The 60,948-nt window shown below is 41.0% G+C and overlaps 1 long non-coding RNA gene across 1 annotated transcript; it reads right to left on the bottom strand.

Moving 5' to 3' along the window:
• Nucleotides 1-280: 280 nt before the first annotated feature.
• Nucleotides 281-47,387, bottom strand: LOC139532078 (uncharacterized). Its single transcript, XR_011666491.1, has 2 exons — nucleotides 47,262-47,387; nucleotides 281-2,092 (listed from the first exon to the last, which is right to left on the bottom strand). It is a non-coding gene; the product is annotated as an uncharacterized lncRNA (long non-coding RNA).
• Nucleotides 47,388-60,948: the final 13,561 nt, after the last annotated feature.

Raw genomic sequence — 60,948 nt, 5'->3', positions numbered from 1 at the left:
AACAACAGCGTAAGGGTTTACCAAGAAGGCCTTCTTTCTAGCCTGTGGCTAGATTCACACCATTATAAACAAATTGTAACCTCTGTAAGAAGCCTATTGTAACGTATACGCAGGGAGGCAGGAAGCAGGTGCAGAAGGTGAGTTTAAATAATATTAAATATGAAGATAATACAAAACAGGAGAAGCATACTGAATGAAACCAAAACCAAAACTGCCTGATGACAGAGCCCACTGAGGGCTATATGAAGGGAGAGTAATCAGGGTGGTGATGAAGTCCAAATGAAATCAAATCAAATTTTATTAGTCACATGCGCCAAATACAACAGTGAAATCCTTACTTTCAAGCCCCTAACCAACAATGTAGTTTAAAAAATATGAATACAAATAAGAAATAAAGGTAACAAGAAGTTAAAGAGCAACAGTAAAATAACAATTACGAGACTATATACAGGAAGTACCAGTACAGAGTCAATGTGCACGGATACCGGTGTCAAGGTAATTGAGGTAGTATGTACATGTATGTAGAGTTATTAAAGTGACTATGCATAGATAATAACAGAGAGTAGCAGTAGCGTAGAGGGGGAGGGGCAATGCCATTTGATTAGATGTTCAGTCTCTTATAGCTTGGATTAGAAGCTGTTTAGAAGCCTCTTGGGCCTAGACTTGGAGCTCCGAGACATGCTTGCCATGCGGTAGCAGAAAGAACAGTCTATGACTAGGGTGGCTGGAGTCTTTGACAATTTTAGGGCCTTCCTCTGACACCGCCTAGTATAGAGGTATTTGATGGCAGGAAGCTTGGCCCCAGTATTTTACTGGGCCGTACCCACTACCCTCTGTAGTGCCTTGCGGTCGGAGTCCGAGCAGTTGCAATACCAGGCAGTGATGCAACCCATCAGGATGCTCTCGGTGGTGCAGCTGTTGAACCTTTTGAGGATCTGTGGACCCATGCCAAATATTTTCAGTCTCCTGAGGAGGAATAAGTTTTGTCATGCCCTCTTCACGAATGTCTTGGTGTGCTTGGACCATGATAGTTTGTTGGTGATGTGGACACCAAGGAACTTGAAGCTCTCAACCTGCTCCACTACAGCAATGTCGATGAGAATTGCTCGGTCCTCCTTTTTCTGTTGTCCACGATCATCTCCTTTGTCTTGATCACGTTGAGGGAGAGGTTGTTATCCTGGCACCACACTGCCAGGTCTCTGATCTCTTCCCTATAGGCTGTCCCATCATTGTCGGTGATCAGGCCTACCACTGTTGTGTCGGCAAATTTAATGAGCGTGTTGGAGTCATGCTTGGCCATGCAGTCATGTGTGAACAGGGAGTACAGGAGGGGACTGAGCACACACCCCTGAGGGGCCCCCGTGTTGAGGATCAGCGTGGCAGATGTGTTGTTACCTACCCTTACCACCTGGGGGTGACCTGTCAGGAAGTCCAGGATCCAGTTGCAGAGGGAAGTTTTTAGTCCCAGGGTCCTTAGCTTAGTGATGAACTTTAACCACACTATGGTGTTGAATGCTGAGCTGTGGTCAATAAATAGCATTCTCACATAGGTGTTCCTTTTGTCCAGGTGGGAAAGGACAGTGTGGCGTGCAATAGCGAATGCTTCATCTGTGGATCTGTTTGGGCAGTATGCAAATTAGAGTGGGTCTAGGGTTTCTGGGATAATGATCTCCTATTTGAGCCATAATGTTGTTGATGTGATACATGTTCTTTTGACCATCTTAAAGTGAATGTCCGTGAGAGTAATTAACTGACTATTGGAGAATAGATAATACAGGACAATACTGAACAGAAGACTACTTCAATAATCATTCATTCTTACTGCACCACATTCTCTTTGAGGAGTGTAAACATTGTCATTTAGAATAGGCAAATGCCTGGTGAGAGACCAGGGTGCTCCTCGCCTTGCAGGCAGCTCCTCCATTGATGATGGACTTGACAAAGATACCCAGGTCAGCGCGGTTCTCCTTGGAGCGGTTGCCCTTGATGCTGATCTCCAGACCTGCCGACCCGAGTCACTCAAGGGGATGTTAAAGGTCAGGAACTCTCTGGTACTGTCTGGAGTTAGCACTAGGTCGTCTTCTTCTGTCTTCTATAAGGAGGGATAAGGGAGGGAGGGAGGGAGGGAGGGAGGGAGTTGAGAGAGAAAGAGAGAATATACAGACAACAAATTCCAATTGGCTATACTTAAACTCTTTAACATCATCCTTAGCTCTGGTATCTTCCCCGATATTTGGAACCAAGGCCTGATCACCCCAATCCACAAAGGTGGAGACAAATTTGACCCCAATAACTACCATGGGATATGCATCAACAGCAACCTTGGAAAAATCCTCTGCATTATCATTAACACAGACACATACATTTCCTCAGTGAAAACAATGTACTGAGCAATTGTCAAATTGGCTTTTAACCAAATTACTGTATGGCAGACCACGTGTTCACCCTGCACACCCTAATTGACAAACAAAACAAACTAAAGGCAAAGTCTTCTCATGCTTTGTTGAATTCAAAAAAGCCTTTGACTCAATTTGGCATGGGGGTCTGCTATACAAATTGATGGAAAGTGGCATTGGGGGAAACACATACGACATTATAAAATCCATGTACACAAACAAGTGTGCGATTAAAAATGGGTTAAAAACCCACACATTTCTTTCCACAGGGCCGTGGGGTGAGACAGGGACGCAGATTAAAACCTGATGAGGACCAGGGGGTGCTGTTTTCACTTCGGGGAAAAATCGTATGCAATTTAAATGGCCTCGTACTCAATTCTTGCTAGTACAATATGCATATTATTACTACTATTGGATAGAAAACAACCTTTAGTTTCTAAAAACGTTTGAATTTTTTCTCTGAGTGGAACAGAAGTCATTTGGCAGCACTTTCCCTGACCAGGAAGTAGAATGCAAGATGTCTATGCTCGCTTCAACGCTCTGCCTATACATGGTCATGCCACGTATGACCCGAAACACACCTCATACGCCTTCCTCTGGGTGTCAAGAGGACGTCAGAGGAGAAATGTTGTGTTTATCTTGTTCTGACGTGAAATAAGACCTATTTCTTTGACGTGACCGTCCATTTCCGGAAGTCTGAAGCGTGCGACTTGGAAGAGAGATTGTGTTTTGTTTTGCTGCCGTTTCGGACGTCAACTATCTCCGGCTCGGATTTGATTTGATAAATGAGACCATATCATCGTAATGTATGTTTTTTCAATATAGTTTAATCAGATTATTTGAATTTTTTCGGGAGTTTTGCCGTGTTCCGTTCTGTGACTTTGTTTACGTTGGAGAGATCCGTGCCACTCGACTAGTACCCATGCTAAATGAAGAGGGAAAGTTGCCATTCTGAATGGAAAGAACGACTCATCTGGACTAAGGACACCTTGATCAACATTCTGATGAAAGATCAGCAAAAGTAAGACCCAATTTATAATGTTATTTCATATATCTGTCGTGCATGTCAACTGGTCGTGCGCGCCCAAGTGTGTCTGGCTGGCGTGGCTATGCTAATATAGCGCTACATTTTGTTTTCGCTGTAAAACATTTAATAAATCGGAAATATTGTCTGGTATCACAAGAATCCTGTTTTTCAATTGCTGCACAGTATGTATTTCTCAGAAATGTTTTATGAGGAGTAATTAGGTATTTGACGTTGGTGTCTGTAAATGTTATGGCTGCTTTCGGTGCAATTTCTGATTGTAGCTGAAATGTAATTTATGATTTATACCATAAATATGCAAATTTTTCAAAAAAAACATATGCTATACAATAAATATGTTATCAGACTGTTATCTTATGAAGTTGTTTCTTGGTTAGTGGCTATATATATCTTTATTTGGTCGAATTAGTGATAGCTGGTGATGGAGTAAAAAACTGATGGTGTTAGAAAGTGGTGTCTTTTGCTAACGTGGTTAGCTAATAGATTTACATATTTTGTCTTCCCTGTAAAACATTTTAAAAATCGGACATGTTGGCTTGATTCACAAGATGTGTACCTTTCATATGCTGTATTGGACTTGTTAATGTGTGAAAGTTAAATATTTCTAAAAAACATTTTTTTGAATTTCGCGCTCTGCCTTTTCAGTGGAATGTGGGAGGAGTTCCGCTAGCGGAACGGGGGAGTGAGACAGGTTAACTTCTCTGGGATAGGTGGGACGGTAGCATCCAGTGAAAATGCAGAGCGCCAAATTCAAATAAAATGTTCATGAAATCAATGCAATACACCAAATTAAAGTTACACTTGTTGTTAATCCAGCCAACGTGTCAGATTTCAAAAAGGTTTTACGGCGAAAGTAAACGATGCTATTAGCTGAGGACAGCACCCCATCAAACAAACACAGACAATCATATTTCAACCCGCCAGGCGCGACACAAAACGCAGAAATTAAGATATAATTCATGCCTTACCTTTGACGAGCTTCTTCTGTTGGCACTCCAATATGTCCCATAAACATCACAAATGGTCCTCTTGTTCGATTAATTCCGTCGATATATACAGTATCCAAAATGTCCATTTATTTGGCGCGTTTGATCCAGAAAAACACCGGTTCCAACTCACGCAACATGACTACAAAATATCTAATAAGTTACCTGTAATCTTTGTCCAAACATTTCAAACAACTTTCCTAATACAACTTTAGGTATTTTTTTACGTAAATAATCAATAAAATTTAAGACGGGATAAACTGTGTTCAATACCGGAAGAAAACAAAGTGTAGCGAGCTTTCAGGTCATACGCCTCTAACAAAGAGTACACTTCTCTCTACCCTCGTTCTGAACAGTGCTACTTCTTCATTTCTCAAAGGAAAAACCTCCCAATTTCTAAAGACTGTTGACATCCAGTGGAAGCGATAGAAACTGCAAGCAAGTCCCTTGGGAAATTGGGAAATCTGGATTCCCAATGAAAAGCCATTGAAAAGAGAGTGACCTAAAAAGAAAAATTCTGAATGGTTTGTCCCCGGGGTTTCGTCTGCCAAATAAGTATTGTTATACTCACAGACATCATTCAAACAGTTTTAGAAACTTCAGCGTGTTTTCTATAATAATAAATGCATATCTTAGCTTCTGGGCCTGAGTAGCAGGCAGTTTACTTTGGACACGCTTTTCATCCGGACGTGAAAATAGCGCCCCCTATCCCAAATAAGTTTTAAGCTCCACCCTCTTTAACATATATATCAACAAATTGGCGACGGCACTAGAACAGTCTGCAGCACCCGGCCTCACCCTACTAGAATCTTAAGTAAAATGTCTACTGTTTGCTGATTATCTGGTGCTTCTGTCACCAACCAAGGAGGGCCTACAGCAGCACCTAGATCTTCTGCACAGATTCTGTCAGACCTGGGCCCTGACAGTAAATCTCAGTAAGACCAAAATAATGGTGTTCCAAAAAAGGTCCAGTTGCCAGGACCACAAATACAAATTCCATCTGGGCACCGTTGTCCTAGAGCACACAAAAAACTATACATACCTTGGCCTAAACATCAGCACCACAGGTAACTTCCACAAAGCTTTGAACGAGAATAAGGCAATAAGGCAATAAGGGCATTTTATGCCATCAAAATGAACATAAAATTTGACATACCAATTAGGATCTGGCTAAAAATACTTGGAATCAGTTATAGAACCCATTGCCCTTTATGGTTGTGAGGTCTGGGGTCCGCTCACCAGCCAATAATTCACAAAATGGGACAAACACCATATTGAGACTTTGCATCTGCAAAAATATCCTACAATTCTATAACCACCTAAAAGGAAGCAATTCCCAAACCTTCCATAACAAAGGCATCACCTCCAGAGAGATGAACCTGGAGAAGAGTCACCTAAGCAAGCTGGTCCTGAGAAGAAATGAGAAGGGGGAGAGATCAGATGAGTGTGTCATGTTTTACTGTGGCTGTCATTATCACTTTGGCTTACTGTCTAGTAGATCGCCGCTAATTCGCTGCCGCGGTCACAAGCTCTCTGTGTGAGAAGCAGGACGAAAGCAACTTTGAAAACACCAGGTAGCAATTTTATACTCAAACACCAGTGTTTTCCCTTTGATGTCCCCACAATGCATCTTTAGAATATTATTTCCTGTCACATGTTTGAGGGCAGACATATAATTGTTCTAGTGTTCTTTCAGATGCTTTGTTAGAGTTTATTTGTAAAGAAAGAAGGGGTTAAAATTAACATTTAGTCTCTGTGTTCACACTGCTTGGGTGTGAAACCTGTTTAAAACCACTGGTGTCAGATCCATTTATTCTCCCTTCTCTTGGAATGTTTTATGGGTGGAGAATTTCAAAAGGATGAGCGTAAAAATCACAAAGGCTTTTGCTAACCTAGGTCATAAAAAATGGTATTTTATTCTTCCTTTCTTCCAAAAAGACTAGTAAGGGGAAGGAGAGATGGGAGAGAAAACACCCGTGACATCAAAAAAGACGGTAACGATATTTCACTGTGCATGACTGAAGCTGGTTCATTGAGATGGACAAGGAGAGAGCTTGTCCTGAATATGAAAATTATTCCACAGCGTATCACGACCTCTCATGAATCCTAATCACTAGTGTGTGCAGAGGAATCTGCAGCCACTATTATTGCTTCTTATTGCTGGTTGTATTGCTCTTTAGAACCAATAAAACACAGTTTGGGGAAGGATAAAACAAATAAGAACAGACTTCCTCTTCTGCACATGTAGGTACAATATTGCCATGCCGTGTGTGGATTATGAAAAAATATATATTTGGGAGGGATATGGAACAGTGTATGTGTGTATATACAGAGTCATGGTGGATGTGTGTGTGTGTGTGACTTGCAGATATAGCCATGGCCACTGTATTAAGGGAACTAATGCAAACAGCAGGAGCAATCAACCCTGAGACCCCTGCTCCAAGACACCTATAACACTGCTGATGAAAGTAATGCTCTGCACACACATGCACGCATGTGAACGTACACACACACGCACGCACACAAGCACACACCCTTCACAGCTGCTAAGTGAGAGCAGAGCAGGTTTTCAGCGGCTAAGGAGTTATTAGGATGCAGTAGTCCGTTCAGGTGCATGTGCCTTTTTTCAACACCTACCTCGGCCTGAGGCCATATTCCCCAGCCATTCCTTGTGTGTGTGTGTGTGTGTGAGTGTGTGTCTGTGCATGTACGTGTGTGTGACCCCTATTCCCATGCCACCCCCTAGCTGTACCCCTGTCACTCACAGTACCGAACAGTCTACACCCCCTCACCCCATTTCAACACATAGCCCTCTCATTTCACACTTACAATGGCAGGAAATCACCATTCCTATCCTATAGCCAGGTGATATGGAGTGGGCACAGGTCAGGTAGAAAGAGGTATCCTTCCGCACTGTCAGCAGAAAGCAATTCTTTGTCCCTGACTAAAATGCAGGTGGTAAAATAATGGTTCATGTAGCATTTTCTCACAGTCCTTATTCAAAGTTACACTGAATGCAGACAATGCTTTGGTTTGTTTCAAACAAACAGTAAACAATTAATTAGCCTTTAGTTTGGAGTTTTATATAATTCATCATCATGGGGCCAATCTGAATCAGTTGTGCTCTGACAAGCCCGGAGTTTGACTTTAAACACAACTCTTCGTGTTATTATCGATTATGTGTCCTCAGCAAAAAAAAAGACTATGCTTTCCAAAAACACTCACAGCTACTTGGATAAATTGTCAACATGCGTCACAGAGAAATACTACGTCTTTACTATTAATGAAGAGTTTTTATAAAAAAATGCTAAATATGAGTTATGTCCCTGGAGATGCTTTTAGCTTAACTGTTGAGGGCTATACAGCATATTAGATGCCACAAATTAAATCTGTCATATTTGGCAGGAGGACAACTTTTTGTGTCTTTGGAAAAATGACAATGCAACAATCGCCCTTGCATAATAAGTGAATGTTAGAGAGGCATGGTAACATTCTCATCAGATAGGAACAAGCGTTGCCGGCCAACTCCGAGGGTGATTCTTGCAATGCATTCTACTGTGCTCCGAGCACGCAAATTGGAGGGTCAGAGTATGAGTCCAAATCCAAGTATGCAAAATGGAGCACTTCTCGAATGCATACTCTGTTTGTACATATTTTGAAGCATGCTTCGATGCAAGTTTCAACGGAAAGCATGCACAGAAATATGACACAACCACGTAAAGAATTACACAACATTTCTTGAAATCAATTACGGACATTTTTTGAGCTGAAGCGAGAGAAAATACCCTATTCACATTTCATATGTTGCCTGACTACAATATTTTATCTTTATACGTTAATAAATATATGCTGTCTCAATTTTGGCATGTTTACCTGCCACTGTAGTGTGCGTAGATTGCAAGCCCATAGTAAGTCAACAGGGCTGACTGGCTACTACTGTTAGCTAGCCAGATAGCGGCGAAGAATTCAGAAAATTCAGAAAATATTCATACCCCTTGACTTATTCCACATTGTGTTGTGTTACAGCCTGAATTCAAAATCAACCATCTACACACAATACCCAATAATGACAAAGTGAAAACATGTTTTAGAAATGTTGGCAAATTTATTTAAAAAAATGAATACAGATATCTAATTTACATAAGTATTCACACCCCTGAGTCAATACATGTTAGAGTCACCTTTGGCAACGATTAAACTTTGTGTTTCTGGAGCTTTGCACACCTGGATTAAAAAATATTTGCACATTATTATTAAAATAATGATTTTTCCCAAAAATAACACTATATTTTAGGGCCATAAAGTTAATTTATTTGCCACATTTTTAGCAGTTTTACTTTAGTGCCTTATTGCAAACAGGATGCATGTTTTGGAATATTTAAATTCTCTACAGACTTCCTTCTTTTCATATTGTCATTTAGGTTAGTATTGTGGAGTAACTACAATGTTGTTGATCCATCCTCAGTTTACTATCACAGCCATTAAACTTTGTAACTGGTGAGCGTTTTCCTTGCTTTCGTGCAACTGAGTTCGGAAGGACGTATGTATCTTTGTAGTGCCTGGGTGTACACCATCTAAAATGTAATGAATAACTTCACCATGCTCAAAGGGATATTCAATGCCTGATTTTTTATTTTTTTTTAACTCATCTACAAATTGGTGCCCTTCATTGTGAGGCATCGGAAAACCTCCCTGGCAGAGCTGCAAAGAAAAAGCCATACCTCAGACTGGCCAATAAAAATGAAAGATTTAGATGGGAAAAAGAACACAGACACTGGACAGAGGAACTCAGCATAGAAGGCCAGCATCACGGAGTCGCCTCTTCGCTGTTGACGTTGAGACTGGTGTTTTGCGGGTACTATTTAATGACGCTGCCAGTTGTGGACTTGTGAGGTGTCTGTTTCTAAAACTAGACACTCTGATGTACTTGTCCTGTTGCTCAGTTGTTGCTCCCACTCCTCTTTCTATTCTGGTTAGAGACAGTTTGCGCTGTTCTGTGAAGGGAGTAGTACACAGCATAGTACGAGATCTTCAGTTTCTTGGCAATTTCTCGCATGGAATAGCTTTCATTTCTCAGAACAAGAATAGGCCAACGAGTTTCAGAAGAAAGTACTTTGTTTCTGGCCATTTTGAGCCTCTAATCAAACCCACAAATGCTGAAGCTCCAGATACTTAACTAGTCTAAAGAAGGACAGTTGTATTGCTTCTTTAACCTCACTAGGGTATGTGGGACGGTAGCGTCCCACCTCGTCAATAGCCAGTGAAACTGCAGGGCGCCAAACTCAAAACAACAGAAATCCCATAATTTAAATTCCTCAAACATTCAAGTATTTTACACCATTTTAAAGATACACTTGTTGTAAATCCAGCCAAAGTGTCCGATTTCAAAAAAAGAAAAAAAAGAAAAGAAAAGAGAGGAGTAACAAAATGCAGAAATAGAGATAAAATGAATCACTAACCTTTGATGATCTTCATCAGACGACACTCATAGGACTTCATGGTACACAATACATGTATGTTTTGTTCGGTAAAGTTCATATTTATATCCAAAAATCTGAGTTTAGGTGGGACGCTACTGTCTCACTTGGCAAAAAGCCTGAGAAAATGCAGTGCCAAATTCAAATTAATTACTATAAAAATTACTATAAAAATCAAACTTTCATTAAATCACACATGAAAGATACCAAATTAAAGCTACACTGGTTGTGAATCCAGCCAACGTGTCAGAATTCAAATAGGCTTTTCGGCGAAAGCAAACGATGCTATTATCTGAGTATAGCACCATTGTAAACAAAGAGAGAAGCATATTTCAACCCTGCAGGCGCGACACAAAACGCAGAAATAAAATATAATTCATGCCTTACCTTTGACGAGCTTCTGTTTTTGGCACTCCAATATGTCCCATAAACATCACAAATGGTCATTTTGTTCGATTAATTCTGTCGATATATATCCAAAATGTCCATTTATTTTGCGCTTTTGATCCAGAAAAACACTGGTTCAAAATTGTGAAACGTGACTACAAAGTATCTCAAAGGTTACCTGTAAACTTTGCCAAAAAAATTCTAACTACTTTTGTAATACAACTTTATGTATTTTTTTATGTAAATAATTGATAAAATTTAAGACGGGATGATCTGTGTTCAATACAGGATTAAAACCAACTGTAGCTAGCTTTCTGGTCACGCGCTTCTATCTAACAGGACACTTCAAGTGACTCTCCTTCAAGATGGCAGTACTTCTTCATTACACAAAGGAATAACCTCAACCAATTTCTAAAGATTGTTGACACCCAGTGGAAGCGGTAGGAACTTCAAGAAAGTCCCTTAGAAATCTGGTTTCCCAATGAAATTTCTTTGAAAAGAGAGTGACCTGAAAAAATAAATCTGAATGGTTTGTCCTCGGGGTTTCACCTGCTAAATAAGTTCTGTTATACTCACAGGTATGATTCAAACAGTTTTAGAAAGTTCAGAGTGTTTTCTATCCAAATCTACTAATACTATGCATATCTTATCTTCTGGGGATGAGTAGCTGGCAGTTTAATTTGGGCATGCTTTTCATCCAAAATTCTGAATGCTTCCCCCTACCCAAAGGAAGTTAATCAGAACAACAGTTTTCAGCTGTGCTAACAAGGACATTTCTAAGTGACCCCAAACTTTTGAACGGTAGTGTGTGTGATTTATGTATATATGTATATATATATAAATACATACATACATACATTGAAATACATTGAAATACATAGACATACATACAGTGGGGAGAACAAGTATTTGATACACTGCCGATTTTGCAGGTTTTCCTACTTACAAAGCATGTAGAGGTCTGTCATTTTTATCATAGGTACACTTCAATTGTGAGAGACGGAATCTAAAACAAAAAATCCAGAAAATCACATTGTATGATTTTGAAGTAATTAATTTGCATTTTAAGTAGGAAAACCTGCAAAATCGGCAGTGTATCAAATACTTCTTCTCCCCACTGTATATATACCCATTTTTTAAATATATATATTTCCTTTATTACCCTCAAACCCTACCACCCCTCCCCCAATTAGAGCAAATTGGTGAACAACAACACTTAGGCCTTTATTTCCAGCTTATAATACTATATACATTTTATGGACAGTCTACAATAGTTTTATTTTGTTTGTTTTTAACTCTTGTCCTTCTTCTACCTTGCATAACATTAGTTTGAGGTATTTTTTGTCTGTTTAACTTCTCTGCGCTACGAATCCCGTTAGCGGGATCACTTTCCTAAACAACCGCTAGAATTGCAGTGCGCCAAATGCAAAAATATTACAAAAAATATTTATAATCATGCAATCACAAGTGAAATATACCAAAACACAGTTTAGCTTGTTGTTAATCCACCTATCCTGTCAGATTTTGAAAATATACTTTACAGCGAAAGACATCCAAGCTTTTGTGAGTGTAGCAATCAATGCTACAACAGCTATCCCCAAATTAGCATGGTCACGAAAGTCAGAAAAGCAATAAAATGAATCACTTACCTTAGATAATCTTCGGATGTTTGCACTCACGAGACTCCCAGTTACACAATAAATGTTATTTTTGTTCGATAAATATTACTTTTATAACAAAAAAATGCCATTTGGGTTGCGCATTATGTTTTAGAAAACTACAGCCTCTTTCCGGTCCTGAAAGGAAGAACGAAATTCCCCAACGTATCAGATTAAAAATTATTACAAAAAATATTTATAATCATGCAATCACAAGTGAAATATACCAAAACACAGCTTAGCTTGTTGTTAATCCACCTATCGTGTCAGATTTTGAAAATATACTTTACAGCGAAATAAATCCAAGCTTTTGTGAGTGTAGCAATCAATGCTATAACAGTTAGCCTTATATTAGCTTGGTTAGCTTGGTCACGAAAGTCAGAAAAGCAATAAAATGAATCGCTAACCTTAGATAATCTTCGGATGTTTGCACTCACGAGACTCCCAGTTACACAACAAATGTTCTTTTTGTTCGATAAAACTGCCATTTGGGTTGCGCGTTATGTTCAGAAAACCAAAGCCTTGTTCCGTTCGACAAATTCCAAAAAGTATCCGTAATGGTTGTAGAAACATGTCAAATGTTTTTTATAATCAATCCTCAGGTTGTTTTTAACAAACATAATTGATAATATTTCAACCGGACCATAACCTATTTATTAACTAGCTGGCTAGCTAGATTATTACGATTAACGTTTGCTTTGTGTATATCTTGTTTCGTCTTTACTGTTGCTATTGTCCTGGCTGGAAGAAGGTTCAGTGAATGGGAAGGTGCAGCGCGAGGTAGTTCAGTAGGGGGAGTGTGAGTGATTCTCAAATGTAATGTTGTATGCGTTCTCCACACTCTCATCCTCACATGAATATACTCAAGAGAACGTCCTCAGAGAATGCACTCTTCACATGAGAGTGTGGAGCACGGTAGTATGCATATTGAGAAACACCCTCAGTTAGAAGAGCAAGCTGACAGCAGCTCCACACTGGTGTGAGGGAAGGGAACACAGCTTAAAACCCTATTCAATCAAAAGGAATATGTTGTTACTGGAATAATTACAGGATATCTCCACTAGTATACCATAATTAGAGTAAACAAAAACAAATATTTAATATGTGTTAGGTTAGTTCAAAGATAAGCTATAGAATCATTATTGCACAATGATAAACCGATCTTCTGAAGAGTGAACAGGAACAATAGGTTGACTAACATACTGCTCAGATATTGTATGCAATATGTATTCAGTAGAGTCCTCTCCTTCTCAGCACTACTAGTCATGTAGCTACACTTCAGGTCCCTTGTGCTCCTGCCTAGTCATAGACACAGCCAATCCGTTAAACAGGAACAACCTGCCTGGCTCATTATGTGCTGTGGGTCCTTTATTATTAATGAATAGTCTGTCTGGGTGGCATGCATTCATTAAGGCCCATTGTCCTACAGGAGTGGGTGAATTACAGTGGCTTGCGAAAGTATTCACGCACTTGGCATTTATCCAATTTTGTTGCATTACAACCTGGAATTAAAATTTATATTTTGGGGGTTTGTATAATTTGATTCATACAACATGCCTACCACTTTGAAGATGCAAAATATATTTTATTGTGAAACAAACAAGAAATAAGACAAAGAAAACAGAAAACTTGAGCGTACATAGCTATTCACCCCCCCAAAGTGGACTTTGTAAAGCCACCTTTTGCAACAATAACAGCTGCAAGTCTCTTGTGGTATGTCTATAAATCTTCTTCAGACTAGGGTCTATTTTTCCCAATTTCCGCCTGACGTGCCCAAAGTAAACTGCCTGTTGCTCAGGCCCTGAAGCCAGGATATGCATATAATTGGTACCATTGGGAAGAAAACAATCTGAAGTTTGTATAAATGTAAAAATAATGTAGGAGACAATAACAATGGAACGTATAGGGAAATAATTTAATCTAGCTCCCAGTATGCAATTCCCATGGCTTCCACTGGGTGTCAGTAGTCTTTGTTCAAGGTTTCAGGCTTGTTTCATCCAAAACGAGTAAGAAATATAAGTGTCACGACTTCCGCCGAAGTCGGCTCCTCTCCTTGTTCAGGCGGCGTTCAGCGGTCAATGTCACTGGCTTTCTAGCCATCGCCGCTCCATTTTAAATTTTTCCATTTGTTTTGTCTTGTTCCCTGCACACCTGGTTTTCATTCCCCAATCACACTACATGTATTTATTCCTCTGTTCCCCTCGTGTCTTTGTGTGAGATTGTTTTGTGTTACGTGTCTTTTTTGACGCACTATACTGGTATGCGTTTATTCCGTGTTTTATTTCACGAGGTATGTTTATTTGTTTCTACATAATTATTGTGACTGTTTGCGCATCTTGCACTTTTGCAAATTAGCTGGAGGTTTCGACGCAGTGGCGTCCGTCTGTTGGTTTCTCCTGCCTAAATAAAGTGTGCGCCTGTTCACAACTCTCTGCTCTCCTGCATCTGACACCGCTCCCAGTACGCACACCATTGACAATAAGTTTTACTACAGGGACACAGACTTGGAAATGTGTGTATGCGCGCGTGATGAAGAGGACGCGCACCTGTTAATATCGCTTTCCTATTGAACATACTTCTTTCCGTATGAAAAATTATAGTTTAAAACCTCTTTTGGCTAGGGGGCAGTATTTTCACGTCCAGATGAAAAGCGTGCCCAAAGTAAACTGCCTGTTACTCAGGCCCAGAAGCTAGGATATGCATATGCATGGAGTTTCTAAAACTGTTAAAATAATGTCTGTGGGTATAACAGAACTGATTTGGCGAGCACAATTCATCGAGCACAATCCATCCAGGGAAACATTTTGGGGGGGTCATTGTGTTTTCCAATACTTTTCTATGGGAAACCTGATTTATTAGGGCCCAGATTGCAGTTATTATGGCTTCCACTAGATGTCAACAGTCTTTAGAAATTGTTTCAATGTTTTTCTTTTGAGAAATGAAGAAGTAGTCCTATCCTTTCCATGTGTCACTCAGATGGACTCAATTATTTTGGTGTGCGTGAATAGGAGCTCTCTCCTTGTCATTTTTCTCCGGTATTGGAAACAGTTTATCCCGTCTTAAATTGTATCTATTAATTACATTTTAGGGTACCTGAGGTTGGATTAGAAACGTTGTTTGAAATGTTTGGACCAAGTTTACAGGTCATTTATTAGATACTTTGTAGTCATGTAGTCAACCGGTGTAGTCAACCGGTGTATTTCTGAATCAAACGCGCCAAATAAATGGACATTTTGGGGATATATAGGAAGGAATTTATCAAACAAAAATGACCATTCATTGTGTCACTTGGGACATTTGGACATTTGGGATTGCAAAAAGATGAAGATCTTCAAAGGTAAGGCATTTATTATATCGCTATTTCTGACTTTCGTGTCGCACATGCCTGGTTGAAAATGGTTTTCATGTTTTGTACGCGGGGCGCTGTCCTCAGATAATCGCATGGTGTACTTTCGCCGTAAAGCCTTTTTGAAATATGATACAGCGGCTGGATTAACAAGAAGTTAAGCTTTATTTTGATGTATTACACTTGTATTTATATGAATGTAAAATATTTATATTTCTGTAGTTTGAATTTGGCGCTCTGCAATTTCACTTGATGTTGTCAAATCTATCCCGGTGACGGGATTCGAGCTTAACAAATTATGTGACTTCTGAAGGTAATTGGTTGCAGCAGATCTTATTTAGGGGCTTCATAGCAAAGGGGGTGAATACATATGCACACACCACTTTTCCATTTTTTATTTTGTAGAAGTTTAAAAATATATATATACAGTGGGGAGAACAAGTATTTGATACACTGCCGATTTTGCAGGTTTTCCAACTTACAAAGCATGTAGAGGTCTGTAATTTTTATCATAGGTACTCTTCAACTGTGAGAGACGGAATCTAAAACAAAAATCCAGAAAATCACATTGTATGATTTTTAAGTAATTAATTTGCATTTTATTGCATGACATAAGTATTTGATACATCAGAAAAGCAGAACTTAATATTTGGTACAGAAACCTTTGTTTGCAATTACAAAGATCATACGTTTCCTGTAGTTATTGACCTGTCGTACCCACAGCAACGATAAAAACATTCCCAAACCAGAAACCGTGGATTGACGGCAGCATTCGCGTGAAACTGAAAGCGCGAACCACTGCTTTTAACCAGGGCAAGGTGACCGGAAGCATGACCGAATACAAACAGTGTAGCTATTCTCTCCGCAAGGCAATCAAACAGGCCAAGTCTCAGTACAGAGACAAAATCGAGTCGAAATTCAACAGCTCAGACACAAGAGGTATGTGGCAGGGTCTACAGTCAATCACGGATTACAAAAAGGAAATCCGCCCCGTCGAGGACCAGGATGTCTTGCTCCCAGACAGGCTAAACAACTTTTTTGCCCGCTTTGAGGACAATACAGTGCCACTGACACGGCCCCCTACCAAAACCTGCGGGCTCTCCTTCACTGCAGCCGAGGTGAGTAAAACATTTAAACGTGTTAACCCTCGCAAGGCTGCAGGCCCAGATGGCATTCCCAGCCGCGTCCTCAGAGCATGCGCAGACCAGCTGGCTGGTGTGTTTACGGACATATTCAATCAATCCTTATCCCAGTCTGCTGTTCCCACATGCTTCAAGAGGGCCACCATTGTTCCTGTTCCCAAGAAAGCTAAGGTAACTGAGCTAAACGACTACCGCCCCGTAGCACTCACTTCCGTCATCATGAAGTGCTTTGAGAGACTAGTCAAGGACCATATCACCTCCACCCTACCGGACACCCTAGACCCACTCCAATTTGCTTACCGACCCAATAGGTCCACAGACGACGCAATCGCAACCACACTGCACACTGCCCTAACCCATCTGGACAAGAGGAATACCCATGTGAGAATGCTGTTCATCGATTACAGCTCAGCATTTAACACCATAGTACCCTCCAAACTCGTCATCAAGCTCGAGACCCTGGGTCTCGACCCCGCCCTGTGCAACTGGGTCCTGGACTTCCTGACGGGCCGCACCCAGGTGGTGAGGGTAGGTAACAACATCTCCACCCCGCTGATCCTCAACACTGGGGCCCCACAAGGGTGCGTTCTGAGCCCTCTCCTGTACTCCCTGTTCACCCACGACTGCGTGGCCATGCACGCCTCCAACTCAATCATCAAGTTTGCGGATGACACTACAGTGGTAGGCTTGATCACCAACAACGACGAGACGGCCTACAGGGAGGAGGTGAGGGCCCTCGGAGTGTGGTGTCAGGAAAATAACCTCATACTCAACGTCAACAAAACAAAGGAGATGATTGTGGACTTCAGGAAACAGCAGAGGGAGCACCCCCCTATCCACATCGACGGGTCAGTAGTGGAGAAGGTGGAAAGTTTTAAGTTCCTCGGTGTACACATCACGGACAAACTGAACTGGTCCACCCACACAGACAGCGTTGTGAAGAAGGCGCAGCAGCGCCTCTTCAACCTCAGGAGGCTGAAGAAATTCGGCTTGTCACCAAAAGCACTCACAAACTTCTACAGATGCACAATCGAGAGCATCCTGTCGGGCTGTATCACCGCCTGGTACGGCAACTGCTCCGCCCACAACCGTAAGGCTCTCCAGAGGGTAGTGAGGTCTGCAGAACGCATCACCAGGGGCAAACTACCTGCCCTCCAGGACACCTACACCACCCGATGTCACAGGAAGGCCATAAAGATCATCAAGGACAACAACCACCCAAGCCACTGCCTGTTCACCCCGCTATCATCCAGAAGGCGAGGTCAGTACAGGTGCATCAAAGCAGGGACCGAGAGACTGAAAAACAGCTTCTATCTCAAGGCCATCAGACTGTTAAACAGCCACCACTAACATTTAGCGGCCGCTGCCAACATACTGACTCAACTCCAGCCACTTTAAAAATGGGAATTGATGGAAATTATGTAAAAATGTACCACTAGCCACTTTAAGCAATGCCACTTAATACAATGTTTACATACCCTACATTACCCATCTCATATGTATATATACTGTACTCTATATCATCTACTGCATCTTGCCATCTTTATGCAATACATGTACCACTAGTCACTTTAAACTATGCCACTTTATGTTTACATACCCTACAGTACTCATCTCATATGTATATACCGTACTCTATACCATCTACTGCATCTGCCATGCCGTTCTGTACCACCACTCATCCATATATCTTTATGTACATATTCTTTATCCCTTTACACTTGTGTGTGTGTGTAAGGTAGTAGTGTGGAATTGTTAGGTTAGATTACTGTTGGTTATTACTGCATTGTCGGAACTAGAAGCACAAGCATTTCGCTACACTCGCATTAACATCTGCTAACCATGTGTATGTGACTAATAAAATTTGATTTGATTTGATTTGGGTTTGCACACACTGCAGCAGGGATTTTGGCCCACTCCTCCATACAGACCTTCTCCAGATCCTTCAGGTTTCGGGGCTGTCGCTGGGCAATACGGACTTTCAGCTCCCTCCAAAGATTTTCTATTGGGTTCAGGTCTGGAGACTGGCTAGGCCACTCCAGGACCTTGAGATGCTTCTTACGGAGCCACTCCTTAGTTGCCCTGGCTGTGTGTTTCGGGTCGTTGTCATGCTGGAAGATCCAGCCACGACCCATCTTCAATGCTCTTACTGAGGGAAGGAGGTTTTTGGCCAAGATCTCGCGATACATGGCCCCATCCATCCTCCCCTCAATATGGTGCAGTCGTCCTGTCCCCTTTGCAGAAAAGCATCCCCAAAGAATGATGTTTCCACCTCCATGCTTCACGGTTGGGAGGGTGTTCTTGGGGTTGTACTCAACCTTCTTCTTCCTCCAAACACGGCGAGTGGAGTTTAGACCAAAAAGCTCTATTTTTGTCTCATCAGACCACATGACCTTCTCCCATTCCTCCTCTGGATCATCCAGATGGTCATTGGCAAACTTCAGACGGGCCTGGAAATGCGCTGGCTTGAGCAGGGGGACCTTGCATGCGCTGCAGGATTTCAATCCATGACGGTGTAGTGTGTTACTAATGGTTTTCTTTGAGACTGTGGTCCCAGCTCTCTTCAGGTCATTGACCAGGTCCTGCCGTGTAGTTATGGGCTGATCCCTCACCTTTCTCATGATCATTGATGCCCCACGAGGTGAGATCTTGCATGGAGCCCCAGACCGAGGGTGGTTGACCGTCATCTTCAACTTCTTCCATTTTCTAATAATTGCGCCAACAGTTGTTGCCTTCTCACCAAGCTGCTTGCCTATTGTCCTGTAGCCCATCCCAGCCTTGTGCAGGTCTACAATTTTATCCCTGATGTCCTTACACAGCTCTCTGGTCTTGGCCATTGTGGAGAGATTGGAGTCTGTTTGATTGAGTGTGTGTACAGGTGTCTTTTATACAGGTAACAAGTTTAAACAGGTGCAGTTAATACAGGTAATGAGTGGAGAACAGGAGGGCTTCTTAAAGAAAAACTAACAGGTCTGTGAGAGCCGGAATTCTTACTGGTTGGTAGGTGATCAAATACTTATGTCATGCAATAAAATGCAAATTAATTACTTAAAAATCATACAATGTGATTTTTTGGATTTTTGTTTTAGATTCCGTCTCTCACAGTTGAAGTGTACCTATGATAAAAATTACAGACCTCTAGATGCTTTGTAAGTAGGAAAACCTTCAAAATCGGCAGTGTATCAAATACTTGTTCTCCCCACTGTATATTTTGTTTTTCACCAACTTCACCATTACATGAAATCCAAATAACAATAAATGTAAATTACAGGTTGTAATGCAACAAAATATGAAAAACGCCAAGGGGGATGAATACTTTTACAAGGCACTGTAGTCTAGTGGTTAGAGCGTTGGACTTGTAACCAAAAGGTTGCCAGATTGAATCCCTGAGCTGACAATGTAAAAATCTGTCGTTCTGCCCCTGAGGGAAGGCAGTTAACACACTGTTCCTAGGCCGTCATTGAAAATAGGAATTTGTTCTTTAACTGACTTGCCTAGTTAAATAAAGGTAAAAAATATAGATATTGTCTGAAGAGAAACAAAGGGAGAGACACAGGATGGAACTGAGCAGAAACACAGAGCAAAGGAGAGCAGAGCAGTCTACCATACCAGAGTCCCTTGCATAAAAACTAGGGTTTTGTCTCTCTTCTACCTCGCTGCTTGTCACCTGTTAACATGTGAGGGTTGAGAGCAGCATTTGTGTGTGGGTGGTGTGTTTGTATGTATGTTTGTGTGTGTACATGCGCATACATGTCAAATCAAATTGTATTTGTCACATGCACCGAATACAACAGGTTAGACCTTACTGTGAAATGCTTACTTAGAAGCTCTTAACCAAAAATGCAGTTCAAGAAGTAGAGTTAAGAAAATATTTTCTAGATAAACAAAAGAAAATGTAATCAAAAAGTAACAAGAAAATTACATAATAATATCGAGGCTATATACATGGGGTACCAGTACCGAGTCAATGTGCGGGGTTAAAGGTGTGTGTGGTGAAAGAGAGTAAAGAAAAGGAGAAAGAGAAAAGTGAGATAAGAAAGATAATCATCTTCCCCCTTTCACACACCTCAAACACTTTTCTGCACATCTCCACTTGAAAAAATGTGCAGCATTGGTAACTTTTCTCTACATATGCCCAAGTTCATTGGAAATTCATTGAAAATCTCCCAAAAATATCAGTAAAGGATGTAATTTTAAAGAGCGCACATACATGATAAGTAGTATTGTAACATGACAACTGACTGCTGATAATGGCTTAACGCGGATCAGGACTATTCATGTGCAATTAGACCTAATACAGAGAGAACTACAGAATGGCATCATATTCCCTCTGGTCAAAGTAGTGGACTATGTAGGGAATAGGGTTCTATTTGGGATGCACACCTAGTGTGCTGGCTAGGGTACACACCACTCCACACTGGAAGAGAGAGAGAGATATAGAGATAGGCTGGCTCCAGCACTGTGCCTGAAGAATGGAGTTAGTCACCTAGACTAATGAGTACATGGGTAGCTTGAGACCCCAGAAAGGGGTGGTGTGTGTGTGTGTGTGCGTGTGCGTGTGCGTGTGCGTGTGTGATAGACTTGGCTAGGTTTAGAGGTAAACATGCTTGACCTATAGGGTTATTATCCCACCAGGTTTTATATATGGACTGTGTTGGATGAAATAAGCCAGTGTTAATTTAAGGGGATCATGAGGGTAACGTGGTGGAAGGAAGCTTAATCAACGTGTCTGTCTGCATAGTTTTACACAACAAATGACGAAGCATAGATAGCATAATGTATTTCACACTCTAAGCCACAGATATACTGGACTTTCTGGGTTGTGCTGTAATTCACTCAATGCTGCCCTTCATTTCAATGGAGAGGGTTTGATGATGTTATTTACCTACATAGAATGGATCTGTGACAAACAATGTAAACATTAGTCTTTCAATACCATTCACTGCATCGTAACACTCCTGTGATGATCTGAAGGATCAGGTTACAGTGGGTCCGCTTTACAGCGTGCACTCTCATAGAGGGGGAGAGCGGGAAGTCAGCTGTATTGTGGTCCGTCATAAAATAAGCTGCCTCTATGCTCTGTAGTGTTTGAGCTTGGAATGTAAACTGTGGAACACTGAGAGACACTTGGACATCAAACGTTTAAATGATTAAACAATGTTAATATTTTTTTGAATGTGGGAGTGGTCCGTGGACACTTAAGGGACAGTCATGACGAGTGTGTTTCATTTGGTGATCTCATGAAGGACAGGAAACACACATAACTGTACCTCTTAAAGTGGACGTTTCCCAGCTGTCAGGATTACATCTAAGTATTGTTAAACATATGTGATTAAACATTACATTATTTGTGAAAAGATGTAATGTGATGTTAACCTTCTAAATGAGGAAAAAAATGGGGTTTCATATGAAGTTAACCAAATCAATGGCCACGCCCACGTGAGCATAGACATTACGTCGACGTCATGGGCCACACTTGTCACCCCCTGACCTGAGATATCTGTTTTCTTTATATTTTGATTAGGTCAGGGTGTGACTAGGGTGGGTACGCTAGGGTTTTTTGTATGTCTAGGGGTTTTTGTAGGTCTAGGTGATTTGTATGTCTATGGTGGCCTGATATGGTTCCCAATCAGAGGCAGCTGTTTATCGTTGTCTCTGATTGGGGATCATATTTAGGTAGCCATTTTCCCTTTGGTGTTCGTGGGTTCTTGTCTATGTGTAGTTGCCTGTCAGCACTCGTTTTGTATAGCTTCACGTTTTGTTATTTTGGTTAGTTTGTTCAGTGTTCATTCTTATTATAATTAAGAATGTACGCATACCACGCTGCGCCTTGGTACGATTCATACGACCAACGTGACAGCCCTTTTCTCAGAAGTGTATAAAACCCACTCCTGACTAAATTTACATTATGAGTAGCCATTCATTTGCAAAGGATTAGCATTTCAAATAATATCAACTGTGTGTAGTGAATCCATTTTGTCTTTCCCACTCTCTCAGTCCCCACCCCTTTCCTTTGTCTACCAAGCCGTCATATTGGACTCATCCGCTAGGGACTTTTCTTTGTTTCATGTAGTAACCCAGATATCTACTGTTTGTTTGTTATGTATTTCTGTGATTATTTAGTTAGTTAGTAAATAAATAATTAAGCCAATTTGTATATCGCTGATTCATCATTTAGGCTAGGGTTCGTGTAGATATCCAAGGGTTTGCAACGTTCAGTAATGAAAACTGATGAGGTAATAATAATTAATTAATAAGCAACTGTTTCGATAAGATTTGAAAATATCTGAAGAGTCGATTCGGGAAATAGAGACCCTATAAAAATTTTCCCGTGGTGCGCCGATTTCCTAGTTAATTCAAGTTTACATGATTAGTTTAATCACTTAATAATAATTACACATAGAGATTTGATTTGATAAAATAAGTCTTCACATTTAATGTCCAGACACGACAACTGGCTGTACTACATCTTAAATCAAGCCCTACATTAAACAGCTGTTATAGGGGTTATAAACACAAAACACACAGTGTCTAACTCTACTATACAGTGCTCTCTATCCAATGGTGAGTGAAAAAATGCTTGGTATGTCCAACTTCACACTTCAACCAGCTGGGTGAATGTTACTGTTCATTCAGGCAGGCTGGGTGGATACTGGGTTAGACCCTTCATGAGGCGGAGTGTGTCCTCAGTCCTCATAACTGGCCCTTAACTACCTTGTTTATCAGCCAGTTGTACAATGCCACCATCCCGCCGCACACCAAGCCACATCGCACAAGTATAACGGCAGGTGTAATTACAGGTAATATCTGCTGAAAAGTATTAAATGAAAACAGGTGGTGAGCTCCAAAACAGTTTGAAAGTTGTTAACGGAGTGGCATTGTCTTCTACCACACTAGGTATAATTACGTGAGTGTGTGGCACTGAACCCAAATTGGCACTGTGATTGCTTCACAAAACAACTAATCAAAAGCCCAAAAGCCCTAGTAAACAACTAGGCAGAAACACATCTGGCTGGTGAAACGAAAAAGACCATATGGATGAAGAATGAACAGGGAGAAAAAGAAATGGGACCATTTTGTACTGCTTCAAACACAATAGAAATTAAATAGCCTGTGCCATTAAAACAAATCCCATTTGTAAAAGTATTATTTCTCCTTATCATGCACTTGTGAGAGTAATGTTACAAGCAGGGGTTGGAACCAAAATTATTTTCCAATAGTTCCATTCCTGACCAGGACACCTAGTTTTTTCATTCAATTCCAGTGTTCCAATCAGGAAATAAAGTTCTGAACCAGTTCAAAGGAAAGTAACGGTTAATTCTTTGTAATTTTTTTTACCTGTGAAATCTAAATAGTTTTTGCATTTAGCTGATTAATTCACTACACTAATTAGCAGAGATAGGGCAGCTTGCTATGGAACTGGAAAGCTTTACATGTTTGATTGGTCAGATAAGTGTCGGCACGAGATGCGACTGAAATTTCAAGGGTGGGGAGAGCGATTGAAGGGTGGACATGGAGGGGGCTTGGATTGAAGCGCTGAACATCATGACATGATGTGAATTAGAATGTGTTTTGGCTAATACTAGCTTTATAACTTCACTGAATTACATAATTGTATACTAGACATTAGGAATATTTTTGGGAACTAAAAAAACATAATCAACAGGTTCTCAAGATTTTAAAATAACGGTTCTGTTCTGGAACACTGGGGATCACTTTCGTTCCCGGTTCTGTTTCCGCTCCTCAAAAATGCATGTTCTTTTTCGGCTCTTGGTTCTGTTCCCTGAACTGGATCCAACCCCTGGTTGCAAGTACCCTGGACGGAATCAACCCCTGGCCTAACTTCTGAACTTCAAGGTACAAGAAAGATTAGTATGATTGCTCACAAACACAGAAAAAGGAAAAACATTTGAAGGGGTGCAGAACAGTGTAGGGACGACAACCCTTTGATCATAAGTGCAGTCATTACTCTCTATTGTAGGTCTATCGTTGATCGGGTTGACCTTGTCAAAGAATAGTATCTCTCTCTCTCTCATCCCTGCTTTTTTCACCCCCCTAAAAATAAAAAACTCTGCCACCAAACAGCGTTAGCTCCATCGATTCATGCCAGTATTTTACTCGAGCACTAACCATCCTGTCCTGTGGATAGAAGTTGCCGTTTTCCTTTATTAACAAGGATCGGACCCTTTAAAAAAAAAAATCACCTAAAATGACATACCCAAGCTCAGGACCTGAAGCAAGGATATGCATATTCTTGTTACCATTTGGAAGGAAACAGTTTGTGGGAATGTTGGAGAATATAACACATTAGATCTGGTTAAAGAAAATACAAATAAAAAAACATGCGTTTTTTGTATTTTTTTGTACCATCATCTTTGAAATGCAAGAGAAAGGCCATAATGTATTATTCCAGCCCAGACGTAATTTAGATTTTGGCCACTAGATGGCAGCTGTGTATTTGCAAAGTTTTAGACTGACCCAATGAACCATTTGCATCTCTGTTACAGTTTTTCTCAGTCGCTTTGGTGCATTTCTTAGATCAAAAGTGCAATTCTTGATACTACTTGTACAAATTCCAAATCATCTAGTCACTTGTGCACATCATTAAAGCAATTACTTATTCCTTTGAACAAATTGCAATTGATAATGTACAAGTGTCAGCTTTTTCCACATTATCAATTGCTCATGTCATGTTGATCAAAATATAGTAGATGGTTCTCTGTTGAATAGTCTTACCCCTCAAAACATCTAGGCATTAGTTCCTTGCATAAGCCATTACATGCAAAATTGTTGAACTATTTGTCATAAACTGTCAAGTATAGTTTTACACATTTCTATTACACCTTTTGTACAAAAACGTGAATTGATGAATCGTGCAGGTGAAATTGACCCTCACTCATGAAGGAATGTAAAGTGTTAGTTCAACCAACAATCAACCAGTTGTCTAAATTGCTAAAAGGTGCATCTCATGAAGAATCAATTGGCAAGCATATATAGACAGACCACAACACAGAGTTGCAATTTTCCAATAATGGATGGACCAGGAAACGAACAGGGTCAACAGCCAAGAGGAGGAGGAAGAAGAGGAGCAAGGATGCGTGGTGGAAGGCAAAACAGAGGAAGAGGCAGAAGAGGACATAGGCGCATATCTGATGACATAAGGGCCACTATTGTAGACCATGTTGTCAATCATGGCCTTACAATGGCTGAGGCGGGTCGAAGGGTGCAGCCGAATATTGGGAGATCAACCGTGTCCTCAATAGTTCAAACGTTTCAAAGAGAGAACAGGTATGTCCACCAATGTACAGTGCACTGTTACTGTATATAAGCAGTATACTGTATACTTCCTACAATGCTTCATATTACAGTAGTCCACTTGTATTTCACAGCATACAGAAAAATACTCTATACAGATACATACTGCACCTTACATGCACCCACCTGTATGTTTTACAGTAAAATGTGTGTTCGCATAGTTTTTGTCTATGTGAAAGTGTGCGATGTATCACTGCATTTTTCCCCACATAGGACTGCAAGATTACCTCAAACCGGTGGCAGAGGACGCCTTTTCACACCTCAACAGGAGGAGGCTATTTGCACCATGGTCCGAGCAAACAATGCCATGAGACTCAGGGAAATACAAAGGACCATTATAGAAGACAACGATGTCTTTGAAAACATTCATACGGTTAGCATCTCAACCATCGACAGGGTGCTGCATAGAAACCAGATGAGTATGAAACAGCTGTACCGTGTACCATTCCAAAGGAATGAGGAGAGAGTTAAGGAGCTACGGTACCAGTATGTACAGGTAAAACATATATCTATGTAACTACTTTACAGCAACATTTTATAGTGATACATAGTACAGTAAGCATAAACTGCACACATTTCCATTGCTGTGGAAGGAACATGCAATATATGTACATTTTATGTCACTCTTCCTTACCAAAACAAATTCAACTATGTGTTCTGGGATATAGCGTATAATGGAGTCGGAATCAAGTGAACCCTCTCACAACTTTGTATACGTGGATGAGGCTGGCTTCAACCTGACCAAATGCAGAAGGCGGGGTCGGAATATCATCGGTCACAGAGCTACTGTGGATTTGCCAGGCCAACGGGGAGGAAATATCAGCATTTGTGCTGCTATTTCGGAGCATGGTGTCCTAACCCATATCCCCCTTATAGGGCCATACAACACCCAGCATCTACTCAACTTTTTAGAGACTCTCTACAGGGCTCTCATCCCTGATGATGAGAGGGGTCTGTTTAGAGAGGATTTGCCAAAGTATGTGGTCATTTGTGATAATGTGAGTTTCCATCGATCAAACATCATAAGGCAATGGTTTGTGACCCACCCGAGGATGCTCATAGAATTCCTCCCACCTTATTCACCATTCCTTAACCCAATTGAGGAGTTATTTTCAGCATGGAGGTGGAAGGTGTACGATCGTCAGCCACACACACAGATGACCCTGCTGGCTGCAATGCATGCAGCATGTGAGGACATCACAGTAGACGCCTGCAGAGGATGGATAAGGCATTCCAAAAGATTCTTTCCACGTTGCATTGGAAGGGAAAATATCCGGTGTGATGTGGATGAGAATATGTGGGCCGACAGACAGGAACGTCTGGATGTGTAGAGACAGCACAACAGTGCTGCGGGCAAAGTTGTGCCTTAGGGGTGGTTTCCTGTGTTTCTTTCTAATTTAGTTTTTTTTCCTTTGTGCCCCTTGGGTTGTCCAGTCTCTTTCAATCAATAACCCACATACAGTAATATGTAAATAGTACTGTTGAAATTGATATATGCCATAGAAGTGCAGCCTTGTGCATTTTCAATACAGTAACTGTCATCCAAACTGTAGCCTAAGTTTACATGAGGTAATACTGTCAAAGTACACAGTTACATTGACAACATGCCTAAACATTTTGACGACCTTGTTCGTGAACAATGTACTAAGAGATGTACTAAGGGTTTTTAGTGACTGACTAGCTTTAGAAACATATCTATTGTATATTGCAGTTTGTACAAATTGTTCTGAGAAATGCACTTATTATTTTGCACATGTTAGGGATGATGTGAAAAATGCACCAAAGCGACTGAGAAAAACTGTGAACATTTTGTATCAAGACTGCCCAAATGGGCATAATTGTTTTATTAATACCTTTTCAAGTTCATAACTGTTCACTCTCCTGAAACAATATCATTGTATTCTTTCACTGTTAATAGCTACTGTAAATTGGAGAGTGCAGTTAGATTAACAAGAATGAAAGCTTTCTGCCAATATCAAATATGTCTATGTCCTGGGAAATGTTCTTGTTGCTTACAACCTCATGCTAATCGCATTAGCCTACGTTAGCTCAACCGTCCCGAGTGGGACCCACCAATCCTGTAGAGGTTTTAATAATTAATTCCCTATTAAAAAGGAAAGGAGCACAGACCACAGAGTCAACACCTTTACTGTTTTGTCTCTCTTCCAGAGATAAATTAAAATTAAAATTATTAAGGAACTTGATTGGATGGCTATTTTCAGTCAGCAGCAGCCAGTATATTTCTCAACTCTATAAAGGAAATGAAAAGAACAGCAGTTTTGCCACTTTGTTAGCAAAAGTTACAGCACGTTACCTCATCCTTGCGGTAAGGCGAAAGCATAACTCTACGAAAAATCTAATTAAATTAACACAGAAGATGACACTTCTCTGGCCCTTCTGAATGCTGTAGAACATCCTGTCTTATTAAAAGACTCCACTGTTCATCACAATCAAAATAAACATCCTGGGTAATATGGGCTAAAACCTTTTTATTTTAAATCATCCATGGGCTAGGCTATGCGCTCTCTCTCTAACTCTCTCTCTCATATCTCTCTCGCTCTCTTTTTCTCCTGGTGAGATTGGATGGGAAGGGGTAGGAGGAACGGAGGAGGCAGAGGAGGAGGTTGGTAACATAAGCCAAGCCAAGCGGTGGCTAGGGAGAGGTGGATGAGCAGAAAGAAGGAGGTCAGGGAGAGTAAGAGATCAGAGGACCAAGCCATGGAAATACAACCAACTAGGCAGAAACTCATCTGGCTGGCGAAAATGAAACCATATGGATGAAGAATGAACGGGGAGAAGAAGACATGGGACCATTTTGTACTGCTTCAAACACAATATAAATAAAATAGCCTGGGCCATTAACTTTTACTGCCTCAGAAACCCGGATCCGGGAGCACCCCCAACCCCCCCCCCCAAGCTGACTAGCATAGCTAGCATAGCGTCACAAGTAAATTGTAGCATCTAAATATCATTAAATCACAAGTCCAAGACACCAGATGAAAGATACACTTCTTGTGAATCTATCCACCATTTCTGATTTTTAAAATGTTTTACAGGGAAGACACAATATGTAAATCTATTAGCTAACCACGTTAGCAAAAGACACCATTTTTTTTACTCCACTATTTTTCCACTCCACCACTAGCTATCACCAATTCGACCAAATAAAGAAATAAATAGCCACTAACCAAGAAAAAACCTCATCAGATGACAGTCTGATAACATATTTATTGTATAGCATAGGTTTTGTTAGAAAAATGTGCATATTTCAGGTATAAATCATAGTTTGCCATTGCAGCCACCATCACAAATCTCCCCAAAGCGACTAGAATTACTACAGAGAGCAATGTGTATTACCAATTTACTCATCATAAACCATTTCATAAAAATAGACAAAGCATAGCAATGGAAAGACACAGATCTTGTGAATTCAGACAATATTTCAGATTTTCTAAGCGTTTTACAGCGAAAACACAATAAATCGTTATATTAGCATACCACATGTGCAAACGTTACCCCAGCATGAATTCAAGGCAACGGGAGCGATAACGTTATCATCACCAAAATATATTAATTTTTTCACTAACCTTCTCAGAATTCTTCCGATGACACTCCTGTAACATCATATTACAACATACATATAGAGTTTGTTCGAAAATGTGCATATTTAGCCACAAAAAAACGTGGTTATACAATGAGAATAGTAGCAAAACTGGCCTGAAAATGTCGGGCGCCATCTTTGAGAGTGATCTAGTCTAATCGATAACTAATCATAAACTTGACTAAAAAATACAGGGTTGACAGGAATCGAAAGACAAATTAGTTCTTAATGCAATCGCTGAATTACATTTCTAAAATTATCCTTACTGTGCAATACCGGGTCCGCCAAAGCGAAGCTACACAAAACAAAATGGCGATATATGCGTTTAACATTTTTCAACAGAACAGCGATTTATCATCATAAATAGTTCTTACTATGAGCTGTTCTTCCATCAGAATCTTGGGCAATGTATCCTTTCTCCGGTCTAATCGTCTTTTGGTCGAAAGATGTCCTCTTGTCCCGTCGAAATGGCCACTAACGTTCGGTATGTACAGGAAAAGTGCCCAGCTCATGGAAGGACGTCACAAATAAATGCCTCAAAATCGCACTAAACGGATATAAATTGCTATAAAACGGTTTAAATTAACTACCTTATGATGTTTTTAACACCTATAACGGGTAAAAACATGACCGGCGATATATTACTGGCTAAACCAAGGCTTGGAAAGAGGCCAGTCCGACGTCCATTGTGCGTCGAGCGCAGGGACCGAAAGAAAGCTCCTTCCGGTCTTTGGTGTTTTATACAGGCCCTGATTGCGCAATCGACTCCATTGAAATTGTCACCACTTACTGACATCTAGAGGAAGGCGTAGGCAGTGTTTGTATCCTCATAGCATTCACAGGGACATTAAAACTGACCTGGGACCAGAGGCCAAGATTTCTGAAATCTCACTCCCTGTCAGGAAAAGTTCTGTAGAATGAGTTCTGTTCCACTCAGAGACATAATTCCAACGGTTATAGAAACTAGAGAGTGTTTTCTATCCAATAATAACAATAATATGCATATTGTACGAGCAAGAATTGAGTACTAGGCAGTTTAATTTGGCAATGTCAAAAAAAAAAGTGCTAACAGCTCCCCCTATTAAAGGAGAATGGCAGGTAGCCTAGTGTTGGGCCAGTAACCGAAAGGTTGCTGGATCTAAACCCCGAGCTGACAAGGTAAAAATCTGTCGTTCTGCCCGTGAGCAAGGCACTGTTCCCCGGGCGCCGAAGACGTGGATGTCGAGTAGGGCAGCCCCCCGCACCTCTCTGATTCAGAGGGGTTGGGATAAATGCAGAAGACACATTTCAGTTGAATGCATTTAGTTGTACAACTGACTAGGTATCCCCCTTTCCCTTTCCCAATTACCTCAATCAGCCAATCAGTGGGCCCTGTTAGCTATGACATCAATTCTCTCATGGGGAATTGCTATTGGGACAGACAAGCGGACAGATACCCAATCATGCCTTCTTAGAGCAATGCAACATGACACTCCTGACTGAACCCAGTCACACCTACCCCGATCCCAGATGGGGCAGAACATTGGTGCACCTGCAGAAGCCTCAATATACAGTACTGTACAGGAGCCCATTCACAACACAACAATACTGTTCCACAGACAGCTACTTACAAACAAGCACAAATATATTTATTGTTATGTTTTATCAACTGTTGTATCATATCTTGTATCATATCACTTTTCTCTTTGGATCTACTTAGTAAAGGGATTCTTCTGGCAACAAAGCAAAATCAATGAACTGTAGCTACATAAGTATTTTACATTTTTCTTTTTCCACTCACAAAACATCACTGGCACCACAACAAAAGCTGTCTTCATACAAGAGATATCATCTGCTGAGGATAATTGGGCCCATTTATCTGGAATGTGCTATAAAGGTTCACTGGCGTGGTTTGGGAAAGGAAAACAATGGCATGCTTGTTTGGCTTACAAAGACATTTCAGGGAACCAACCCAGCAGCCTTTAATTTCAATATGCATATAAGGGATTTACATAAAAATGATATTTTCCTTGTTCAGAACCCTCTCAAATGGGGAGATTCTGATCGCAGCCATTACAGTTTAATGGTATATGAGTTTAGTGGTCGAAAACATTGTGGGGACCACTTTGATTTGGACCAGCTGAACTACAGTAAACAGTAGGCAGTACTTTGGGTAATAGGGGCTCTCTTTCTCTCTCTCTCTCTGGGCGCAAACCAGAAATCCCACTGTCACATCATTCAGGACTATAATTAATTGTGCAATTAAAGATTCTTTATCCTTGGCAGATACGGCTTCTAATGGATCAGTGACAACTGTGATATGATCATAAAGACGGATTTTAATGTACTGCTTAATTACACTGATGTGATCCAGAACTACAGAATAGTCACCATGGAGAAGCATATACAGTGGGGAGAACAAGTATTTGATACACTGCCGATTTTGCAGGTTTTCCTACTTACAAAGCATGTAGAGGTCTGTCATTTTTATCATAGGTACACTTCAACTGTGAGAGACGGAATCTAAAACAAAAATCCAGAAAATCACATTGTATGATTTTTAAGTAATTAATTTGCATTTTATTGCATGACATAAGTATTTGATCACCTACCAACCAGTAAGAATTCCGGCTCTCACAGACCTGTTAGTTTTTCTTTAAGAAGCCCTCCTGTTCTCTCCTCATTACCTGTATTAACTGCACCTGTTTGAACTCGTTACCTGTATAAAAGACACCTGTACACACACTCAATCAAACAGACTCCAACCTCTCCACAATGGCCAAGACCAGAGAGCTGTGTAAGGACATCAGGGATAAATTGTAGACCTGTACAAGGCTGGGATGGGCTACAGGACAATAGCCAAGCAGCTTGGTGAGAAGGCAACAACTGTTGGCACAATTATTAGAAAATGGAAGAAGTTCAAGATGACGGTCAATCACCCTCGGTCTGGGGCTCCATGCAAGATCTCACCTCGTGGGGCATCAATGATCATGAGAAATGTGAGGGATCAGCCCAGAACTACACGGCAGGACCTGGTCAATGACCTGAAGAGAGCTGGGACCACAGTCTCAAAGAAAACCATTAGTAACACACTACGCCGTCATGGATTAAAATCCTGCAGCGCACGCAAGGTCCCCCTGCTCAAGCCAGCGCATGTCCAGGCCCGTCTGAAGTTTGCCAATGACCATCTGGATGATCCAGAGGAGGAATGGGAGAAGGTCATGTGGTCTGATGAGACAAAAATAGAGCTTTTTGCTCTAAACTCCACTCGCCGTGTTTGGAGGAATAGAAGGATGAGTACAACCCCAAGAACACCATCCCAACCGTGAAGCATGGAGGTGGAAACATCATTCTTTGGGGATGCTTTTCTGCAAAGGGGACAGGACGACTGCACCGTATTGAGGGGAGGATGGATGGGGCCATGTATCGCGAGATCTTGACCAACAACCTCCTTCCCTCAGTAAGAGCATTGAAGATGGGTCGTGGCTGGAGTGGCCTAGCCAGTCTCCAGACCTGAACCCAATAGAAAATCTTTGGAGGGAGCCGAAAGTCCGTATTGCCCAGCGACAGCCCCGAAACCTGAAGGATCTGGAGAAGGTCTGTATGGAGGAGTGGGCCAAAATCCCTGCTGCAGTGTGTGCAAACCTGGTCAAGAACTACAGGAAACGTATGATCTCTGTAATTGCAAACTAAGGTTTCTGTACCAAATATTCAGTTCTGCTTTTCTGATGTATCAAATACTTATGTCATGCAATAAAATGCAAATTAATTACTTAAAAATCATACAATGTGATTTTCTGGATTTTTGTTTTAGATTCCGTCTCTCACAGTTGAAGTGTACCTATGATAAAAATTACAGACCTCTACATGCTTTGTAAGTAGGAAAACCTGCAAAATTGTCAGTGTATCAAATACTTGTTCTCCCCACTGTATTCATTATGTTCCTTTAACACTCATTTGTTCTTCATATCACACTCTCTGTGTATCTAAAATGGCACCAAATTCTCTATTTAGTGCACTACTTTTGATGGGCTCTGGTAAAAAGTAGTGCACAATATAGGGAATTGGGTTGAATTGTGGACAGACCCTATATAGCTCTATATAGGGACTGACGGTACAAGCATGCACTTAGAGTCAGTGGGCTGTGTGTTATGTTCATGATATGAATATGAAACATGGTTTATGATGCGGCTGTAAGAGAACATGACTGTAATTGAGCCACACACAAACAAACACACACAAACACAGCTTTACTCATGACAACAAATTGGTCAACCACTTTGCAGCTCTAACAGTAAACCCACCAGACTGCAGTTTTAAACTTAAACCAACTCAACAGGTGAATAAATTGGGACTTGGGTTGCCTCTTTCTGTTTATTAAGGCATGGGGTCAGTTAAGGATTTACCTTGAGGATAATTTCCCCTTACCAAAGGGAATTATTTAAGGGCGTTGCATAGAGCCCTTCAAACGTTTTCCTTAGGTAAGGGCATACTGGCAAAAAGAGTCTCTGGTTACCATGGAGACAACCTGATTCACTGACTGAATGTCTCCTCACAATTTATTTTGGGAGATCGCAAAATAGAACTTCTACTTTCAATAAAGGAGAAACAAATTGATTCCAAAAGATAACAAAACATGTTTTGTTTAGTTACTTTTTTCTCAACTTTTATTAATTTCTAGCACTTCAAGCTAACTTACCGAGTAGGTAACGTAAACTGACGTAAACTCGTACATCGCCTTGGTCCGTACAATTGCCCTTATTTTAGCGCCCCAAAAACGTAATACTTCCAGATCAACTGTAATGTCAATACCATTGTAAAGCACAACTTCTCCCCTTTCCAACAAAATCAATTACATTACCTAAACACTGCCCGTTTCTGCATAATTCAAGCAGGCAATAAGCCCCGTCGGGTCTTTTTAAAAATGGCGGGTGGGGAAGTGAAAATAATGCCTGATAGATAGTGAGAAGGACAGATGTCGTTTGGGAAAATTGCTTTTTTCACTCGATCTGTCCAACTTATCACCTTATCGCCTCTAAAATGTATATAAAACACTATGAAGAGTTTATATAATGTGTCATTACATACCTACTTGAAGGTTTGTGTCGAATTTGAATCGGGTTTTTAGGGCGGTGCTAAAGTGATCTTAGAAGTAATGAGGCTTTGAGAATGATGATCGCATGCAATGATGACGAAAAAAATGACTAGGTATCCCCCCCTTACCCCCGTCACTGTCCATTTCTTGTTTTTAAACGATGAAAGAAGTGCTACACCTGGTGGAGAGAGATTGTAAGACAGAAATAGTTGCTTTATGCGTGCTGTACGTTACGACATGACACGTCAAGATGTAACGGAGGGTCAGTTTTTTCAACTTTTCTCCAATACTATAAAGCCATTACCATGTTGATCAACGCTTGAATAGAAACCTAGTTCACACCCCCGATTTTGAAGTCAACACAGTCGCTACAGTCCCATTAGTTTTCTTTGTAGCCTCGTTTGAATGTCGCGGTTATGCGCATTTGTTACGGAATGGGGTGAGTTTACGTTAGTTAGCTAATCAGCAAGCTTTGTAGCCTTGGATCTTGCACCTGCCATTGTTTAGCTAAGTAGCTAGCCAGCTATACACCTAGCTAGCTGGTTGATGTTATCCTTTCGCAACCAGGGCAGAGGAAAGAAACATTCACCTCCAGAAATGCTCTTTATCCTACATTGATATCCTTTCTGAATGAAGCACTTAAGGGACCTCATGGGCACAGTTGAGTTTTTCAATGCATTTAAGGGGGAAATTCTGATTAAAATGTTTTGTGAAACTGTCTTAACGTTAAGGAAACTTTAAGGGAAAAAATAAGGGGAAATGTGACTTAAGATGTTTTATGCAACCGGGCCCTGGTATGCACTAGGTACTAACGTAACTAATTTCTCTGTGGTGTGACCAGCCACCGTGGCTATTGAGGCGTGACATTGACTTATTTATCACAGGAGAGGAAGGTGAAATGCAATCTTGGCTCGCAGCGTCGGGGTGCCGACATGTCGCTCTCAGCTATAAGCACACACTGCAGCGGTGCACGCTGGGTAGATAAACGAGACAATAAATAAACCAGCCAATGGCGTGTTGGTGCTGTGGCGGTGGGGCAGCAGGGACTGTGGTTGGCCTCTGTGTTTGCATGTCAGAATTGTGTTTGTGGGATGTGCTGTTTTAATGTTCTCACACGACCGTGTGATGCGGCTCCTGCCGTTCCTGGTCTTAGCATAGTGGGTAATTGCATCTGCAGAAATGAATTATTCAGAGAGGTAGAAGGGGGAACTGAGGACTAGGTGTGTGTTGACTTGGACCACTGACTGGAGTAGCATCGTAGCAATGCAGAGGTAAGGTTTCATTAAGTACAGGTTGGGTCTCCTATGATTCCCCTGTTGTTATTTCCAATGCGATTTCTAGTTAAATAAAGGTTAAATGTAAAAAAATATATATATATAATAATCAAGAAATAAAATACATTTTTATTTTATTTTTTTCAATGCAGGCCTTTTGGAGATTCTTCTTTCATTGTGCACTGGCCTATTGTTGCACTCATACTCTCACATTTCTCTCTCTCTCTCTCTCTCACATTTCTCTCTCTCTCTCTCTCTCTCTCTCTCTCTCTCTCTCTCTCTCTCTCTCTCTCTCTCTCTCTCTCTCTCTCTCTCTCTCTCTCTCTCTCTCTCTCTCTCTCTCTCTCTCTCTCTCTCTCTCTCTCTCTCTCTCTCTCTCTCTCTCTCTCTCTCTCTCTCTCTCTCTCTCTCTCTCTCTACATCACCTCTGCCTCTCTCAATATCTCTCTCCCTCCACATCTCCATGTTTTTAACCTCTTTGTCTCACTCAATACAGGACTCACTACTGTCCTTGTCTATGGTACTTTCTTCACCTCATCCTAGCAGTTAGAGTGTTGGGCCAGTAACCGAAAGGTTGCTGATTTGAATACTTGAGTCGACAAGGTGAAAAATCTGTCGACGTGCCATTGAGCAAGGCACTTAACCCTAATTTTCTCCAGTGGCGTCGTACTACTTTGGCTGACCCTGTAAAGCAACACATTTCACTGCACCTATTCAGTGTACGTGACAATAAAAACATATTAGTTGTCATTATTAGTAGGAACACAATGACAATACTGTAATGACCCTGGGTTTATAAGTGCGGAAATCGACTCTGCCATTCGAGCATTCTTTTGCAGCACAGTCGATAGCGCGCCGGACCTCGGGCTAGACGGTCGAGAGTTCGAGACCTGCTCCCTGCTGTTTCATTACAATACCTTCTGGAATAAAATACACAGGGACTGAAAAATATACACATGCATTTTGCAGAGCCATGGAGTATAAGTACTTAATGCAAAACATGAGGTATTCGTGACATGAAAAGACTAGCGTATCCAAACTCCCAATTCCCAGCCTACGCAGTGCAGAGGACCAGAGTTGTCAGCATGGGCTGCATCCCAAATGACACCCTATTCCCTATGTAGTGCACTACTTTTAGCCAGAGCCCTATGGGCCCTGGTCAAAAGTACTGTACAGGGAATAGAGTGCCATTTCAAATGCAGCCATAGCCTGCAGCCATAGCCAACACTGGGGATGACTCAGGAAGAGTCAAGCTGAGTCTTTCCTCACATCCTCCCCCGCCAGGCCACTGATGAGGCCCTCTGGGGCCAGAGAGGGCCTGCATGTTAACATCCCCCACCAGGGGTAATCCCCCCGGAGCTCAAATTATTGGCTTACCCCTCCTCGCTCCGCCTCACACTTCCTCACCCCCACTCATCCACTTCCCTGAGCTCTAATTCCTGGAATATAAAACCCACCATGGACTCGGTAGTTGGCATAGCAGCCATTGATCTAAAGCCCTTATTTATTCAACATCTTTACAGTTCAAGCCTCAGATTATAGACATCTATTCTTCTTCTTCTCTGTTCAGGGAAGGGCGAGGATCTGGGCTGGGATGGGCTGTGGTGTCAGAGCTAATGGTTTTCTGCTCCCCTCTGGTTTGGACAGCACTGGGAAAAGGGTGACAGCCCAGCCCATAAATAATTAGCAATGACTGCCCTATCAATAAGTCGGTCCATCTGTTCTGCCACATCTGTTTCTCTCTCACCCACTCTCTGCTCTTTGAAAATGTATTCTGCTACTCCTGAGACACAGAAGAGAAAGAGAGAGCACGACAGCAAAGGCAAACGTAATCAAATGAACAAAGACAAAGGAATACTCAACCCTGAACTATTGTCGTTTACCTTTTCTGATCCGTTGTGAGAACACAAACTTTGTTGGAAACCTCACATTTGCGTTTTAAGCAAACACCAGTCACAGTAAATGAATTTGTATGAAACACACACACCACCTCTCACAATATACCAATAAAAGAGATGTGGTGCTGGTTTCACCACTGACATCACATTTCTACATTTAGCATTTGAGTCATTTAACAGAGCTAGAAGGGGGGAGGGGCGTCAAGTGCAAGTGTTGGTTCAGGAAATGTTTTTGTTTGTTGGGGCGCGGAGGTTCAAGATGAGGAGGGGGATTATTTAAGATACTCTTTGAAGAGGTAAGGTTTCAGGTGCTTTCGGAAGATGGGCAGGAACTCTGCTTTCCTAGCTTCCACCATTGGGGTGCAAGAACAAAGAAGAGCTTGGACTGGGCTGAGTGGGAGCAGCCCTCCTGTATGGGGTGGTAGGGCCAAGCGAATCGTAGCATTAAACTTTAAACATCACAAATCAAATGTCAACAAAACAAACAAGATGCTCTCCATGCTGATTTATATGTATCCTGTCAACGTGAGAAATGTCCTCTCTCTCTCTCCTTCTCTGACAGCAGCATGTCTATGTAACGGATGTGAAATGGCTAGCTAGTTAACGGGTACGCGCTAATAGCATTTCAATCAGTTACGTCACTTGCTCTGAGACTTAAGTAGGGTTTCCCCTTGCTCTACAAGGGCCGCGGCCTTTGTGGAGTGATGGGTAACGATGCTTCGTGGGCGACCGTTGATGTGTGCAGAAGGTCCCTGGTTCGCGCCCGTGTCGGGGCGAGGGGACGGTTTAAAGTTATACAGTTACATTGATGCTGTTGACCCGGATCACTGGTTGCTGCGGAAAAGGAGGAGGTTGAAAGGGGGGTGAGTGTAACGGATGTGAAATGGCTAGCTAGTTAGCGGGTACGCGCTACTAGCATTTCAATCAGTTACGTCACTTGCTCTGAGACTTAAGTAGGGTTTCCCCTTGCTCTGCAAGGGCCGCGGCCTTTGTGGAGTGATGGGTAACGATGCTTCGTGGGCGACCGTTGATGTGTGCAGAAGGTCCCTGGTTCGCGCCCGTGTCGGGGCGAGGGGACGGTTTAAAGTTATACTGTTACATCTACAGTAATGTACCACGTCACCCACACTATTATTTGAAGCTCCGCTGTGGTGGATAAGGGCCTGGATGATGCGTTTATGGTGACACACACAGGTGCAGAAATGTACATATAGGCAGGCACGTACACGCACACACCTTAAACACGTGTGTGTGTGTGTGTGTGTGTGTGTGTGTTTGAAACAGTGAGGCTATCACGATTATCTAAGGTGGAAACAGTAGACCATGGTCCAGCGTGGTAGGCGTACATACTTCTTTATTATAAGATGTCGCCAACAAAACAATAAACATCAAAACGAAAACGTGACGCCAACGTAGTGCTCACAGGCAACTATACATGGACAACTACCCACAAATACAGGTGGGAAAAAGGCTACCTAAGTATGGTACTCAATCAGAGACAACGATAGACAGCTGCCTCTGATTGAGAACCACACCCGGCCAAACACAAAGAAATACAAGTCATAGAAAAAGGAACATAGAATGCCCACCCAAATCACACCCTGACCAAACCAAAATAGAGACATAAAAAGCTCTCTACGGTCAGGGCGTGACAGAGGCAATTACCAGTCCGCAATTACCAGTCCCTCTCTCCACCATGCTTTATTTGCAATAACTGTCAGTGTTGGAGCCCTGCCCTCATAATCTGAATTTCATGAACATACTTGTATGATCTTTTCACATCAGATCTTTTTCAGAGCTCATCTGATTGGTCAAAAGACCAATAAGTGTAAAAAATATCAGAATTGCTATTGGACTGCCTGTGAGCGCAGCCATAGAGACACCATCCTAATCATCTCACCTCTCTTTTTCTCTCTCTCTCCCATCTTGCTTTATCTCTCTCTCCTGATAAATGTTCTAAGCGTGTGTAGATGAGAGAGGGCTAGCTAGCGCACTAATGCTTCATTACTCTCCTTAGCATTCAGGCACTCTCTCACTCACACACACACACACACACACACACACACACACACACACACACACACACACACACACACACACACACACACACACACACACACACACACACACACACACACACACACACACACACACACACACACACACACACACACACACACACACACACACACACACACACACACACACACACACACACACACAGAGAGATATGGCGCTGGAGGAGATGGCTAACGTTTTACGGGCTCCTAACCAATTGTGCTATTGTGTGTGTTTTTTCACGTTATTTTGTACATAATGGTTCTGCCACCGTCTCTTATGACCGAAAAGAGCTTCTAGATATCAGGACAGTGATTACTCACCTCATACTGGACAAATATTTTTTCTTTAACGAGTCGGACATGAAGGATTTACTTCAGACACCCGACAAGGCCCAAATCCCTGTCATGTGCATGAAGAAAAGACAGAGATATCGGGGACGTAGGTCGGGGTGCATTGTAAGGATCTGACGGCGAGTGGGTAATCCGCCTCTACCATCAGTCCTATTTGCCAACGTGTAATCATTGGATAATAAAATGGATGAGCTCCGATCAAGACTATCCTACCAACGGGACATAAATAATTTTTATATCTTATGTTTCACCGAGTCGTGGATGAAAGACGACATGGATAACATACAGCTTGCTGGGTTTTCGGTGCATCGGCAAGATAGAACAGCTACCTCCGGTAAGACAAGGGGTGGCAGTCTGTGTCTATTTGTAAATAACAGCTGGTGCACGAAATCTGATATTAAGGAATCAAATATTGCTTGCCTGAGGAAGAGTATCTCATGATAAGCTGGAGACCACGCTATTTGCCAAAATAGTTTTTCTATATTTTTCGTAGCTGTCTATTTACCACCACAAACCGATGCTGGCACTAAGACCGCACTCAACGAGCTATATAAGGCCATAAGCAAAAAAGAAAATGCTCATTCAGAGGTATGTTATCCATGTCATCCTAGTGGCCGGGGAATTTAATGCAGGGAAACTTAAATCCGTTTTACCAAATTTCTACCAGCATGTTACTTGTGCAACAGAGGAATAAATAAACTCTAGACCACCTTTACTCCACAGACAGAGATAAATACAAAGCCCTCCATTTGACAAATTTGACCATAACTCTATCCTCCCGATTCCTGCTTACAAGCAAAAACTAAAGCAGGAAGTACCGGTGACTCGCTCAATACGGAAGTGGTCAGATGACGCAGATGCTAAGCTACAAGACTGTTTTGCTAGCACAGACTGGAATATCTTCCGGGATTCTTCCAATGGCATTGAGGAATACACCACATCAGTCACTGGCTTCATCAATAAGTGCATCGATGACGTTGTCCCCACAGTGACCGTACGTACATACCACAACCAGAAGCCATGGATTACAGGCAACATCTGCACTGAGCTAAAGGGTAGAGCTGCCACTTTCAAGGAGCGGGACTCTAACCCAGAAACTCATAAGAAATCCGGCTATGCCCTCTGACGAACCATCAAACAGGCAAAGCTTCAATACAGGACTAAGTTTGAATTGTACTACACCGGCCCCGACGCTCGTCGGATGTGGCAGGGCTTGCAAACTATTACGGACTACAAAGGGAAGCACAACCGCGAGCTGCCCAGTGACACGAGCCTACCAAATTACTTCTATACTCGCTTCGAGAAAAGCAACACTAATGCCTGCATAAAAACATTAGCTGTTCCGGACGACTGAGTGATCACACTTTCCATACCCAATGTGAGTAAGACATTTAAACAGGTCAACATTCACAAGGCCGCAGGGCCAGACGTATTATCAGAACGTGTACTCCGAGCATGCGCTGACCAACTGGCAAGTGTCTTCACTGACATTTTCAACCTGTCCTTGACCGAGTCTGTAATACCACCATGTTTCTAGCAGACAACCATAGTCCCTGTGCCCAAGAACAGCAAGATAACCTGCCTAAATAACTACCAACCCGTAGCATGCCATGAAGTGCTTTGGATCACACCAACACCATTAACCCAAGAAACCCTAGACCCACTCCAATTTGCATACCACCCCAACAGATGATGCAATCTCTATTGCACGCCACACTGCCATTTTCCCACCTGGACAAAAGGAACACCTACGTGAGAATGCTATTCATTGAGTACAGCTCAGGGTTCAACACCATAGTGCCCTCAAAGCTAAGCTCGTCAGTAAGCTAAGGAGCCTGGGTCTAAACACTTCACTCTGCCACTGGATCCTGGACTTCCTGACGGGCCACCCCCAGGTGGTAAGGGTAGGTAACAAAACATCTGCCACGCTGATCCTCGACACGGGGGCCTCTCAGGGGTGCGTGCTCAGTCCCCTCCTGTGTTCACCCATGACTGCATGGCCAAGCACGACTCCAACACCATCATTACGATTGCTGACAACACAAGAGTGGTAGGCCTGATCACCGACAACAATGACACAGCCTATAGGGAGGAAATCAGAGACCTGGCAGTGTAGTGCCAGGATAACAACCTCTCCCTCAACGTGATCAAGACAAAGGAGATGATTGTGAACTACAGGAAAAGGAGGGCCGAGCATGCCCCCATTCTCAATCGACAGGGCTGTAGTGGAGCAGGTTGAGAGCTTCAAGTTCCTTGATGTCCACATCACCAACAAACTATCATGGTTCAAAGACACCAAGACAGTCATGAAGAGGGCACAACAACACCTATTCCCCCTCTGGGGACTGAAAAGATTTGGCATGGGTCCTCAGATCCTTAAAAAGTTCTACAGCTGCACCATCAACAGCATCCTGACTGGTTGCATCACCGCCTGTTATGGTAACTGCTCGGCCTCCGACTGCAAGGCACTACAGAGGTTAGTGCGTACGATCCAGCACATCACTGGGGCCAAGCTTCCTGCCATCCAGGACCTCTATACCAGGCGGTGTCAGGGGAAGGCCCGAAAAATTTCCAAAGACTCCAACCATCCTAGCCATAGACTGTTCTCTGTGCTACCGCATGGCAAGCGGTACTGGAGCGCCAAGCCTAGGTCCAAAATGCTTCTTAAAATATTCTACAACCAAGCCATAAGACTCATGAACAGTTAATGAAATGGCTACTAGGAATATTTGCATCCCCCCACCCCCATTTTTTTACCCTGCTGTTACTCTCTGTTATTATCTATGCATAGTCACTTTACCTCTACCTACATGCATATATTACCTCAATTACCTTGACTAACCTGTGCACCTGCACATTGACTCTGTACTGGTACCCCCTGTATATAGCCTCGCTACTGTTATTTTATTGTTGTTATTTTTCTATTTTCTTCTTCAGTTTATTTGAGTAAATACTTTCTTAAACTTCTTGTCAATAGGGGGGCGCTATTTCCACTTTGGAAAAAATCGTGCCCAATTTAAACGGCCTCGTACTCTATTCTAGATCGTACAATATGCATATTATTATTACTATTGGATAGAAAACACTCTCAAGTTTCTAAAACCGTTGGAATTATATCTGTGAGTAAAACAGAACTCATTTGGCAGCAAACTTCCAGACAGGAAGTGAAAAATCTGAAAACGATGCTCTGTTCCAGGGCCTGCCTATTCAATTGCCTAATTTCTATGGATTTGCATGCACTGAATACGCCTTCCACAGGCAGTGGAAGGTGGAATGGGGTCTCTAGCTTGATCTGAGGTCGAACAAGAGCTCTTGGAATGACGTGACCACAATTTCCTTTCTCTACCTAGGCACGGGAAGGACATCAGCATTGGTTTCTGAAAAGCGTTTGGTATAGACGGTGGATGTCTCCGGGTCTGATTTTATTTGATAGATGTGATAAAAACATCATAAAGTAGTTTTTTTCAACCGAGTTGTATCAGTTTATTCAACGTTTATTGCGAGTTTTGGAATTTTCCTTTCTTTGCGTCAGGAGAATTTGGGAATGTTCGCGCCACATGGCTAGCTAATGTTGCTAATTCGACAGGAGAAGAGGACATTCTAAAACCAAACAACGATTTATTCTGGACAAAGGACTCCTTGTACAAGATTCTGATGGAAGCTCAGCAAAAGTAAGAACCATTTATGATGTTATTTCGTATTTCTGTGGAAAATGTTTAGTCCTATTTTCCTTCCTTTTTGCGGGCGCTGTCTCGCTATAACATAAGCTGTTTGTTATGGTAAAGTTATTTTTTTAAATCTAACACGGCGATTGCATTAAGAAATAGTGTATCTTTCATTTGCTGTCCAACATGTATGTTTTAGTAAAGTTTGATGAGTTCTTTGATTAGATTAGGTGACTGTCCAAACTAATTCCGGAGAATTTTGTGCATTTTGGCTACGTATTCACAATGTAAAACCACGATTTGTACCTCTAAACATGCACATTTTCGAACAAAACATATATGTATTGTGTAACATGATGTTATAAGACTGTCATCTGATGAAGTTGGTCAAGGTTAGTGATGAATTTTATATCTTTTGCTGGTTTTTGCGAATGCTATCTATGCGGTGAATGAATGTGGTTGTGTGTTTGGCTATTGTGGTAAGCTAATATCATGCTATATTGTGTTTTCGCTGTAAAACATTTTAAAAATCGGAAATGATGGCTGGATTCACAAGATGTTTATCTTTCATTTGCTGTATTAGACTTGTGATTTCATGAAAATTATATTATATCCCTGTCGCGTTAGGCTAGGCTATGCTAGTCAGCTTTTTTGATGAGGATGCTCCCGGATCCGGGATGGGTAGCAATGAAAGGTTAACACTTATTTTTCTTAAAGCTGCATTGTTGGTTAAGGTCTGGTAAGTAAGCGTTTCACTGTAAGGTCTACAACTGTTGTATTTGGCGCATGTGACAAATAACATTTGATTTGTCTAAATGCAGCATAAGATAGGAGTTTTTTTTATTAAGTCACAGTTGAGAAGACAAAGTAACCATCCTCACTCTACTGCTGAAAGGGGAGCTGATCCAGAGGTGGTAAAGTATTATGCTTGTATACTTTTTGTATTGATCTTCTATTGTCTAAGACGTTGTTAACATTGAATCAGTACATTAGTTATATTCTGCCCTTGAGTTGCGTTCCCATGCAAAACTAGACAGATAGCTAACAACTAAGTCTTCAATAAAACTCCCAAGGCGTGACTTTTCTTGAATGAATATATTGTAAACATTTATGTTGTAAAACTGCAAAATACAGAAAAGAATATACTTTAGTATTCAATTCACACCGACATACTGTAGCTGTACATTATACATTTGAAGTTGCATGAATACAAAGCACGTGCTAAGGTACCATGCATCTGACATGATGCCAAACCATATAGCTAATTGTTACTCATATGGTAATTGACTAACTCCTTTCATTACTCTAATAATGTACAACCATCTATGTAGAATAACAAAGCATATGACACTAGAAACAGTAACAAAACTACAGTATTGTATATTTTACAATTCGTTTGCATGACGCACGAGCAAAGTAATACAGCTAACGGCATACATGAAAGGCATTGCAATTTGTGTGAGTAAACGCAACCAACCAACATTGATATGTAAGCAACTCTATCAATAACAAAATTATCATCATTAGCTAAATGCTTGAATCGAACTTACAAACAAATATTTTCCAAGGCTGAAGCTGACAAGAAAAAACTACACTGAAAGACCTGCACCGTAGCGTTGTTTTTAGCTGCTTCTATGCGTGCAGAACGAATTCTCTACTTCCTGTTTGCGTACAGTCTAAGTACCAGAAAGCTCCACTAGGGGGCAAATAACACCATGGAACACAATGAAAATCCATTTTAACCATTGTAATAAAATAATCTGTTACTTTCTAACAGGATGGCAGCACAAGTTCCCTTAGGTATATAAAATACAGAAAAAATACACAAGTAATGGAAACATCTATTACTGTTTTGTTGTTTCGTTTTTGTTATTGGTTTCAAAGGAAGAATGCTTAACCCATGCCAGTATTCATTTGACTGACCATTTATGATTCTAGTGTAAACAGGAGAAGTCCATCCGGGTGTAAGGATGCCATGGTGTGCCATAAGGTAGAGATAGGGTTAACTCAGAGGCAGACTGAGTGTCATATATGGTTATAGCAAAAGTGTCCTGTACGCTTTAACCTAGTTAGGGTAAAAGCTAAGCACTGCCGTCCTATTACCAAATGACAGAGTTAGGGTTAAGGCAGAGACAGGTTGAGTGCTATAGGGTAAAGTTGTTTGCCTGGCCACGCAAATGATAGGTAGACTGTCATACCTGCTGACTGCTGCAGGGTGGAGCAGGGTAGGACACTATCTTTACCATCTGTTACTAGACAGGGAAAGTCACCCCAGAACTACTCACAAAGTGTGTGTGTGTGTGTGTGTGTGTGTGTGTGTGTGTGTGTGTGTGTGTGTGTGTGTGTGTGTGTGTGTGTGTGTGTGTGTGTGTGTGTGTGTGTGTGTGTGTGTGTGTGTGTGTGTGTGTGTGTGTGTGTGTGTGTGTGTGTGTGAGAGAGAGAGAGAGCTGGTCTCTGTTAGATTATGTGTACAGATAGGAGTGTGGCAGATGAACCAACCCCAGGAGAAGGTCTGTGTTAATGTGATTTGGAGGAAGGACCAGGCCAGTCCATGATAGTCCCAAATAGCACCCTATTCTCTACACTACTTTTGACAAGGGTCCATAGGGTGCTGGTTAAAAGAAGTGCACTATGTAGGGAATATGTTGCCATTTGGGACGCATTCCATATCTACTACTGATCCTAAGGGGACAGGGCTCTATAATGGCTCCAGGGTAAGGGGACAGACAGGGGAGGGAGGAGGATAATACTGTGTTCACTGACAAAACACCAGCCAGACAGATACACACAGAGAGGTTCCCTATACAGATAGAATGACACTGCCCTGCAGATTGTATTAACAAGTGGGATCTGCCATAAAGCCTTCCCTCAGATCATCCATTTATCAAACAAAGGGGGCCTGCAAACTGGGACTGAGGGAAGTGTTTGAGCTGTGTGTTGGATTGGGAATAAGTCTGGGTACTCATTAAAGTGGACAAACTACCCACTGGACAGATCTGAGTTCAAAGTCGAGTTTCGATTTCAATTTGGTGAAGTTGTCAACTAACGTGAATTCAACAAAACGTTTCACCTTGTGATTGGACTGAGTTTAAATGTTGGCTGAAAAAGATAATACGTTCCCTTACGTTGATGCCTTTTTGAAAAATCATCAAATCAAACCCGCAATAGCATCTGCTAAACATGTCCATATGACAAATAACATTTGATTTGTTTTCCACGTTGATTCAACATCATCACATAGATTTTTGTTGTTGTTGAAATGACATGGACACAACGTTGATTCAACCAGTTTTAGTCTATGTGGATCCCTGTGGCCCTGATGTTGATGTGCAAGACAGAAGGTGACAGACAAGGAAGTAACATGGGGGGGGGGGGGTAGCCTTAATATGGCTGAAGCCTTCATTATTTATTTTACTTTTATTTAACCAGGTACGCCAGTTGAGAACAAGTTCTCATTTACAACACTATGGGCTACTGCCGTATCAGGGCTAGGATGTGAAACTTAAGTTATGGTTAGCAATGGTGTGGACAAGTGAACGGTGATGTGAGTAAATCTGATATACATTTGATTGGCATGGTTACTTACCACCTCTCTGGGTAGATGGGAGTTCTCTTGGCGTAGGACTAGCAGACTGACTGTTGCTTCCATGGGTGTGGCCCTGAGTAGAGCGACCACCTTTTCCTGAGTGCTCCCGTTCAGATCTACTCCATTCACCTCGACACACACACACACGCCCGCAGACACATGCATTCACGTAGCCAAAACACACACACATGCACACAAACAGATAGAGCTAGGGAATGTATGACTTTTTTTTTTTTAAATATAAGACTGAAAGTTTACTGCCTTGTGTTACATGTGTGACATTTAAACTTGCCTTGTAATTACATGTGTGAAATGATTACTAATTTTTATTCCACACATAATCATTCTCTGTTTGCATAGAGGAACTGTGACTTGCCAAGACCAGAAATTTTCCAATTACATAGTCTATGATTTTCATGTCATTCTGATAGGACTGTTGACACAAGATTACAACGTGCAGTTCCCTTTATTTAGCCACTCAAAGCCCAACGTGAACAGCCCTATATGTACTCTACTCTGTGATGTATTGCTCTTTTCAATGGCAAAGCCCATTCAATCAGCCTTTGTGTCACCAGCATACTGGTAATGGCATTGGTGTAAATGCAATGATCATGAATGACAACTGGTATGAAGGCATGCAGGTGTTTCAATCCACATGACATAAGACAGTCTTTGTCAATTGGATGTTTCTCAGAACAGAATTCATGGTAGGAAGAGGAGAATAAAGGGTCGTAGCAGGACAAGGGTAACGAAGAGCAGTGGTGGAAAAAGTACTTAATTGTCATACTTGAGTAAAAATAAAGATACTTTAATAGAAAATGACTCAAGTAAAGGTGAAAGTCACTCGGTAAAATACTACTTTAGTAAAAATGTAAACGTATCTGGTTTTAAATGTACTAAATTGTCATACTTGAGTAAAAGTAAAAAGTGAAAGTAAATGCTCGACTTCAAATTCTTTATTGTTTTTAAAATGTATGGACAGACAGGGGCACACTCCAACATCATTTACAAACACAGTATTTGTGTTTAGTGAGTCCGCCTGATCAGAATCAGTTGGGATGACAATGCGTTATATTGATAGGTGTGCAAATTGGACCGTTATTGCTGTCCTGCCTGAGCATTCGAAATGTAACGAGTACTTTTGTGTGTCAGGGATAATTTATGGAAGTAAAAAGTACATATTTTCCTTAGGAATGTAGTGGAGCAAAAGCAAAAGTTTGTCAAAAATATAAATAGTAAAGTACTGATACCCCCAAAAACGACTTAAGTTGTACTTTAAAGTATTTTTACTTAAGTACTTTACACCACTGATGAAGAGGGGTAGGAAGAGGAATACGATCAGAAGGAAGAGACCAGTGTGAAGTACAAGAGGAGGAGAAAGAGGAAAATTAAGTAGAGGGAGAAAGTGCCAGTTGGCGGAGAGTGAAGTAAGAGCTCCATTAACTCCACTTTTTTACCTCTTTCAGCCGGTCGACAGCCTTCAGGTGGCCATCTTGGATATCAGCACCCCGAGCCAGGATGTTCTTGACATGGATGGGGGTGGAGCCTCCTATGGGGACATCACGTGACGTGATGCTGAATCCAAGATCCTCAGGACCTGCAGGAGATAAATAAAATAAAACACCAAATATTAAGAAGTCACCAGGCAGGCCACATCTTCCTCCCACCAAAACAGGCAGAATTTTCAGGCGGTCCTTTCAAACAACTCGCACACCAAAAGGATATTATCATCATTTTTACAATTTCATCATGTTTTTGACTGCACTGGGCCTTCAACCGATTACAGGACTGCATCTTTTAAATTCTATTTTACTCCCTTTTATTATCTTAAAGAACATAAAGGACAGCTTTAAATTATGGCTTTGTCCATCATGTCAAACCTATCAAACTACGGTACTTGTTTATGTTGAATGTTCGACATAAAAAATGACTATCTCCTAAATGTATAAATATAAGATAAATCTATGAACCAAAATGGAGCTTTTGTGATACATTTGTACTGTACACATGTGTCACGCCCTGGCCTTAGTATTCTTTGTTTTATTTATTATTTTAGTTAGGTCAGGGTGTGACATGGGGAGTGTATGTGTTTTTGTAGTGTCTAGGGTGGTTGTAAGGTTTAGGGGGTTTATTAGAGTAGTTGGGTTTATGTTTAGTATAGGTATCTAGCTGTGTCTATGGTGGTGTGTAGTTGTCTAGGGAAGTCTATGGTTGCCTGAATGGGTTCTCAATTAGAGACAGCTGGTTATTGTTGTCTCTGATTGGGAGCCATATTTAAGGTAACCATAGGCTTTAGCTGTTTGTGGGGTATTGTCTATGTTTAACGTAAGTAGCTTGTGTGTGCACTTTCGTTTGTAGCTTCACGATCGTTTGTTGTTTTGTTTAGTTTGTATTAAGTGTTTCGTTTCGTGTTCATCTTCGTCATTAAAATAAAGAGAAGATGTATTCATATCCCGCTGCGCCTTGGTCCGTCTCTCCACACGATCGTGACAACATGTGAGTGTGTTGACAGCAGAACCGCAGATTGGACATGCTTGAAGTAGAAACTGGTTGCTGACATGAATAATAGCATATAGAGTAAATATTTCTGTCTGTGTACACTCTTGGCTTTATACTCCCTTTATCCTCTCTCTCTGCGGAGTCTCTACAGGCATTAGACACTGATACTGGTCAGAAATCTGCCTTCGCCTGTAACTCAGAGTCAATAAAATCCTCAGAAAGAGGAATATCAACACTGACCTTATCGACTGACCAAATCCTACACTGTTTGCCCAATAAAAGCAAAAGCAAGGATGCATACCAAATGGAACCCTATTCCCTATATAGTGCACTACTTTTGACCAGAGCCCTATAGTGCCATTTGTGAAGCATCCCAAATGCCAGTAAGGATATTAAGAAAGGTTATTATTTTAGATGGGGCAGCGTTAACAAAAACGGTTCCACTCAGTGAGTCAGTGAGATGAAACTCTCACTGGTAAAGAAGTTATCAATGAATATGTCTAATCGACAGACAGGGGAGAGTTCCTCTGGGGTGTGTGTGATGTCAGTGGAAGCCTTCCTGACAGTAGAGTGATTAGTATACTTGTTGAAGAGTTTGTTCATTTTACAGGCCTGTCATTCACTCTCTGATCATTCATCATTACCTATTTTATCCTGCCTTCGGCGTCTCACTGGCTATAATGACTGACTGTGTGTTTGTGTGTGTGTGTGTTATTGCTGCCTCCGCAGTACTAAGATGAAGCAGCAAGAAAACACAACTTTGGGTCTATTCTATATTCAGGAATCCAGATATAGATCTAGGAGCTACTCTGTAAAAAATGTTTTTAGTGCCTAGTAGATTTTGTAAAAAAAAAAATTAAAAACAAATTCAAGTCTTTTCTATATACAGTACCAGTCAAAGGTTTGGACTCACCTACTCATTCAAAGGTTTTTCTTTATTTTACTATTTTCTACATTGTAGAATAGTATTGGAGACATCCAAAATGAAATAGCACATACAGAATAATGTAGTAAACAAAAAAGTTAAACATATCAAAATGTATTTTATAGTTGAGATTCTTCAAAGCAGCTACCCTTTGCCTTGATGACAGCTTTGCACATTCTCTTGGCATTCTCTCAACCAGCTTCGTGAGGTAGTCACATGGAATGCATTTCAATTAACAGGTGTGCCTTGTTAAAAGTTAATTTGTGGAATTTATTTCCTTCTTAAAAAACTTCTTCAGGCTAGGCATCCCGCTAGTGGGACAACTTCCGGTGAAACTGGAGGATGGCGCAATTCAAATAAATAATCATAAAAATGATGGATATTAAACATTTAGGTACATAAAAGTGTCTTATATCGGTTGAAAGCTTAAATTCTTGTTAACCTAACTGCACTGTCCGATTTACATTAGGCTTTACAGCGAAAGCATGCCATGCGATTCTTTAAGGACGGCGCCCCACATCAAAATATTTTTCCACCGGCACAGGTTTCATAAATTCACAAATAGCGATTAAATATTCACTTACTTTTTGAAAATCTTCCTCTGATTTGTCATCCAAAGGGTCCCAGCTATAACATGTAGTGTTGTTTTGTTAAGTAAAATCCTTCTTTATATCCCAAAAAGTCTGTTTAGTTGGCGCCATCGATTTGAGTAATCCACTCGTTCAACATGGCAAGACAGGAATCCGAAAATGTACACCTAAACTTTGTTTCAACAAGTCAAAATACGTTTCTATTAAATCCTCAGATACCCTAAACTGTAATCAGAAGTATGTTCAATAGGAAACCAATATAAGCAGGTGTGCGTTGTCTTCATGGCACGCGCACACACGAATTTCCAAGACTGTGTCCCTGTAGTAAAACTCATTATTCTTACTCATTTTGGATGAAGCAAGCCTGAAACCTTGAACATTGAGTGCTGCCACCCAGTGGAAGCCACAGGAATTGTATACTGGGAGCTAGATTTAATTATTTCCCTATACGTTCCATTGTAAGAGCATGAGCTCTCAAAAAAAAAAATCCTGTTGGTTAATGCATTTGAAGTGAATGCATTTGAGCCAATCATTTGTGTTGTGACGTGGTATGGGGAGGTACATAGAAGATATCCCTATTTGGTAAAAGACCAAGTCCATATTATGGCAAGAACAGCTCAAATAAGGAGAACAAAACAGTCCATCATTACTTTAAGACTTTAAGGTCAGTCAATACGGAACATTTCAAGAACTTTTAAAGTTTCTTCAAGTGCAGACGCAAAAACCATCAAGCGCTATGATGAAACTGGCTCTCATGAGGACCACCACAGGAAAGGAAGACCCAAAGTTAGGGGAAGAGGCAAGATGGCGGACTGAACACAGCAGTGTAGGTCACCTCAAGATAAAAACGTAATTTTCAATATCTGTAAGTTAGACTAAATATTAGCACTGCACAAACTGGTCGGTTATAACCTTCAATCTGGATAACAACACAAAACAAATCATTAGACTAGAGAAATTTAGTGACAAATATTACAAAAACAAGCAACACCCAAACATGACGGAGAGTAAAACAGGGGAACCAATCCCGAAACGAAAATGTGACTCTTCTACAGACACATACGATTTAATCTTTTCACCACCGGGAATGGTAAAGGTCAAAACCGATCTGTTAAAATCAATAAATGACAAACTGGGCATACTTGAATTAGTCAGTAAAGATTAAATGGAGTTGTAGGCTACCCTCGAAATGAGTGACAAAAAAGCTGCAACATTGGAGAACGGTACAAACAAGCTAAAAGGGACAGTCAATAAGATTGAAAATTGTATGAACTTAAAAATGAGAACATCTTTCTTTGAGAAGCTTTACATGACATACAGACTAGATCCATCAGAGAAAATCTGGTACTTACAGATGCCCAAGAGAAAAAGGAGAAGCATCTGTAGTAGTTAGGGGGTTCCTCCTTACAGCGCTTCAGATCCCACTCGAAGCTGTCGACAAAGTCCAACTCGAACGTGTACACCGTTTCGGACAGGGAGGGCAGAGGTATGAACTCCCAATCGTTGCCAAATTTGCTTTCTTTAAAGATAAAATCATGGTTAAAAGCCTGTGTAAAAAACTTGCTGGTACGAAAATAGGCATGAATGATCAGTTCCTGAAGGAAATTGCGGAACAAAGCAAAGTTCTGTATCCAATCTTCAAGGGAAATAGATTGAAAGGGAAACGCATAGCTCTCGTAGTCGATAAACTGTATATTGATAACCAAATGTTCAGAGACACAAAGACTACTCCATGGCTATTGTAAATATTACAAAGTTCCCATAGAGGAGTAAAATAATGGAACACACATTACTAGATATGGTAGAGATTGTAATAAAAAATATATATAGAAAAGCAATAAAATACAACAATTGTTAAAGAAATAAACTACAACTTTCATTTACATTATTTCATAAATTGGTAAGACAGCATTAGAAGAAAGGATAATTAGCAAAATAATACATCATCAAATATAAGGAACTGGAACACAAAAGTACTGAAACAACATGGAAGAGATAAAACATAGGACATAGAAGGCACATGTACTGGCTATGTTTGTGAGCAGGGTTTATGAGAGAGACCTTTCAATTTTGTGCAGATATGGGATATACATTTTAAAATAAATTATTAATATGTATTCATTTACTGTCCTATCATGATGGAATGGTCCCCAACCCTATACCCTAGACACCCACTTGAGAGACCCATACACTAAGGAGAAGTCCTTATCTGTTTAATGGGCCTAGCCAAATCAGAAAGATGAATGTGGTCAGAGACCTAAAGCAGCACCACACCCTCAAGATTCTGAGCCTGCCTGGCAGGGTTGGTCCTACAAAGCCAAAGCCCCCTGATTGGAGAGCATAATATACAAGGAAATTCTCAAAGCTGCTAATAAGAACCTTGACGACCTTGTACCTAGCCGGTGGGGATTTCAGCGGGGTGCCCCCACCTAGGCAGTGGCAGTGCTGGCAACACTAGCTGCAGTAACCCATGGGGAGGGGTCACACTCGGACATTCAGAGAGGGGGCAATATTATCTTCTAGTTGGTCCGGATCCGGGAGCACCCTCATCAGTAAAAAAGCTGACTAGCATAGCCTAGCATAGCGCCACAAGTAAATACTAGCATCTAAATATCATGAAATCACAAGTCCAAGACACCAGATGAAAGATACACATCTTGTGAATCCAGCCATCATTTCTGATTTTTAAAATGTTTTACAGGGAAGACACAATATGTATTTCTATTAGCTAACCACGATAGCAAAAGACACAACTTTTTTTCCCCACAATTTTTTTACTGCATAGGTAGCTATCACAAATTCGACCAAATAAAGATATAAATAGTCACTAACCAAGAAACAACTTCATCAGATGACAGTCTGATAACATATTTATTGTATAGCATATGTTTTGTTCTAAAAATGTGCATATTTCAGGTATAAATCATAGTTTTACATTGCAGCCACCATCACAACTCTCACCAAAGCAACTAGAATAACTACAGAGAGCAACGTGAATTACCTAAATACTCATCATAAAACATTTATAAAAAATACACAGCGTACAGCAAATGAAAGACAAAGATCTTGTGAATCCAGCCAATATTTCAGATTTTTTAAGCGTTTTACAGCGAAAACACAATTTAGCATTATATTAGCTTACTACAATAGCCAACCACACAGCAGCATTGATTCATGCACGTTAGCGATAGCGAATAAACCAGCAAAATATTTTAATTTTTCACTAACCTTCTCAAAACTTCATCAGATGACAGTCCTATAACATCATATTACACAATACATATATTGTTTGTTTGAAAATGTGCATATTTAGCGGCACAAATCGTGGTTATACAATGAGAATAGTAGCCAAGCTGCCAACAAAATGTCGGGAGAAATCTTGGGAGAGGCACCTAATCTAATCAATAACTAATCATAAACTTGACTAAAAAATACAGGTTGTACAGCAAATGAAAGATACATTAGTTCTTAATGCAACCGCTGTGTTAGATTTTTAAAATTAACGTTACTACGACATACAGCGTGCGTTAAAGCGAGACCGCACCGAAATTAATGGCGGAATAGTAGTGTAACATTTTTCAACAGAACAAAGAATTAACATCATAAATAGTTCTTACTTTTTGATGAGCTTCCATCAGAATCTTGTGCAAGTTGTCCTTTGTCCAGAAGAATCGTTGCTCGGTTGTAGATTGTCGTCTTCAACTTTGGAATTAGCAGCAAACGTTAGCCATGTGACGAAGACGTGTCCAACTCACTATAACGCAGCACAAATGAAATACCGAAAATCGCAATATACTGATATAAACTGATATAACTCGGTTTAAAATAACTACATTATGATGTTTTTAACACCTATATCTAATAAAATCAGAGCCGGATATATCTAAAGCCTATAACGAGAGCTTTTCAGAATGCAATCCTGAGGTCTGTCTTGCGTCATGATGAACGTTGAAAAGAGTGCACACCCGGTTCCAAGAGCTTTTATTCGGCCTCAGAACTACCCAGACACTCCATTCCAATTCTCACTGCTTACTGACATCTAGGGGAAGGCGTATGCAGTGCATGTCGACCCATAGATTACATGGGAATTTATAAACTGACCCTGGAACAGAGCCCCCGATTTGAGATTTTTCAGTTCCTGACAGGAAGTTTGCTGCAAAATGAGTTCTGTTTTACTCACAGATATAATTCAAACGGTTTTAGAAACTAGAGAGTGTTTTCTATCCAATAGTAATAATAATATGCATATTGTACGAGCAAGAATTGAGTACGAGGCAGTTTAATTTGGGAACAAATTTTTACAAAGTGGAAACAGCGCCTCCCTATTGAGAAAAGGTTATTGTGGCCCTGGTGGCACAAAATCATGAAAGGTCTGAATGCACAGAGATGCTTGGGAATACGGTCACAATGGGGGACCACGTGTGGGTGTTTCAGGGGAAGGAGATATATCTGATCTCCATCACCTAGGACGTGACAATGGTTAATCAAATCTGCCAATTTTTGCTCAATTTTGCAGGCCTTCTCATACAGCTGCAACTGTATATGCATTCGCAAACAAGGCCTTTCTTGAGTTGGGCTCTGAGATGGAACAACTGTTGAGCATCTGAGTGTATGGTTGTTAGTGAGGTGAAGGGGTTTAGTGGGTATGAGTGTTTGTATGTGTGTGTATATATCCCACAACTGTTGCGAGGGAGTAAAGATGTTAGGGATAATATAGGATGAATCACAATAATTGTTTGCTAAAATAATAATTGCTTGCCAAAATGTTACTTTTGTAATGGAAATACTAGTAAGATGTAACAATCATAAACTGCCTACATTACTACAAATATTACTACAAATATTAATAGCTAATTATGGAAATTAAGATAAGCAGTAAATATCTATATATAATACAAATCAAGGTGAGGGCGATGGAAATGCTTTTGGCGGTTGATCTGCTTCTGTTCTGTGGGTGGCACTGTGTGCTCTTTTCGAAGGATGGGACCATGGGATCTGGGGGGTCAGCGGTGGTCTGCTGGTTATTGGGATGACAACCCAACTCGGGATGAGTAGGGGTTTTAGCGGGTGGAATAGTGGAGACCAATTGGAAGTTTACTTTGTAGCAATGCAAATATCATGGTAGAGCTATATAGACAATCATCATGTTACTTTTTAATAGTACGTTTACAATTTAAAAAAATATATATTTTTGTTTTATTTAACCTTTATTTCCGAACATATATTATGATAAATATAATTGAAACGTGTGTCTCATTACGGTAATTGGTGAAATAAGTATAGCCAGTCATAATTGTAATGGCTTAGCAGACAATAAGAAAAGACGATCAGTATTTACCTGGCAAAAATAGAAGGAATATATCTATTATTTACAGGAAACTCATTCAACAATTTTAGAGGAAGTTTTGTGGAAAAAGGACTGGGGGGGCAAAGTATGTTTCTCCCATGGGCAAAGAAATTCAAAAGAGGTGATGATATTAATTAACTAATTTGATCCAAATGTGCAAATTGTCCAATATATCCTCAAGGTAGACGATAAACAGATATGGCTTATTAACCTATACGGTCCAAATAATGAAGATCCACGCTTCTTTGAAAATAGATCATTTATAATTTATCAACCCTAACAACACAAGACTCTATTATTATGTGGGAGATTATAATATGGTTTTAAATAACTCCATGGACCGTAAAAGAAATCACACTACAAACTATCACCCTCATGCACTTAAGGAAATCATGAATGTCATGAACGTATTGGAATTTGTGGATATATGGAGGCTTAAATACCCTGACCTAGTGAGATATACATGGCTGAGGCTTAACTTTTTAGGGATAGGGGGCAGCATTTTCACTTTGGATGAATAGCGTGCCCAAATCTAACTGCCTCCTACTCTGTTACAGATGCGGACCGCTACCTCCGCCTTTGTGCAAGAAGGAGCACTGCCAGAGCCCTGCAAAATGACCTCCAGCAGGCCACAAATGTGCATGTGTCTGCTCAAATGGTCAGAAACAGACTCCATGAGGGTGGTATGAGGGCCCGACATCCACAGGTGGGGGTTGTGCTTACAGCCCAACACCGTGCAGGACGCTTGGCATTTGCCAGAGAACACCAAGATTGGCAAATTCGCCACTGGCGCCCTGTGCTCTTCACAGATGAAAGCAGGTTCACACTGAGCACATGAGCACATGTGACAGACGTGACAGAGTCTGGAGACGCCGTGGAGAACGTTCTGCTGCCTGCAACATCCTCCAGCATGACCGGTTTGGCGGTGGGTCAGTCTGGTGTGGGGTGGCATTTCTTTGTGGGGCCGCACAGGCCTCTATGTGCTCGCCAGAGGTAGCCTGACTGCCATTAGGTACTGAGATGAGATCCTCAGACCCTTTGTGAGACCATATGCTGACACATGCACATTTGTGGCCTGCTGGAGGTCATTTTGCAGGGCTCTGGCAGTGCACCTCCTTGCACAAAGGCGGAGGTAGCGGTCCTGCTGCTGGGTTGTTGCCCTCCTACGGCCTCCTCCACGTCTCCTGATGTACTGGCCTGTCTCCTGGTAGCGCCTCCATGCTCTGGACACTACGCTGACAGACACAGCAAACCTTTTTGCCACAGCTCGCATTGATGTGCCATCCTGGATGAACTGCACTACCTGAGCCACTTGTGTGGGTTGTAGACTCCGTCTCATGCTACCACTAGAGTGAGAGCACCGCCAGCAGTCAAAAGTGACCAAAACATCAGCCAGGAAGCATAGGAACTGAGAAGTTGTTTGTGGTCACCACCTGCAGAATCACTCCTTTTTTGGTGGTGTCTTGCTAATTGCCTATAATTTCCACCTTTTGTCTATTCCATTTGCACAACAGCATGTGAAATTTATTGTCAATCAGTGTTGCTTCCTAAGTGGACAGTTTGATTTCATAGAAGTGTGATTGACTTGGAGTTACATTGTGTTGTTTAAGTGTTCCCTTTATTTTTTTGAGCAGTGTATATATATATATGGGTATGTGTATGTATATAAATGTATATATATAAATATATATGAGGGACTGGAAATGACGCAGACAATTACATTGATGGAAGCGACAATCTATTCGCAATATTAAAGCTTATACACACCCTAAAAAATAGATGTATTTAAATATATTTATAAAGAACCAGAGTAACCTCTGCTGTAGAGGATAAGTTCATTAGAGTTACCAGCCTCAGAAATTGCAGCCCACATAAATGCTAACAGACACATCTCAACTGTTCAGAGGAGACTAAGTGAATCAGGCCTTCATGGTCGAATTGCTGCAAAGAAACCACTACTGAAGGACACCAATTAGAAGAAGAGACCAGTGGAAATCTGTCTTTTGGTCTGATGAGTCCAAATTTTAGATTTTTGGTTCCAACCGCTGTGTCTTTTTGATACGCAGAGTAGGCGAGCGGATGATCTCTGCATGTGTGGTTCCCAACGTGAAGCATGGAGGAGGAGATGTGATGGTGTGGGGTGCTTTGCTGTTGACACTATTGGTGATTCATTTAGAATTCAAGGCACACTTAAACAGTATGGCTACCACAGCATTCTGCAGCGATACGCCATCCCATCTGGTTTGCTCTTAGTGGGACAATAACCCAAAACACACCTCCAGGCTGTGTAAAGGCTATTTGACCAAGGATAGTAATGGAGTGCTGCAGCAGATGACCTGGCCACCACAATCACCCGACCACAGCCCATTTGAGATGGTTTGGGATGAGTTGAACCACAGAGTGAAGGTAAAGCAACCAACAAGTGCTCAGCAAATGTGGGAACTCCTTCAAGACTGTTGAAAAAGCATTCCAGGTGAAGCTGGTTGATAGAATGCTAAGAGTGTACAAAGCTGTCATCAAGGCAAAGGGTGGCTTTGAAGAATCTCAAATTTAAAATATATTTAGATTTGTTTAACACTTTTTTGGTTTCTACATGATTCAATATGTGTTATTTCATAGTTTGATGTCTTCATTATTATTCTACAATGTTAAGAATTTGTTGTTGAAGCCGCCTGGGCGACAGAATCTGTGCTGGGACCAGCCTCTGCCTATGGATGGTCACCTAGAGGCGGAGCTCGAGCATATTGCGATCTGGGACCTCGTCTCCGATAGGCCTGCTGCAATGATCTAGGCTAAATAAGTTAGAGGTTAAGGAAGATACGTTTATTCTTCAACTTGTGATTTAAATGTTCACTGCCATGTTTTTTAAGTTGTGTTTTATATACAAAGATACAAAATAGGGTATACATTTTATCTTTATTTAACTAGGCAAGTCAGTTAAGAACAAATTCTTATTTACAATGACGGCATCGAAACAGTGGGTTAACTGCTTTTTTCAGGGGCAGAATGACCGATTTTTACCTTGTTGGCTCGGGGATTCGATCCACCAACTTTTCGGTTACTGGCCCAATGCTCTAACCACTAGGCTACCTGCTGCCCCATTAAGGATATCATTATAAAATGTAATGTCAATTTTGTTCCAATGCGGATGGTGTTTGAAATACTGACATTTGAATCACATTTGAATTTCGAAGTTTCTTCAAACCTTGCAGTTTATTTTGAATAGATTTATATTGGGAACTTTTGAAAAAAGCCTCTAAACTAGACAATTTATAGTTTAAAAAATGGTGGCATCCATCGGCAGTGTTTGAACAGAGAAATGTTATAGGAAGTTTGAACAGAGTTCTGTGTTTGAACAGATACATGTTATAGGAAGAAACTAGTAAAGGTGTTTTGATTAATCATTATTGGGCTTGTCATCTCTTTCTTTTTTTTGCCTTATAGTTAACATTTTAGTTTGAAAAATATCCCATAGTGCAAACACAAGCTATTTGAGCCTGCATGAGCCTCCATTTTTGTAGTTATCCATGGTTACTATGAGAATATTTTGGTCCTCAGGAAGTCTATGAAGTTGAAGCTCCATTCTATCTCTTCTAAGTAGGTTCTGCCCACAAAGATCCTATACTAGCTAGTGTTCATGTTTTAGTTCCTAATTCTACGGTTTTGCCTATCTGCAGCAATCAGGACGTACCTGCAATGTTGATTGCAATTCTGTAATTTGTCATCTAATAATTTGAGAATCATTGCTGCTGCTTTTATATTGCTTTTGTACTGTTTAACAAGAGCTGCTTTGCAAACCGTTGATGTTTAAATAAATGGTTTTCAAGGATTTCTGATGTCCTGATACCTTTTCTCTAAAGTGATCTGATCGCGTAAATCCAAAGTAAAAATTATGTGAACCTTTCTGAGTTGGTCTAAAATAATATATCATGTAACAATGAGTATATACAATGAGTAACACGATTTGGCAAAAAAACTGTATTGGCAAATTGCAATGCTCTCTACTTATAATAGAGTTATGTAAATGCAATGGATAGGCACATCCCAGTTAGACTAAGATCATTTCTGTAGTAGTCAGTGTCTGACAACGCACCCCGTGCTGCTGTCTGTGCTCCTCAGTGTGTACATAGTGTGATTGATGCATCCAAAATGACACTCTATTCCTTTTATAGAACTTAGGGCATAGTCTGATTCAATCTGGTCTTTGAAGACCACCATCCACTACCCTTCTGCTCTAGCCATTCCATTTTATTCCATTCCTCTAAACAGTCTAATTAGCCAAATCAAACTCCTCTTCAATCTAAGATCCCATCGTTAATGGCCTCC

This window comes from Salvelinus alpinus, chromosome 10 (genome assembly GCF_045679555.1).
Source record: "Salvelinus alpinus chromosome 10, SLU_Salpinus.1, whole genome shotgun sequence".
NCBI classification, from domain to species: Eukaryota; Metazoa; Chordata; class Actinopteri; order Salmoniformes; family Salmonidae; genus Salvelinus; species Salvelinus alpinus.
Note: the sequence above shows the minus strand (reverse complement) of the source record. Positions and strands in the feature narration are given on the sequence as shown.